The sequence below is a fragment of the Pristis pectinata genome, chromosome 3, assembly GCF_009764475.1.
Source record: "Pristis pectinata isolate sPriPec2 chromosome 3, sPriPec2.1.pri, whole genome shotgun sequence".
NCBI classification, from domain to species: Eukaryota; Metazoa; Chordata; class Chondrichthyes; order Rhinopristiformes; family Pristidae; genus Pristis; species Pristis pectinata.
The window spans coordinates 8,973,380-9,033,873 of NC_067407.1; the positions used below are offsets into that span (position 1 = coordinate 8,973,380).

A 60,494-nucleotide genomic window follows, 5' to 3' on the forward strand; every position below is an offset into this window, starting at 1 on the left:
CAGCCCTGATACAAAACCCATGGCCTACTGGGCAGCAGTGATCTCTGCCCTGAGGTGAGATCCTTCTAAGGTCTAGACTACCCACAGCAGACATCTCAAGGCACTGGAAAAATACCATCAATGCTCTCTGCAAAATCCTCCAAATTCACTGGAAGGACAAGCAAGCTAACATCATTGTCCTTTCCTAGGCTAGCATCCCTGGTACTCAGGCCCTGGTTATACCGAGAGGGCTACATTGAAATTAAACACCTCCACTGACTCCTGGCCCGTGATTATTCAAAGTGGAGAAGGAGTATTTGGGATAGTATTGGAGAACATCAAAGCCATGCATTTGGATCATATGGAGGCTATTCTTAAGATACAGAAGGAGTGGACCATCTCACAAACTAGCCACTGCCCACCCTGTCAGCCGTCCCATCTGACGAAGAGTCTGCAGTTTCCGTGTTAACCATGGCAGAACTCTCAAAACTGAAGTAAAAGCAAGTCATCTTCAATAGCAAAGAGCTACTTAAGAAGATGACGACTCCGGAAGAAGAGAAAATGATAAAACATTGCAGAACAAAATTTAATTCCAGTTAGTTAATTAAAACATCCACAATCAGGAACTAAAATTTGTAACAGTGAAACATCTTTATCATTACTAGAAATCCCATCTGGTTCACTAATGCCCTTTGTGGAAGGAAATCTGTTGACCTTAACTGTTCTGGCCCATATGTGACTCCGCATTAAACAGCTATGTAATCGACTTTGAACGGTCCTTTAAAATGGTCCAACAAAGCCTCACAGTTCAAGACCAATTAGGAATATGTAATAAATGCCAGCCATACTCACTCCCTGTGAACGAATGTAGTAAGACAAGATACTGAATGCCATGTAACCATCTTTGTATTGTATTTATTAATAAAAAGTAATACTTTTTCCCAAACAATATGCAATAAAAACCCTGCTTTAACTTTGAATCCTAGTAATTACCATCCGTATTGTTCGATTCACTTCATTTACTGATAAGTTACAAATAAAACTGCTAACAAAATCCTGATATCACACCAGGGCACCTCTTGCATCTTCTCTTAATTAACTCACCTCAGAAGTCCTTTACCTTGCGATAAATCCCCAACTGCCAGTGCAGTAGTTGAATTGCACACAAGGATAAACTACTACACTGCTGATTAAGAACCTATCGCAAAGAAAAGGGCTCTCCAGATTTGAATGGGGGGGGGGGGGGAGCGAGAAATTTGAGAACACAGTAGGTATTTTCACTATTTAAGTGGTCTTGTCATTTTTTAGCCAACAATCTGCTTATTATACATCATAATGTCACATTTCCAAACAGCTGTCAAGCTAATTGACAGTGTGCAGAGACAGGGGCTGAAATTGCACTGTGATGAACATATTTAAAGAATTATGGTACATTTCTTTATGAAAGTGCTAAACTGATAAAAACACACATTATATAGTGGATAACATGACAGCATACAAACACATGTTGCTAACAGCACATAGTGCATTCCAAATCCTGGAAATTCATCCTTGAGAACAAGTTCTTGAATGGAGCATTCACATCAACACGTTAGCATTCATTTCTTTGACAGTCTTTAAACGATACTGGCTTAAGTCAGCCAGCATTCGTATCGACATAAACAATTTGCTAAATAAAAAAAAATGTACAAAAAGTTCCACATTTGCTCTGAACAGAATACAGTGAAAAGCTTGCCTTTTAAGAACCATGACAAAAAGTTATTGCTGTTCGAGAAATCTCTTGAAACAGTTACTGATGCTTCTTCCCGGGGTGTGCAAGCACAATACTTCAAAGCAGTCATGTCAGTATATACAAGAGTGTGATACTACTGAGGAAAAGAAATAAGTCTTCCCATCTACGAGATGGGTAAGTGTCGCTTCAACACCTCTTTGGATGATGTGGGTATAAAGTCCGGGAAGCTGACCTCGAATTCCACGATTAGATCACCTCGTTGGTTGGGGTTTTTTGAGAATGGCAATCCTTTGCCACTTATTCTCTTTCTTGCGCCTGGCTTAATCACTTCCTGAGTCGTTAATGAGACAGACCTGCCTTCCATGGTGGGCACGTGAATTGTACACCCGCACAGAGCCTACAATGGAAAGGAACAAAAATAGTAGTAGAGAATATTGACAGTACTGTTTGTATCAGGTAATTTGTTTTGTTTCTTTTACCCTCCTCTCCCATATCCTAGGAAAGAAAACAGGTTCCTTCAAGCTTAATCCAGAATCCCAGATAGAACATAGAACAGTACAGCACAATACAGGCCCTTCAGCCCACAATATTGTGCTGACCTTTAAACCTCGCCTAAGACGATCTAACCCCTTCCCCCCACATATCCCCCTATTTTAAATTCCTCCATATGCTTATCTAGTAATCTCTTGAATTTGACCAATGTATCTGCCTCCACCACCGCCCCAGGCAGCGCATTCCATGCCCCAACCACTCTCTGGGTGAAAAACCTCCCTCTGATATCTCCCTTGAACTTCCCACCCATTACTTTAAAGCTATGCCGTCTTGCATTGAATATTGGTGCCCTGGGAAAGAGGCGCTGGCTGTCCACTCTATCTATTCCTCTTAACATTTTGTACACCTCTATCACATCTCCTCTCATCCTCCTTCTCTCCAAAGAGTAAAGCCCTAGCTCCCTTAGTCTCTCCTCATAATCCATACTCTCTAAACCAGGCAGCATCCTGGTAAATCTCCTCTGCACCCTTTCCAACGCTTCCACATCCTTCCTATAATGAGGCGACCAGAACGGGACACAGTACTCTAAGTGTGGCCTAACCAGAGTTTGGTAAAGCTGCATCATTACCTCACGGCTCTTAAACTCGATCCCTCAACTTATGAAAGCTAACACCCTATAAGCTTTCTTAACTACCCTATCCACCTGTGAGGCAAAGATACAAAAGATTCTGCTATTTCAACAAACCAATTATAGGAGCCTTATTGCAATGCCTTGACCACGGACCTCCCATTGGATTAGATACCTTGAACTGCTTTTGGCTTCATGGCTCAAGACTTTTTCTGTAGTGCTGTTCCTTGGCAAGGACAGCTGATAATAAACTACGTGAAAGGTGCAAAGGGGACATCAGAGGATCAAAGTTGATTTCTTAGTAAGATGATCCCAGTAGATGAAATCTCCTTGACTGGGGTGGAAAGGATGTGTGAAATGAGTCTCAGTTCATGTTCTTTTCACATCCATCATTCATGTACCAACCCTAGACTAATAGATTATCAACCAGCATTTTAACCATACAGCAGTGATGCCCCAACTTTCCAGAGTCAGTGGGGAAGGGGGCATCAAAAGTTCAGATCAGCAGATTCAGTGAGACTGGAAACAGATCCAGGCATTTCTGTGGCTTGGGTATCTGAGGGCAGGGGAAGCAGAGAACAACTTAAGCTTCTTTCAGCCTTCCCCACAGCTTTACCCAAACTGGACAAGGTAGTTTTATACCACTTTGCATTCACACAGCAGGATTGTTAACTGAAAGGCAGAATTTTGAAATCACATCCACTTACATAGAATGCAAGGATGAGCACTGATAATACTTGCTGAATTTAAAACACAGCAATTAAACTTCAAGAGATGCTAGAGCATTTGGCTCAACAAACAATCTGCTTGAAGAACTCAGCAGACTGAGCAGCATTTGTGGGGGGGGGGGGGGGGGGGGGGGGGAGGGAAGGAATTGATGTTTTGGGTTGAAATCCTACATCAGTGCTGGGCATTTCGTTCCTTTATAATACTTATTCAGTTAGGAGTATAAAAGGCCTGTGAGCAGTGCCTTTGCATTTGGTTTCCTACTGCACAAAACACAGAGAGAATATGATATAAGAAAAAGAAGCAGGAGTAGGCCATACAAGTAGACCAGCTCTGCCATTCATTAATATCATGGATGATTTCTTTATTCTTTATTAGTCGCATGTACATCGAAACACAGTGAAATGCATCTTTTGCATAGTGTTCTGGGGGCAGCCTGCAAGTGTCGCCACGCTTCTGGTGCCAACATACCATGCCCACAACTTCCTAACCCGTACGTCTTTGGAATGTGGGAGGAAACCGGAGCACCCGGAGGAAACCCACGCAGACACGGGGAGATCGTACAAACTCCTTACAGACAGTGGCCGGAATTGAACCCGGGTCGCTGGCGCTGTAATAGCGTTATGCTAACCACTACACTACCGTGCCTGTGTTGGTCTCAGGTCCACTTTCCTGCCTGAACTGCCATAATCCTTGACTCCCCAGCAAACTAAAAAGCTATCACATCCTTAGATATATTCAATTAATCATTTAGCCCCTGCAGTTCTCCGGGGTAGATTCACAAACCTCGGAAGAAATTCCTCCTCATTGTCCATTTACATTGGCATCGCTTATATTTAAAGCTTTGCTTGATTAGGAAGATTTCAATGCATAGGGTTACCAACATTGCACTTCATTAATAAGGGACAGGTTCTTGTTGGCACAGATGCTGGAATCCGGAGCAAGAAACAAGTTGCTGGAGCAATTCAGCGAATCAGGCAGCATCTGTGGAGGGAAATGGACAGTCGACGTTTCAGGTCGAGACCCTTCATCTGGACAGGTTCTGGTTGTTGCTCCCTGCTTCTCTAGGGCAAAATTTCACAGGTGAACATCCAAATATTGTGTACAGTTGCGCTGGTCCTGCCTTATTAGCAAGGATTCTTCCCAGCCGTTCCTGGAAGTTGCTACTGGGAAGATCACTCAGAGACAAGTTACAATTTGTCAGCTCACCACTACATGCTAGCTCTTAATGGTGAGCTGACTGTTCAAAATGTAGGGGCATCGTTTCTTTTGATTGACTAGGGGATGAACACAGCCCTGGAATCATTCAGCCAGGGAACCACCTTAACAGGTCAGGTGCCCACACTGGGAAAATTAAACAGGATAAAGGGTTTCACTGATGTATGCAATGTACAGGGCAGATAATTTAGCATTTAATTTCAAGATGTCCTGTGTAAGACCCAAAACGTTGACTGCTTCTCTTTCCACAGATGCTGCCTGACCTGCTGAGTTTTCCCAGTGTTTTCTGCTTTTGTTTCCGTTGGCAACCCTGTCTGTCTTGGGCTGGGCAATTCTGTTTCTATCAAACCAAAAGAGAAAATATGTTTATTCAGGCAGAGCTAGTAAAGCTGCATTTAATGTACATCCTCAAACCTGCCATCAAACAAATTTGTTGAAGCTATTTTGTTTTGCAGTAAAGGCTGTGAAATGATGCAGCACAGAGGGTTATTCAAGCCAATATGTCTGAAAGTCTATGAGAGAGATATTCAATTAGTGCCACTTCCCTGCTCTTTCCCCACTGCTCTGTAATTTTCTTCCTCCTCAGAGTATTTATCCAAGTCCTTCTTGAAGGTTGCTAAGAATCAGCAACCACCCCCTTTCAGACCATGACAATTCACTACGCAAGCAATCCCCCTCTTTTCTTCTCTTGGTTTCTTGCCAAGTACATTAAATCTCTGGTTTCTGACCCAGTGAAAATTTTTCCACCTTCAACATTCCCTAGAACCCCTCATAATTTTGAACAATTCCATCAAATATCCTCTTAATTTTCTCTGTGCCAAAGAGCACCATGACATGTTCTCCAATCTCTCCACATTAAAGCCCTTAGCCTTGGTCCTTGGTATCATTCCAGTTAAAATCTCCTCTGTACCCTTTTCAAGTCTTGAAATCTTCCCTAAAGTGTAATGCCCAGATCTGGATACAAGACCACAGCTAAAGCTCAACCAATGATTTCTAAACAGTTCTGTATAAATTCCCTTACGTTCATACACTTTGCCAGTTTATAAAGCTAATGCTCCCATGTGCCCTATGTTCCACAACTTTTGATCTCTTCTCAGATGGCCTCACTACCCATCTGCTCTATAGTTAACATTAGCCTACACTAACTTCCATGACATTTCAACATATACCCAGATAACCTCTTCCTTCATCTAAGGGAAACATCTTTCCTGCACACTAATCAAGGTAAAATGATGAACTTGTTCTTCATTTATAGTACATTCTCAGCCTCAGATCTGTCAGGATTCACAACAATGTGTTGCAACCTCCCTGGCCAAGATTTATTTCTCAACCAACATCATCCAAATGGATTATTTAGTTAATATCCAATTGTGGAATCAATCTGTGTGCAAATTGGCCCCTGCATTATAATTGTCACTACAGCCAATAAAATACTTTTATTGTCCTTTGGAAAGTCCTAGAAGATGCAATTAAAAAAAGTAAATTATTGATTTTTGTGTCTTTATGATTGTTATTGTACTGTGATCCAAACAATACAGTCCAATGTTGACATTCCATTTTTTTGACTTATGTTTTCTGGCTTGAATTCCCTTTTACACGTTAAACCCATGCAAGAGGTTGAAAGACAAGAGCTCATTCAGCCCATCAAGACCCTTCCCGCCAATATATACACAGCTATTTGAACACAAAAGTAAACCAGATTTCTTCCAATAAACTCCAACTTTCTGATCGGGGAAAAAAAAATCAAATACAACAACTCCCAGACATCACAATGCTTTACAGCGCCAGCGACCCAGGTTCAAATCCGGCCACTGTCTGTAAGGAGTTTGTACGTTCTCCCTGTGTCTGTGTGGGTTTCCTCCGGGTGCTCCGGTTTCCTCCAACATTCCAAAGACATACGGGTTAGGAAGTTGTGGGCATGCTATGTTAGCGCCGGAAGCATGGCAACACTTGCAGGCTGCCCCCCAAAATCACTATGCAAAAGATGTATTTCACTGTGTGTTTCGATGTACATGTGACTAATAAAATCTTATCTTACCTGGACAGGGACAAGTTCTCAATGGTGCAACAAGTTAGAGAAGTTACACCTCGGCTCCCTACCTAACTTCATGTTCCCAGCTTGGAACAGTTCAGGAATCAGCCTCAAGATATTCTGATCCATGTAACCTTTTTGCTAGGAGTTGGGGTATAACTATTGCTATGGAGAGAGAACTCTAAAAATAAAAGGCAATTCTAAAAATCAGATGGCTTTATTTATAGCTTCTCAAAACCAAATGTATTTGTGAGACTTAACTCCACTGCTTGATTTCCATAAACAGGCCTTTGATTATCTAAACTGCACCTTGAGATATTTGTTAAGACAGACTGCCTGTTTTCTGTTTGGAGAGGTGGGGTTGGTGGTGAGGAAGAGGCAACACTTGTAGATGATCATTAGATTATTGCCCTTCGCTAAATACCTTATTGGGTCTTTCAGTCAAGGAGGACTTGAAATAAACAAATGCTGGAGGAAATCAGTTGGTTCGGGCAGTTGGAGGGAAATGAACAGTCAACATTTTGGGTCCAAATGAAGGGTCTCAATCTGAAACATCAACTGTCCATTTTCCCTCCTATATATTGGGCTTCCACTTTTCCTATCTTTAGTACTGAAGAAGGGTCCTGACCCAAAACGTTGACCTCCTGCTTTTCTCCACGGATGCTGCCTGACCCCCCCCCACAAGTTCCTCCAGCAGATTTTTTTTTGCTCCTGCTTCCAGGAGCTGCAGTCACTTGTGCCTCCGGGACTTGCAGTGAGCTTTTTTTTACAGAAATGCCATTTTGCAGTTATGCAGGATAAAACTTGACAAGAACCTAAACTAGGGAATATTTAATGCTGAGGCACATGAAGTGATATTGAGAATGGGGTCTGAAAGCTAAAATTGGTAATTTATTAGAGGTCTTGAAAGGAGTGGTAGAGAGGTTCAGAGAGAGAATTCTAGAGCTCAAGGCAGTGGGAAAAAGAAGGGAATGTGCTAGAGACAAGAACTGGCAGAGCTCGGTGCTCTTGGGCATGTGGAAGAGCTGGAAGGAAATACTTTAAGTGCAGCTCGTCCAACAGATAGAGAAAGCAAGAGGAAACCATTTCACATTACAAATAGAAATGGTGTCTCAACAAACATACCTCCCTTAGGCTGACCCGAGCATGGTAGACAATATTTGATCCGTCCCTCTTGAAGTGGGGATGAGGCTTATCCTTCAGGACAAAAACCACGTCTGCTGGAATAGTGTTGGGCATTTCGTCACCTTCCTTTGGGAATGTGATCTTAGTTCCCTCCTTCCAGCCCTTTTTAATTTCAATGGTCAGTATTTTGTCCTCCATCCTGATGCTCCTGCCATCGGGGTTGAGCCGCTTCCTGGAAATCTTCATCCTCTTGGTGGAGCCATTGTAGATCTCCTCCAAGGACACTCGGAGCTCATGGATGATGGGGGGATCCTGCTTGCGCTGCACCTGCCCCATCATCCCTCCTCTGTGCCGATCCCTGGGGAAGCCATTCATGCTGAAGCCCCCAAAGTGGCCAAAGAGGTCAGAGTCCACGTCCATGGCCTCTTCATGTTGGCCATTTGCCATCCTCCTTCCAAAGAACATCTCGAAAGGGTTGACACCATTAAAGAATGCAGCAAAGGTGGCATGAGGGTCTCCGTGGAAAGTGTACCGGAACGTTCCTCCCTGCTCATCAGTCCCACCAGCTCCTCCTTTCAAACCTGTGATAAAGAAAGAAGACTTACTTTGTCAGTCTGTGGCCGTACCTGGACAGTGTGCAAAGATTTTTAAGATTATAAATCAAATTCTTCTCACTCTCTTAACCCAAATCACCATTTATCATACACCTTTCTCCTGCAACACAAGTTGCTTCCCTCCATTCATTCCTCCTCCCCCAGCACCTCCATCTGACAGAAGGCATTTGTTGCAGGGGCGAATCCATTGGACATTTCAAACTGGCAAATGATAAGACTTTCATTAGGCAAACGACATGGCACAGTAGCAGGTAAGTAGAGTTCAAGGCAGAGTTTGGTCACGATGCAATTGACTGGCTTAAACAGACTCAAGGGGAAAGATTTCAAGGAACATGATGGGATATGGGTGAAAGAGAAGGGAAGGGGGACCAGCTTGCACCCACATGATGAGGCAAGTGTCTCCCTCTTGCCATGCATGATTCAAAGAAATACATTACTAGTTGGCAAATGCACTTTGGCGAATCATTTATCCATCTTAAGGCAAGGACATCACTGGTGTTAAGAACTTCAACCCCACCAGGCAGCATACTAAATGGGCATGAGTTGACAATGAGTTGGTGAGGCCAAATTTGGAGTATTGTATGCAGTTGTGGTCACCTACCTACAGGAAAGATATCAATAAACTTGAAAGAGTGCAGAGAAAATTTACAAGGATGTTGCCAGGACTTGAGGACCTGAGTCGTAGGGAAAGGTTGAACAGGGTAGGACTTTATTCCCAGGAGTGCAGGAGAATGAGGGGAGATCTTATAGAGGTATACAAAATTATGAGGGGTATAGATAGGGTGAATGCATGCAGGCTTTTTCCCCTAAGGTTGGGTGAGACTAGAACTAGAGGACATAGGTTTAGGGTGAAAGGTGAAATATATAAGGGGAATCCGAGGGGGAGCTTCTTCACTCAGAGGGCAGTGCAAGTGTGGAACGAGCTGCCAGCAGAAGTGGTAGATGTGGGTTCAATTGTAACATTTAAGAGAGGTTTGGATAGATACATGGTTGGGAGGGGTTTGGAGGGATATGGTCCGGGTGCAGGTAGATGGGACGAGGCAGAAGATCACATCCGTATGGACTAGATGGGCTGAAGGGCCTGTTTCTGCGCTGTAGTGCTCTATGACTAATGGTTTGAACTTGTCCACAGGGCATTTATTGCTAAGGTATGAGACACAGTGGCCCTGTCCAATTCAGAAGCAGTTGAAGAATGCCCTGTGACGACGTGGACAGTTAAACCTTGGTTGACCAGCTGCAGAGGCAGAGGCGACATGGTGATTGGTGCTTGGGTCCGGGAGCGAGGTTGAGCCATGATGTCATGGAATGCAGCACAAGGTCCGGGAGCTAAGTGACTCCCTCCCATTCCCACATTCAGGGAAACAACCAAGCTGCCCTATTCCTATTTGCAAGGATGCATTCCGTGAACTTTGTGCAAGTCAGAGCGGTTTTTGTTTTTAACTCCCAAAACCCTAACATTCGGCAGATGTTTTATAACCTAAAGACACTGGATTGAGGAGGGGGAAGGACAGGTAGCTTGAAGAATGACATCATACCACTGTTGATTTAAAAAAAAGCTTGGAATGCCCATGCACTAAAACGCTTAGAGGACCAATGCCCGACTGCATTCCCATTACATAAATAAACGGCTGCAGCCACGGCATATCAAGTTCCACCCTGTGCTCTAATCTCTCGTCGACTGCAATCTTCAGTCCCCTGCTCTAAAAGGGGTGGCTTCACCCCCCCCCCCCCTTACCTTCTTCCCCGAACTGATCGTAGATTTCCCTCTTCTTGGGGTCGCTCAACACCTCGTAGGCTTCGGCTACCTCCTTGAACCTGTCCTCTGCGTTGGGCGACTTGTTCTTATCCGGATGCCATTTCAGAGCTTGCTTGCGATAAGCCTTCTTGATCTCTTCGTCGGAAGCTCCTCTCTGCAACCCCAGAGTGCTGTAATAATCTTTGCCCATCGTACGTTGGAAGACTGCAGATTCCCCTTCAAAAGCAGGCAAAAGGCTCCGAGATGACGCAGCGGGTTAATTACCAGACACCTCCTGCCAGTCTGCCAACGTTGGGCTGACAAGCTTCTCTCTCGGTGCTGCTCACTCACTCTCCCTGCCCTGCCTGCAACTGGCTTTATATAAAACCCATTCCGCCCGGCTCTTGGGAAAAAAATCTGGCTCTTTCCAGAACATCCACAAACGTCATTTCCCATGTAGCCAAACAACACTGACGCAAACTTTTTAACATTCCTCACGGCTGCCTATCTCCTAAAAAGGAACAGCGGCGCTCAAAAGGTCAGATTACCTTGAATTTGAACGAGGGGGGCACAGAGCAAACCTTGCATTTAATTAGCGCCTTTGGCAAACTCAAGGTGTCCGGAAATGCAGTCACCGTTGTGGTGTTGAGACCACACACACAGCAAGCTCTCACAACATTTAGTGATCATGTAAGATATGTTGATGATGTAACTGTGGTCAAGATGCTGGGGTTATTGCCCGTTTTTTCATGCGAGTAAGGAATTTCATTTCACCCTGGTGTATATGACAGTAAACCAATCTGCATCTGAACGGTGCCATAGCCACGTAAGTGCAAAGCAGCTTCAGAGTCACAAAGCATGGAAAGAGACCCTTCGGCCCAACTTGTCCATGCTGACCGTGGTGCCCACCAAGTGAGTCCCATCTGCCCACATTTGGGCCATATCCCTCTAAACCCCTCTTATTCATGATCTTATCCAAATGTCTTCAAATGTTGTTATTGTACCACCTGCCTCAACCACTTCCTCTGGCAGCTGGTTCCATATACACACCACCCTCTGTGTGAAGAAGTTGCCCCTCAGGTCTCTTTTAAATATTTCACCTCTCACCTTAAGCCTATGCCCTCTAGTTTTTAGCTTCCCTTCCCTGGGAAAAAGACTATGTGCTTTCATCCAATCGATGCCCCTCATGATTTTATACACCTCTATAAGGTCACCCCTCAATCTCCTACATTTCAAGGAATAAAGCCTTAGCCTGCCCAACCTCTCCCTGCAACTCAAGCCCTCAAGTCCTGGCAACATCCTCGTAAATCTTCTCTTCACTCATTCCAGTTTAATGTTGTCTTTCCTATAACAGGGCGACCAAAACTGCACACAATACTCCAAGTGCAGTCTCACCAATGTTTTGTACAAACTTTAACCTCACATTGAAAAGACAAAAACTCTTACTTACTCCCTCTGGTCTTGAACTTCTGATTCAGAGGCAAAACTGACACACAGATTTAGAGGTTGTAAGCAATTATGTTTAGAAAACACAGTGGAGTCCAAGTGGGCAGGTGACTGATCTACCCACAGGCAGGTAAAAGTGACATGCACTGGGGCAGAAGCGTGGGTGACCCTCACTGGGGTTGGAGTGACACTGATTCTCACATTTTATTAACCCAGTTCCATGTCTGGGCTGAAGTGTTGAGTGGTGATACAATTGAGAACAAACCAGGTAGATCATTAGAAAGAGAAGAGGCAATGTTTCAAGAGGGCGACATCCATTGTCAGGGACCCCACCATCCAGGCCGTGCCCTCTTCCCGATGCTGCCATCAGGCAGGAGGTACAGGAGCCTGAAGACCCACATCTCAAAGTTCAACAACAGCTTTTTCCCCACTGCTGTCAGGTTCTTGAACTGACCTGAAAAATCCTAACTCTATCTTGGACTATGTTTCTTTTCCTCTCTCTCAACTTGCACCAGTGTCGTCGTTTATTTTGTCATGCAAGTTATGTATAATTTATTTTAATTTAGGTTTATGTTAACTTATGTTTGTCGTCATCTTGTTTTGTACTGTGCTGCTGCTACAAAAAGCTAATTTTCATGACATTTATACCTTGTGTATGTATGCCTATGACAATAAACTTGAACGTGAACTTGAACAGGAGTGGCCATTCAACACACTATGCCTACTCTGCCTTTCAATAATACCATGGCTAAATTTACCTTAGCTCTTTCCTGACCCCATATTCCTTGATCACCCTAATATCTAAAAATCCATTGATCTCACTGACTGGCCCTCCATTTTTTCCTTCCCAAAATCAAGAAAACCAAAACTTGCTTCTTTGTTATTTTGGTGAATCATCTTCTCTTAGAGCTGCAGTTTACTGAGATTTTGTCACCATGTAATTCATTGAATGGAATATAAACAATCCCATGCCGATCACATGGAAAGGCACATGATCTGTGCTTTGTTGTAAAAAAGATTCCATCGACAAAATTTAAGAATAGGAAGAGAGGATTTGCAACAAGTGAAAATTAACAGTAAGAGGGAGACAAAAGCAGAAGGGAAAATTGTAAATGTCAATTCTTCCTCCTCCTTCCCTGAAATGAATCACGCTTACTTCACTACAAGCATCATCCACCCTCATATACCTGCTCCAAAATGACCATATGTGCACTTGTCAGCAAATTTTACAAATAGAGCCACAGAGAGTCATAGAGTAATACTGCATGGAAACAGGCCCTTTGGCCCAACTTGTCCATGCCGACCATGGTGCCCACCAAGCTAGTCCCATTTGCCCGCATTTGGCCCATATTCCTCTAAACCTCTCCTATCCATGTACTTATCCAAATGTATTTTGAATGTTGTTATTGTACCTGCCTCAACCACTTCCCCCTATGCTCCAAGGAATAAAGAGCTAGCCTGCCCAACCTCTCCCAATAACTCAGGCCCTCCAGTCCTGGCAGCATCCTTGTAAATCTTCTCTGTACTCTTTCCAGTTTAACGTCTTTCCTATAGCAAGGCAACCAAAACTATACACAATACTCTAAGTGCGGTCTCACCAACGAGTTGAAACAGTTGCTGGAAAATTTAGAGGAAGTCTCAGTATGTTCAGAAAAAAGTATTTCAGAACTGAGAGATGAAAAATTATATTGAAACATTGACTTGATGATCTAATTTGCACTCCAGTACCACCAGTTACTGGAAGATCTTGAACACCCTGCCAGAAGTTCCAAACACAGATATTATCATTGGAGAGAGACAGGGAGTCAGTATGAAAGTCACTGGCTGCTCTACCATGGAGGGTCTAGCAAAGTCACAGCTGCACCCTCAGACAGAGATGTTCACTTAACCGCTAAACATTATCTGTCAAAGTTTCTCTTTGGGATCCATAATAAGCATCCAGCACATTAGCCTATGCCCCAGGTTCTATAAGGACCAAAACATAAATTACAGTTTGCTTTTTATAATGTAGAGTTGCAGAATTTTTTGCCAGTGTTTTATTTATAGAGAGAAATACAAGATCATTTTTTTGCTTGAAATCTGTGAGTTGGGAACAATGTGAGACTGGCACCAAACTGTATGCTGAATTTTGATTAGGGACATCTCAATTCTAATCAACACAATGAAGTTTGCAACAGTATAAATGCTGATGCAAAATGATCTCTGAATCAATGGGAGGTCAACAGTCTGAATGCTGACAATTTCTCTTTCCAGAACCCCTGAGAATTTGTTTTTACTTGTTTTATTATAGCCTATTAACAAACTTTCTTATGTTGTGTACCTAAATAGAAGGGACGGTACTAGTTCAGTTAACTGCACTTACAAACCCTGGGAAATGTTGTAATTAGTGGACCTTAAGACCTTCCAAGCAACAGGCTCCAGTCAAATGACAACAGTTGCAACAGCTTGGAGTGACCCAGTTATACAACACAGAAACAGGCCCTTTGGCCCAACTCATCCATGCCGACCAAGATGTCTATCTGAGCTCGTCCCATTTGCCTGCGTTTGGCCTATATCCCGCTAGGCCTTTTCTATCCATGTACCTGTCCAAATATCTTTTAAAGATTGTAATTGTACCTGCCTCTGGCAGCTCGTTTCATATACCCACCACCCTCTGTGTGAAAAAGTTGCCCCTCAAGTCCCTTTTAAATCTTTCCTCCCTCACCTTGGATCTATGTCCTCTTGTTTTAGATATTAGATATTTATTTATTAGTCACATGTACATCGAAACACACAGTGAAATGCGTCTTTTTGCGTTACTGAGAGTGTTCTGGGGGCAGCCCGCAAGTGTCGCCACGCTTCTGGTGCCAACATAGCATGCCCACAGCTCCTAACCTGTACATCTTTGGAATGTAGGAGGAAACCGGAGCACCTGGAGGAAACCCGCATGGACAGGGGGAGAATATACAAACTCCTTACCGAGAGTGTCCAGAATTGAACCCGGGTCGCTGGTGCTGTAATAGCACTGCACTAACCGCTACACTACCATGCAGCCCCTACCCTAGACTCCCCTACTACCCTGGGATAAAGACTGTTACCATCTTTTTCTCTTTCTTTTGTTTTTTTCTATTTTGGGGGACTCGTCCAGGATTTGAACCCAGGACTTCACAATAGTTTCCTGACATTGTAATTTTACTTGCCTCTACAGCTTCCCCTGGCAACTCGTTCCACAAAATCCAGGTAAATTTCATAAATCTTGTCTCGGAGAGATTCTAGGTGTCCTCCTGAGCTCTAAACCTGTTCATGATTTGTTTTTTATTTGTTTGCAGTATGTAGATATCACTGCCATTTAGTGCTCATCCCTTCTTGCTCCTGAACTGGAGATATGAATGGGCTGGGAATAAGGCAGACCAGGAAAGGATTTTCTTACCTGAAAGGAACCTGACAAATAACAAACTATTAGTATCATGATCACTTTTCCCAAGGCTAACTTCCCATCTCCACCCCAACTATTGAAGGGCCGCTTTATCTCTGATAATGTGCAATCAGAAAAGCTTAATTAACAATCTTTTAGTTTAGGTAACATTAGGAGAAAGTAATGGTAATATGATAGAGTTTTACATAAAACTTGAAACCCATTTTGTTCAATCTAAAAATTCATTTAGTCCAATCTGAAAAACAAAGCAAACTACAATGGTATGAGGTATAATAGTAGATTGGGAAACTATATTAAAATGCAAACTATGATTATTGTTTAAAGAATTAATACATAATTTGTAATAAATGTATTTCCTTCTTAAAGCACACAAAAACTTCTAAACCTCTTACTCCTTAAACTTATGCGCTCTGGTTATAGATAACGCTGCTACAGGGAAAAGTTTACCACTGTCTACCTTATTTTCTCTTCTGTCAGGTCCCCTCTCAGCCTTCTCTGCTCCAAGAAAAACAAAAACAGCTTATCGGTCTCCTTTCATAATTGAAACACTCCACCTCAGGCAACATCCTGGTGGATCTCCTCTGCACACTCTCCGGAGAAATCACATCCTTTCTGTACTATGGCAGTCAAAACTTACAATGTCACATATGTGGCCTCACTAATGTTTTACAAAATTGTACCTGCTCTTATATACTATGCCCCTGCTAATGAAGGCAAGCATCCTGCAAGCCTTCTTCACCACCCTATCAACCTGTGCTGCCACCTTCAGGGATCTTTGGATTTGAATACTAAGTTCCCTCTGTTCCTCAGAACTCCCTAGGGCCCTACAATTCATTGTGTATGTAAGATATCTGTATTAGTCACATGGACATCAAAACACACAGTGAAATGCACCTTTTGTGTAGAGTGTTCTGGGGGCAGCCCGCAAGTGTTGCCACATTTCTGGCGCCAACATAGCATGCCAACAGCTTCCTAACCCGTACATCTTTGGAATGTAGGAGGAAACCGGAGCACCCAGAGGAAACCCACGCAGACACGGGGAGAACATACAAACTTCTTTGATGACTGATTTGATGAGATTAATTGAGGAGTTGGTTAATTACAAACTGAAGGCGTTTTTGGACCTAAAGAACAGAAGGTGGATGCAGGAAGCTCAGCAGCTTGCCAACCGCCATGGCATGTGTGGGTTCTCCAACACTGTCTAAGCTACTATGACCCCAACACCCTGGGTCCCACCCGACAGTGAGCCAGGAACAGCAGTGACGCAGTCATCAGCTAGAAGAAACCACTTCCCGTTTTCATACAGACATGTCTATCCACAGCCTCCCCTACTGCCACTTTGAGGCCAGATGCAGGTTGGAGGAGCAACACCTCATATTCTGTCTTGGTAGTCTCCAACCTGATGGCATCACATCGACTTCCGGTAACCACTCCCCTCTGTTCACCACCCCCCCACTTTGTTTGCCCTCATTCCTGTGGCTCCCTCACCCCTTCTCTTTCCCCTCCCCCGCCCTCACGACCTGCCCATCACGTCCCTCTGGTTCCCCACCCCCTTCCCTTTATTCCAGGGTCCACTGTCCTTTCCTGGCAGATTCCATCTTCTTCAGCCCTTTGCCTCTTCCATCTATCACCTCCCAGCTTCTCACATCCCTCCCTTTCACCCCCCCCCCCACCCACCTTCCCCCACTCGCCTGGACTCAACTATTACCCACCAGCTCGTGCTCCCCCCCACCCCCCGCCTTTTTATTCTGGCTTCTGCCCCCTTCCTTTCCAGTCCTGATGAAGGGTCTCGACCCAAAACGTCGACTGTTTATTTCCCTCCATAGATGCTGCCTGACCTGCTGAGTTCCTCCAGCACTTTGTGTGTGTTGCTCCAGATTCCAGCATCTGCAGAATTTCTGTCTTTGATGTAAGCACACTTGATCCAGCCTATCCAGGTCAGCCTTTCCACCAATCTTCTCCAACAACAAGTCGGTAAGATGAATTGTTATAAATAAAATAACAAGATCTCAGTAGTAGAAGGTTTCCCTTCTGATATCTTAAACTCAGCGGTGAAAATTCAGTCACAATTCCACAGCCTCATCTTCCACATCTTAGAAAGGAAACAGACCTCAAATAACTGTAATCATAACCATATTCAAGAAAGGGGATAAGTCTGACTAAGCCAAATGAGTATTACTGTTTGCTGACAATAGAGTTAGCAGGGAAAGTAAACAAAGAAGGAGACACGAGAGACCGCAGATGCTGGAATCTGGAGCAACACACAAAGTGCTGGAGGAACTCAGCGGGTCAGGCAGCACCCATGGAGGGAACTGGACGGTCGACATTTTGGGTCGAGACCCTTCATCTGGATCTGAAGTAAACAAAGAAGCTGTAGATCAGTTAACTGAGCTGGATAGAACGTTGGGAGATGGACTATAATGTAGGTAGGAGTGAAATAATCCACTTTGGTGGGAATAGAATTTTTTCAAAGGTAGAAATTTATAACTATTGGTATTCAAAGGGATTTATGGTCACAGAACGTTAAGAGGGGGAAGGATAACATATTTGTTCCTCATTCCATCTGACTGCCTCTCTGCCCTGATGGGTTCACTGCGCTGCCTCAAGAAGGCAACATCCATCATCATAGATCCCCACCATCCGGACCATGCCATCTTCTCACAGCTACCATCAGGCAGGAGCTACAGAAGCCTGAAGTCCCACACCACCAGGTTCAAGAACAGCAACCTCCCTTCAACCGTTCGGTTCTTGAACCAACTGGCACAACCCTAATCACTACAGTATAGCAACACCATGACCACTTTCATCACTTTGCACTGAAAGGGATTTTTTTTGTTCTAATTGTGTTCTTTTTTGTAAAATATGTGTAAAATTTATGTTTAATTTATATTTTCCTGTGAATGCTGCTTATCTGATCCTATGTGCCTGTGACGCTGCTGCAAGTAAGTTTTTCATTGCACTCGTGCACACATGGACTTGTGCAGATGACAACTCAGGTTTGAGTTTGATAGGCTTGTCCTATTATGTAGCAATCCATTAGCATAGCAAATACAGTATGTATTTGTGCATATGACAATGAACTTGACTTTGATATTAAAACAGGTTACCTGATGAATACAACAGTGATTTATAGAGTCATACAGCATGGAAACAGACCCTTCGGCCCAACTGGTCCATGCCAACCAAGGTGCCCCACACAAGCTAGTCCCATTTGCCAGTGTTTGGCCCACAATCTTCTAAACCTTTCCAATCCACGTACCTGACCAACTGTCTTTTAAAAGTTGTTATTGTACCTGCCTCGACCACTTCCTCTGGCAGCTCATTTCCACATAGATACCACCCTTCGTGTACAAAAGCTGCCCCCTATGTTCCTCTTAAATCTTTCACTTCTCACCTTATTTCTATGCCCTCTAGTTCTTGATACCCCAACTCTGTAAAAATACTGAGTTCGTTCACCCTATCTTTGATTTTATACACCTCTATAAGATCACCTCTCAGTCTCCTAAGTTCCAAGGAATAAAGTCCTAGCCTGTCCAACCTCTCCCTATAACTCAGTCCCTCAAGTCATGGCAGCATCCTTGTTAATCTTCTCTGCATTCTTTCCAGCTTTCTTTCCTACAAGAGGGTGACCAACACTGAACACAATACTCCAACTGTGTACTCACCAGTGTGCTGTACACCATGACCTCTTAATTTTTACGCTCAATGCCCTGACTTATGATGGCCAGCGTGCCAAAAGCCTTCTTCATCACCCTGTCTACCTGTGACTCCACTTTCAGTGAACCAGGTACTCGTACTCCAAGGTCCCTCTGCTCTACAACACTCCCAAGGGATGCGCAGTTAACTGTGAAAATCCTACCTGGATTTGACTTTCCAAAGTGCAACACCTCGCACTTATCCGGATTAAACTCTTTTGTCTATACTTCCCGCTGCCTTGGTAAAGCAGCCAGTATAATCAAAGACCCCACCCACCCCGGACATTCTCTCTTCTCCCCTCTCCCATCAGGCAGGAGATACAAAAGCCTGAAAGCACTTACTACCGGGCTCAAGGACAGCTTCCATCTCACTGTTATAAGACTATTGAACAGTTCCCTAGTACAATAAGATGGACTCTCAACCAGGTGGCCTAGGCGCCCAGGCCTCCAGCCGCCCTGCCGTGGGAGTAGGCTGCCGTCTGCCTTGTAACAGAACTTCCTCTCACTGCGTAATATCCCAGGGACACCACATGCTACCGCTCTGCTTCTCAACAGGTAGACCCTGTTGGATTCTCACAATCTACCTTGTAATGGCCTTGCACCTCATTGTCGACCTTCACTGCCCTTCCTCTGTAGCTGTGACACTTTACTCTGCAATCTGTATTGGTTTACCTTGTACTACCTCAATGCATTGTGTAACGAATTGACCCGTATGAACGGTATGCAAGACAAACTTTTCATTGTACCTTGGTACAAGTGATAATAATAAACCAATTCCAACTCCCATTTGCTCATTACTCGGCTGAACAAGATCCCCCTGTAATTTTTGATAACCTTCTACATTGACCTCACAATCTACCTCGTTATGACCTTCCACCTTATTGTCTGCCTGCACTGCACTTTCTCTGTACCTGCAACACTTTAACGATCTGTATGGATGGCATGCAAAACAAAGTTTTTCACTGTACCTCAGTACATGTGACAATAATAAACCAATTTACCATTGCCCACTATCCCACCTATTTTAGTGCCTTCTGCAAACTTACTAACTTAATGTAAGTGGCATGGTTAGTAAGTTCTTGCTCCTTATAGGATCTTGCTCCTTATAGGATGCATCTTTCCTACAACACAAGATCACAAGACAAAGGAGCAGAAAAAGGCCATTCGGCCCATCGAGTCTGCTCCGCTACCTCACCATGAGCTAAACTATTCTCCCATCTAGCCCCAATTCCCAGCCTTTTCCCCACATCCCTTGATACCCTGACTGATTAGATACCTATCAATCTCCTCCTTCAACACCCCCAATGATCGGGCCTCCACAGCTGTATGTGGCAACGAATTCCATAAATCCATGACCCTCTGGCTAAAGAAATTCCTCCTCATTTCTGTTCAGGCACGGTAGCGCAGCGGTTAGCGTGACGCTATTACAGCGCCAGCGACCCGGGTTCAATTCCGGCCGCCGTCTGTAAGGAGTTTGTACGTTCTCCCCGCGTCCGCGTGGGTTCGCTCGGGTTTCCTCCCACATTCCAAGGCGTGCGGGTTAGGAAGTTGTGGGCGTGCTGTGTTGTTGGCGCCGGAAACGTGGCGACAACTTGCGGGCCGTCCCCAGAACACTCTATGCAAAAGATGCATTTCACTGTGTGTTTCGATGTACATGTGGCTGATAAAGATATCTCATCTTATCTAAATGGGTACCCTCTAATCCTAAGACTGTGTTTCTAACACCACAGTGGCTGCACTGTGAGGGAATGCCTCAGCCCTCCGAAGGTGCCATGGAGACGCCTCACACCAGACGGGGTCCAAGCGCCTGCCTGTGGTATCGCGAGATGTCTCCCACCTCCGGAGGCGGGAGGCGGACGGCGGCCGAAGTCTCGCGAGAGTTGTCCGCCTCCCTCTCCAGGCGGGCCGCGGCGGGGCGGCCATTTTGCAGCGGGTTCCGAGCGGCAGCAGTTCGTCGCCCCCCTCACACACACGTCCCGCTCACACATGGCCGAGTACTCCGCCGTGGCGCCGCCTAACGCGTTAACGGCGGCTGGAGGAGCTGGCGGCAGCGGCGGCGGCGGAGGAGGAGGCGGCGCCGGTGGTGCCGGAGGCGGAGGAAGCGGCGGTGGCGGCGGCGCCGGTGCGGGTGGCGGGACGGCCGGGGGAGGAGGCGCCGGCGCCGGCTTCAAGAACGACGCGTTCGCCGACGCTCTTCAGAGGGCGAGGCAGGTGGGTGGCCCGGCGGACGGATGGAGGGAGAGGATGGGAGGGTAGGAAGGAGGGGAAGGGCGGGGGGAGAGAAAATGGAGCGGGGGCGGCCTACCTCCCTCTGTACCGTGGGCCGGGTGGCTGTGATGAAGGGGAGGGGAGGGGAGGGGGGGTTGGTCGTACAGAACTCGGCCCATTTAGCGGGCGGATGGAGGGAGAGAGGGGAGGAGGGGGTTGGGGGGAGGTGTTCGGGGAGGAGGGGGGGTTTGAGGGTAGGAGAGGGGGTGGGGGAGGGGGTTGGGGAGGAGAGGAGGAGGGGGTTGGGGTAGGAGAGGGGGAGGGGGTTGGGGGAGGGGGTTGGGGGAGGAGAGGGGGAGGGGGTTGGGGGAGGAGAGGGGGAGGGGTTGGGGGGGAGGAGAGGAGGAGGGGTTGGGGGGGAGGAGAGGGGGTAGGGGGGGAGGGGGAGGGGAGTGGGGGATGGGAGGAGAAGGAGGAGAGAGTAGAGGAGTGTGTCCGGGCCCAGGCTGCGGGCCTCTGTGAACAATAGGCGAGGCCCAGGCCGCCGCCGTGGGAGCAGCCGCCGTCTGCCTAGTAACAGACCTTCCCCTCGCTGTGCGATGTCCCAGGGACACCACATGCTACCGCCCCGCTACTCAAGGGGTAGATCCTGTTGGAACCCTGGCACCCACACAGCGAGGACCCGCACAACAGCGATCATAAACACTGCTCGGGACTTCGGACCAATATCCTCCAAAACTTTGCAACCCAGGGATCAATCACACTTACCCATTCCTACACCCCCCCCCCCACCTTCCCGCTCCTCCACTTCTGTTCTCCCTTTGCCCTGCAGCCTTTTCTTTTGTGCTGTTTGCAGCTCAGTAATTGTATGGATGGAATGTGTCTGTTTTCCTGCCCTCTTCTCAATTCATAGTGCAATCTGCCACTGATTTGAAGGCATCTTTACAACTGGACTTTTTGATGTAGATTTTCTACTTAAACACACTTCAGGGAAAAAAAGTACTTGATCGGGCTGTATTGTTTTGTGAGGTTGTAATTGGTGTTTATGAAAATGCTGAAATGTTCCTTTGAGAAGCAAAGCATTCCAGACACTATCAGTATTTTAAGTTTTGAGTGAAATGATTCCATGCAATACCGATGCAGGGTTTTGGCCTGAAACGTCGACAGTTCCTTTTCCACCCGCAGATGCTGCTCAACCTGCTGGGTTCCTCTGGAATGTTTGTTGCCCCACTCAGTTCTCCCTTGTACATTTATCCTTCTACATGTAGTGGATGAAATACAATCTTGAAATACGATTGTAGTCACTAACTTTGAGGGTTAAATTTTATGCTTGTGGTACGTTGATTGTTAACAGCTCACAAGTTTCCATTGTCTTGTTTCTTGGATTGTTTTAAATGGTAAAGGGTAGAAAAAGATGAACTGTTTCTGGTTGGGAGGGAACCTAGAACAAGTTAGCTGGTCCAATAGGTGCTACTACACAAAAGCAAATAGACTTACAGAACTGGGATACTTGTTGATGAAGGGGTAATTGAAATGTTGAAAAAGCACCATGTTTAAATTAAGGACATTGAAATCTGTGTATAATTGCAATGATTCCTTGCCAACTTATTTTGACACAAGGAAGCCATTGACACAAGGCTCCATGGCATACCCAATAGGCATAATAGAAATGAATACAATGAAACAAAATCATAATTGTAAGATCATTGCCCCATGATCTCTTCAAATGGGGGGGGGGCGTAGAAACAAGATACAAGGAAATTGTGAAATGAAGAGGTAGAAGCACAGGAACTTTAATGTTCTTCATTGATGAGAAGATCGTGGGTTTGCATGCACTAATTAATGACGGTTACACGCATGTTGTACCCTGCAGTTTCCAATGAGGTAAAGCAAAAGTTCATTCTTCCAGCAACAATACATTTGATATGATTCATTGCCCAAGTCATTGTTAAAGGCAGCGTTGATCTAGCTTTCGCATTCTGTCTTTGACTAAATAATTAGATATTTTTGAAAATGCTCTTGAATTTAGTTTCTGATATCGGTGCAAGCACAGTATCTGTGCAAATTTTTTACAATCTCATTTAAACAGTGCCGCTTCTTTTGACCCTGCTTGGCATTTATATTAAAAAGCTATGCTTGTAGCTGAGATATTTGTCCCACTGGATATCTTTGCATTTGGTGGTCTTCGCAATAAGAAAACAAGACACAAAATTGGTGCCTGTGTAAGCCACCTCGCCTCTCAGCCTACCTGCCATTCAGTGGGATCTTGACTAATCTGCCCCAGGTCTTAACTCTTGCTAGTTCCACATGCCACTTGTGGGACAGACATATCACCAAGCATACTGACGCCTGCTTCATATTCATAATCATAAATCATAGATTTGTACTTTTGCATTTGGTTCATTGGTTGTACTTGGTGTGCACGGTAGCATAGCAGTTAGCGTAACATTATTACGGCACCAGTGACCCAGGTTCGATTCCACCGCTGTCAGTAAGAAGTTTGTACGTTCTTCCTGTGTCTGCGTGGGTTTCCTCCAGGTGCTCCGGTTTCCTCCCACATTCCAAAGATGTATGGGTTAGGAAGTTGTGGGCATGCAATGTTGGTGCCGGAAGAGTGGCAACACTTGCTGGCTGCCCCCAGCACATTCTCAGTATCGCAAAAAGAGGCATTTCACTGTGTGTTTCGATGTACATGTGGCTAATAAAGATATCTTATCTTTGTGTAGCTTTGAGCATTTGAGTTTGGAATCATTCAACATCTCTTCATGTTTAAATATCAGTGGGAAGTAATACAAACTTCTAAAACTATTTGTGTGCACATTTTGGTAGAGCTAAGAATTTTGAACTTCTCTACTAACTTTCCATTTGATGTGTTAGAGTAACAACTTCTAAAACTGATTAGAGGAAGAAAGCAAGCAATCCAAAAGATTTTTTAAATACTTCACCAGTCAGGTGCTCTTTATGGTTGTCTTAACATTCTACCTACAAAGCAAACGTTTAAAAAAAAGCAGCCAACTGTTCGGTATCCCAAACATCAATTCTAAATCTATTTATTAGTGAGAGTAATGGCTGAATTCAAAATGTCAACTTGGAAATAAATTATTACACAATGTTTGGGGCTTGCGTTAATATTTGTGGTGGGGAGTTGACAGAAAATCCTTCAAATCCTATTGAAAATCCAGATTAGAGCAGCCAATCTCAATTCTAGCCACTGGGTGGTGTGTGAGAATATTGAAATGTTATGCAGTTTTCTGTCTTTGGGTGGCGCTTTGCAGCAACTGGGAATTATAATCTTTGTTTCTGGCATTTTACACAAAAAAAGCCTCTGAAGCTAATGCAGTCTCTCTCTGTAAAAGATGAGAATAACCTTCTACAGTTTATTGATAATTTGTCACAATTTTGCTTTCTTTCTGCTTGTCACAGTGCCTGGTAATCTTCAAGTATTTTTATTTAGAGCTTCCTTGCATCAACGTGGAATAGATTGTCTACAGTGGGTTATTGTCCTGAAGAATTCATAAATACTTTTTAAATTATTCTAATAGTAAGATAGAAATACTGCAAGTTGGTGAATTATTGATGATTTAAGTTAAACAAATTTTTTTAAATTAAATTTAAAATTTTATTTACAGCATGGTAACAGGCCCTTCCAGCCCAACGAGTCTGCGCCACTCATTTTAGACCCCAAATTAACCTACCCATACATCTTTAGAATGTGGGAGGAAACTGGAGCACCCGGCGGAAACCCACGCAGACACAGGAGAACGTACAAACTCCTTACAGACAGCGACAGCAATTGAACCCCGATTGCTGGCGCTGTAATAGCGTTGCGCTAACTGCTACGCTACCGTGCCGCCCTAAAACGAGAGCTGCTCCTTTTGATGGCATTAGATCTTAATTAAAGTATCAGGTTGTGGATCAAAAGATCTCCTTGGTCCATTTAGAAACGAGTCCAATTTTGGAGCTTGTGTTGAGTTTCTGAAATGAGTTTGGCTTCTCCTAAGACAGTTCCCCGTGGGTCCAAAATTCCTAATCATAATTAGGAATATCAGACACCATGTGGGGAAAGTTTACTTAGTCCCTACAATTGGAAATGTGCATTACAAACCTCCACCTTGAGAAGATCAAAAAGCTTATTTAACAGTAAAAGAAAAAGCGTGATTTGAGAGTTCATTCTTTTCTGGCTGTTGCTTTCTTTAATTTCCTTCCCTACTGTGTTTCTCGGTAATTTTATTGATTTGCAGGAGGTTGGGGTTTGGGCAAAGATGGCATTTCTATGCCTGTTCTTGAGTCATTATTACATTAATAAATACCATCTTTTGAATACTTGCTGTCCAGTTGTAGGCAGACAAATGAGTTGGGTCAAAGAAAAAAGTTTTTATTTGACACCACAAACTCTTTTTTAAATTACACAGATTGCAGCAAAAATTGGTGGAGATACAGAACAACAGCAATAAGTACATCTGACTATGGATATGGTGGACAGAAAAGGCCCTTGGAAGATGGTGGTGAGTCATTACACTTTGTTTTAATATCCATAAAGTGGTTGGGTTTGCAGCAGATGAATCAACATGAAGGATAAACCTGTTTGACCTTCTCTTCACCAATCTGTGGCAGATGCGCCTAACCGTGATCAGTATTGGTAGAAGTCCTTCAGGAGATAGTCCCATCTTCACACCAAGGACGTCCTCTGCCATATTGTGTGGCAGTACAATTATACTAAGTGGGATAGACTCAGAACAGATCTGGCAGCTCATAACTGGGCATACATGAGGCCCAGTAGACCATCAGCAGCAGAATCTACACCCTAGCGATCTGTAATCTCGTAGCCTGGCATATCCCTCGATTTATCATTGCTGTTAAGCCAGGAATTCTACCCTGTTTCAACAAGACAGAAGTACAGGACAAGCACTACACAAAAATGAGTCAACCTGATGAAGCTGCAACACAGATTACATGCATGCAAAACAGTATCCAATCTAGGCAATCTCACAACCAATAGATCTGATCGGAGCTATGCAGTCCTGTGGCATCTAATTTTTAAAAAAAAAAATTTTTAAATTGTTATTTACAGCGTGGTAACAGGCCCTTCCGGCCCAACAAGTCCGCGCTGCCCATTTTAAACCCCAAATTAACCTACCTGTACGTCTTTAGAATGTGGGATGAAACCGGAGCACCCGGCGGAAACCCACGCAGACACAGGAGAACGTACAAGCTCCTTACAGACAGCGACGGGAATCGAACCCCGATTGCTGGCGTTGTAATAGCATCGTGCTAACCGCTACACTACTGTGCCGCTATTCTGAATGATAAGCCTACGAATAATTAGCCGGAAGAGAAGTTGACGACAAGAACATCCCCGCCCCTCGGGTAGGCCACAAATACCAAGTAGATGACATCCTGTGTTCCTACTTGGAACATCATAAGCCAGTCTTCAACTGATTCAATCCAATCCATTTCAAAGCAAGAAACGTCTGAGGGTATTGGATGCTGCAAAGGATCCCAATGACACCCTGCCTGTACTACTGAAGACCTGTGCCAAAACACATCTATCTGACAATGTGGAAATTTGCTCAATTGATCCAGTTCACAAAGAGCAGGACCAGTGCAATCCAGCTGCTTGTATCCCAATGAGTCTATTCTCAATCTTCAGCAAATTGTTAGAGTCGTAGAATCATACAGCACAGAAACGGCCCCTTAGGCCCACCATGTCCATACCAACCATCAAGAACCCATCCATACCAATCCCATTTATCAGCATTTGGTCCATATCCTTCTGTCTTGAGTGATCCAATTGGTCATCTAGATACTTAAATGTTGTGCGTGCACCTGCCTCTATCACCCATTCAGACGGTGCATTCCGACCACTCTGAGTGGAAAAAATCCTTCTAAATCTCCGAACTCTCTACCCTAAACGTATGCCCTTTCTGTTTTAGGCACTTCTGTTATGAGGAAATGTTTCTTACTACCTTGTCTTTCCCCATGGAGCATAGAGCACAAATGTGTTCTATCCAGTCTCCAGTTAACTGAAATGCTTCATCTCGGGTAACGTTCTGGTAAATCTCCTCCGCAGAGCAATCCTGTCTGTCCCATAGTGTGGTGACCTAAACCGCATGTAGCTCTTCAGCTGTAGATTAACCAATGTTTTAGAAAGATGTACCAGAACCTCATTCAATTTACTTCCTTCCTCACATTCACAGTGCTTCAGAGTTGCCCAAGTCCTTGGTTCTAATTCATTTTGCATTAATATTTTGCTAATAGTTGAATGTTGGCAGGCCACTTAAGTTTTTTCAAGTTTCCTAAGAAGCCATATTATTTTTCTTTGACCCTATAACAGTAATGGTATTCCCAACGCCCGAGCAATTTTCTCTCTGAGTCCAATATATTGGTTAATATGACTCTTCCCTGATTTGCGAACATTCACGTAACACATCTTTGCTCAACAAAGGGTTTTATTTAATTTAATTTGCCACTCAACGGTTTCATTTGTTACAACATAGGGTAGGGAACACAGTTGGAGACTATTACAACAGCTCACAGAAAATGGTGACATTTAAGTCTTTGATCTGGTCAGTGGGAACACATTTGTTGAAATAAACAAGCCAATTAAATTGGAGGAAGAACACCTCTGAACACTAGCTCTCTACTATCTGGCAAAAAAGGCCATTTGATGAATGGCTTTTATATTTCAGTGTATGATAACTAGCACTGTTTACTTTTCATTACTGCATCCTTACAGTCTCAATTTCTTTTCTCACCAGCTGATATGCGCTGTGAAAGAGCTTATTGTATTTCCAGCTATATGAGTATTTGCATACTGGAGGGTTATTTGGAAGCCTAACCCCTTTGATAACTGGGGGAGAAAAGAGATAAATGAGTAGAAAAGCAAATGCTGCAGAGAGATATAGTTAGGTTAAGTGAGTGGGCAAGAGTCTGGCAGATGGAGTACGGTGTTGGTAAAGGCGAGGTCATCCACTTTGGAAGGAAAAATAGAAGATCAGTTTATTTAAACAGTGAAAGATTGCAGCATGCTGTTGAGCAGAGGGACTTGGGAGTGCTTGTGCATGAATTTCAAAAGTTGGTTTGCAGGCTGCAAAACAGGTTATCAAGAAGGCAAATGGAACGTTGGCCTTCATTGCTATAGAGATTGAAATTAAGAGCAGGGAGGTAATACTGCAACTGTACAGGGTACTGGTGAGGCTGCACCTGGAGTACTGTGTGTAGTTCCGGTCTCCTTACTTGAGGAAAGATATACTGGCTTTGGAGGCGGTGCAGAGGAGTTCACCAGGTTGATTCCGGAGATGAGGGGGTTAGCCTATGAGAAGAGATTGCGTCATCTGGGACTAGCCTCGCTGGAATTCAGAAGAATGAGAGGGGATTTTATAGTAACATAAAATTATGCAAGGGATAAATAAGATAGAGGCAAGAAGGTTGTTTCCATTGGTAGGTGAGATCAAAACAAGGGGATATAGCCTCTAGATTCGTGGAATAGATTTAGGATGGAGATGAGGAGAAATTGCTTTTCATAGAGAGTAGTGAATCTGTGGAATTCTCTGCCCAGGGAAGCAGTAGTGGCTACCTCATTCAATATATTTAAGAGACAGATTTTTGCATAGCAGGAATTAAGGGTTATGGGGAAAAGGCAGGTAGGTGGATCTGAGTCCATGGCTAGATCAGCCATGATCTTATTGTGTATTGCTTTGAAAATGAGCATCAACTCGCCTGTTTCACAATTTTTTGTGTAGTGAAGCAGCTACCTGCATCAGTTGAGAAAATGCTTTATTTTGCAGATCAACCAGATACCAAGAAAGTTGCCCAGAATGACCGTAAGTTGTGCTTCTCCAGAATGGGATTCTTTTCCACTCATTATATTAAAAATGAATTTCACTCCCTATGTTACGTGGACAAAATTAAATAGCTCTCTTAAGGTAGCTGAGCACCTCTTGAACCATTGTCAAGCCAAAATTGACACCAAGCCATAGATTAGTGTGTGTGACTAAGTTCTCACCCAGCCCCTTTCCCTTCAGTCACCTGTTTGGCTTCTGACTGATGAAGCTATGGACTTAAGGTACTCATGCTTGGTCTCACTTCTCCTCGCTCTCCGGCCTTGCAATTTTTCCAGTTACAACTGCTCTGCCCCTCCATTTGTGGCTTTTAATAGCCCCCTAGTTTTTACTGTCTCACTGGCAGTCAGGTTGTCCAAGGACTAAACTTTGGGATATCCTCAATTCTCTTCTCCTTGGCTTGTCGTCATGAACAAACATCCAACATTAAACTAGCCAGCACCCTTGAATCTTAATGTGTATGGAACACAAATTAATTATGATCCTAATTGACTTGAAGGCCAGCAATGTAGATCCTTTGTCATCTGCTTATTTGCTCTCTGCAGAATTTTACTGCAAGTTAGTGATGCTGAGTTCGTGGTTCCTCAATGATTTCAAGCAAACTACTTTATCTAGCAAGTGGGCAGAACCTGGAATCTGATTCCCTCACCTAAATGCATTTAAGATTGAGCTCAGTAAATGCAAGAGAGAAGTGAACTGAGTAATGTACAAATAATACTTGAAGGTGTAAGGCAGAAGGAGGCTCATGTAGAGCACAAGTATTTTAATAGATCCATATCACTTGTTTCCATGGTGCAACTTTTATGTAAAGTGCTCCTTAAAACTAATAAATATAAGTTGTGCTGTTTGACTGACCTTTTATTGTAGTGCATTTTCTTGTGCTTAAGTTGTAGTTTTGCAATTTGTCAAGCTAACGTTTTTTTTTCCTTCAAGCATTTGGAGCACAGCTAGCTGCAATGCATCAACAGCGGTAGGGAAAACTTTTACTCTTTTTAGATGGTAAATCATAAGGTCATGCATTATAGAACCATAGAATGATACAACACAATTACAGGCCCTTCGGCCCAACTTGGTATTTGAATCATCTTAGCTAATGTGGTTAAGATTTAATTAATTTGCTTTTTCTTTATTCAGAAGGGTTGTATTATGTAGCTTCATAGCTGTAAGGTTAAAGATCTACAGTGGTAATGTACCCCATTTCTAAACCTTGTCCTGGTTCCTAAGGTTCCACATAAACACGAGTGGGATTGTGAATGAGGTTTGTGTAACATTGTCGGCTTGCAAATGGTTAGTTGCTTGTTGCATTGTACATGAAGATCTAGACCAACTGTAGTCTGTTAAAGCAGTATTAAAGTGGAAAAGAAGTTGGACCAAGCCTTATTGGCATAGTTTACTGTCCATTTTAAATATTTAAGTGTGTGCAGTCCAAACGTTGCATTTGACCATTAGAGTAAAGCTGTAGCTGTTCTTTGCTTCAATAGGAAACATTTAATGTAATTAAAAATCTAGTCCAAAATTATTCGATGACTTAAGTTACTAGCAAGTATTTACAACATAGAACAGTGCAGCAAAGGAACAGGCCCTTTGGCCCACGATGTCTGCATTTCTTAAATACACTGTTTTGAAACCGTAATTCAGTTTGTATAATTGTCATTGTCGTGCTTAATTGACCTTAGCGAGGGTTTTTAAAAAAAGTAAACAAAGCATTGAAAAGTAGCAGTGAATTATATTTCTGCTTTTTTGACTAAAATGAGACATCCACAGGTAAGACCATAAGACATAGGGACAGAATTAGGCCATTTGGCCCATTGAGTCTGCTCTGCCATTTGATCACGGCTGGTTTATTATTTCCTCTCAACCCCATTCTCCTTGCCTTCTCCCCGTAACCTTTGACACCCTTACTTAATCAAGAACCTATCAACCTCCACTTTTAAATATACCAATGACTTGGCCTCCACAGCTGTCTGTGCAATGAGTTCCACAGATTCACCACCCTCTGGGTAAAGAAATTCCTCCTCAGCTCTGTTATAAATGGACGTCCTTTTATTCTGAGGCTGTGCCCTCTGGTTTTAGACTCTCTCACTACTGGAAACATCCTCTCCATGTACACTCTATCCAGGCCTTTCAATATTCGGTAGGTTGCAATGAGATCCCCCCTCATCCTTATAAACTCTGGCGAGTACATGCCAGAGCCATCAAAACGCTCCTTGTATGTTAATCCTTTCATCCCTGGATTACTCTTGTAAACCTCCTCTGGACCCTCTCCAATGCCAGCACATCCTTCCTTTGATATAGGGCCAAAAACTGCTCATGCTACTCCAAATGTGGTCTGACCAATGCCTTGTAAAGCCTCAGCACTACATCATTGCGTTTACATTGTAGTCCTCTCGAAATAAATGCTAACATTGCATTTGCCTTCCTTACTACCGACTCAACCTGCAAGTTAACCTTTAGGGAATCCTGCACTAGGATCCCCCAAGTCCCTTTGCAGCTCCGATTTCTGAATTTTCTCAGTTTAGAAAATGGTCTACACCTTTATTCCTTCTACCAAAGTGCATGATCGTACACTTCCCACGCTGTAATCCATCTACCTTGCCCATTCTCCTACCCTATCCCAAGTCCTTCTGCAGACTCCCTGCTTCCTCAACACTACCTGCCCCTCCATCTATCTTTGTATCCTCCTCAAACTTGGCCACAAAGCCATCAATTCCGTCACCCAGATCATTAACATATAATGTGAAAAGTAGTAGACCCAACACCGACCCCTGCGGAACACTAGTCACTGGCAGCCAACCAGAAAAGGCCCCCTTTGCTCCCACTCTTTGCCTTTTGCCAGTCAGCCAATCTTCTATCCATGCTAGTACCTTTCCTGTAATATCATGGGCTCCTGTCTTATTTAGCAGCCTTGTGTGGAACCTTGTCAAAGGCCTTCTGAAAATCCAAGTAAGTAACATCTACTGACTCCTGTCCTTTGTCTATCCTTGTTATTTCCTCAAAGAATTCCAACAAGTCAGGCAAGATCTCCTTTAAGGAAACCATGCTGACTTTGGCCTATTATATCATGCTTAATAATGGACTCTCAAATCTTACCAACCAGGTAATTGGCCTATAATTTCCTGTCTTTTGCCTCTCTCCCTTCTTAGAGTGGAGTGACATTAGTGATTTTCCAGTCCTCTGGAATCATTCCTGACTCTAGTGATTCTTGAAAGATCACTACTTATGCCTCCACAATCTCTTCAGCTACCTCTTTCAGAACCCTGGGGTGTAGTCCATCCGGTCCAGGTGACTTATCCACCTTCAGACCTTCCAGTTTCCCAAGCACCTTCTCCTTAGTAATAGCAACTACACTCACTCCTGCCGCCCCCCCCCCCCCCCCCCCCAACTCTTTCAAATTTCTGGAATGTTGCTGGTGTCTTCCACAGTGAAGACTGACACAAAATACTTATTCAGTTCATCTGCCATTTCTTTGTTCCCCATTACTTCTCCAGCGTCATTTTCCAGCAGTCCAATGTCCACTCTTGCCTCTCTTTTACTTTTTATACATCTGAAAAGAACTTCTGGTATCTTTTTCTATATTATTGGCTAGCTTACTTTGGTTTTTCATCTCTTCTCCCCTTATTGATTCCTTAGTTGCCTTCTGTTGGTTTTTAAAAGCTTCCCAATCCTCTAGCTTCCCGCTAGTTTTTGCAATATTGTATGCCCTCTTGTTTGCTTTTATGCTGTCTTTGATTTCCCTTGTCAGCCATGGTTGCCTCATCCTCCCTTTAAAATGCTTCTTTTTCTTTGGGATGAACTGATCCTGCATCTTCTGAGTTACTCCCAGAAACTCCTGCCATTGCTGCTCTACTGTTGTCCCTGCTCGGGTCCCCTTTGGCCAGCTCCTCTCTCATGCCTCTGTAGTTCCCTTTATTCAGCTGTAATAGTGATCCAATTTTAGCTTCACCCTCTCAGAACTGCAGGGTGAATTCTATTATATTATGATTGCTGCCACCTAAGGGTTCCTTTTACCTTAAACTCTGATCAAATCTGCTTCATTGAACAAATCCAGAATTGCCTTTTCCCACGTGGGTTTGACCACAAGCTGCTGTAAAAAGCCATCTCGTAGGCATTCTACAAATTCCTTCCCTTGGGATCCACTGCCAACCTGATTTTCCCAGTCTCCCCCATGACCACTGTAACATTGCTTCTCTTACATGACTTTTCTATCTCCTGTTGTAATTTGTACCCCACATCCTGGCCACACAGCAGCCTGTATACAACTCCCATCAGGGTCTTTTTACCCTTGCATTTCCTTAACTGTACCCACGAGGGTTCTCCGTCTTCTGATCCTGTCACTTCCTGCTAAGGATTTGATTTCCAACAGAGCCACCCCACCCCCTCTGCTCACCTGTCTGCCTTTTCGAAAGTTGATGAATGAATGACCTTCATGTGTGACCAAAGAATATTGGTAACAAACCATGGCCAATTAAAGCTCTGCCCAGGCTGATACCAGCTACAATAAAATGCAGGAACCACTCAGCAGACAAAGCCACATTAGTGGGGAGAGAAACAGTTGAAATTTTGTGTCAAGGGCCCTTCATTGGACTGGAATAGTGAGAAGGCAAGGTATTTGTGTGCCGAGCAGGAGGGTGAAGAGATTGGAAAGAATTTCCGTGATCGGGTGAGAGCAAAATTAGCATATTTTTTTTAAAAAAGCACAGTTGGAGATGCAAAAGAAAAGAAACACACATTGAAGCAGAAAAGTACAGCCACGCGTGAGGGGGGGAAAAATATAGAACCGAGTTCTTACCTAAAATTGTTTAATACAATGTTAGGTCCTGAAGCTTTCAGTGTACCCAGATGGAAGTTGAGCATTGTTGGGAGCAACTTAGGAGATGGAAGATAGAGAGGTCTAGTGTGGGAATGGGATGAGAATGAAAGTGACAGACAATTGGAAGATCAGGGTCATTCTTGCAGACTAAATAGTGATGTCAAGTAGGCACCCAATCTGCATTTGGTTTCTCTGATGTACAGGAGGCTACATTGTGAGCACTGAATTCAATACAGTAGTGTGGAAAAAGTGCAGATGAATTGCTGCTTCACTTAGAAAGACTGCCTGGGTCTCTAGAAGGTTGGAAGGAAAGGAGAAAGGCAGGCATTGCATCTCCCAGGTTCTCATGGGGAAGAGCTGAGGAGGGGAGTGGTTGGGGATAAGGCCTGGAGAGTCGCAGATGGAATGGTCCCATCAAAACACTGACGTGGGAGGGGAAGGTGTGCTTGTGATGAAATCCTGTTGATGGAGGCAGAAATTATTGAAGATAATCCATTGAATGTAGAGGCTGGTAGAGTAGCATGAGGGCTGCCCTTAGAGAGTGAATGAGAGCCAAAATGTGGGCAAGATGTATTTGAGAGCCCTGTCAACCTTGGTAAAGGGAAAGTCGTTGTTAAGGAAAAAAAGAAGAAATCTTAAAGGCACTGATGTGAGGAAAGTCTTGTCATCAGTGTAGATACAATGGAGATAGAAGCTGGGAGCATGCAATGGAATCCTTGCAGAGAGCAGGGTGGAAGGGCTAATCATGCAAGGTGACAGAAGTCCTTGTTTCAGTTCAGTTCAGCTTCCCTCCATCATTTCTTTCTCCATTACATTTTGATGCTCCTGCACTTGTGTGGAACTCAAAACTTTAATTACCTTTGCTGATTTCCACCCTGCTCTCACTTTCACATATTCCACACTGGACTCTTCCCTTCCACTTCTTGACATCTCTATGTCAAGATCAATACCAACATCCATCATGAGCGCATTAACTTTAAGAACCATCTTGACTATACCTCTTTCCACCTGCTTCCTGTTGGGACTCCATTCCATTTTCCCATTATCAATGTCTCCATTGTATAAGCTCTTTTGAGATTTTCCGCACTGATGCCTTTGAGCTTTCTTTCTTTCTCTTGAACCATGGCTGACTGGGTTTTCAGCTGTCTGTTTCATTTCCTTCACTTTTGCTGTCACCCTCTTCTCCCACCAAGAATACAGATATGGTTTCACTTGTCCATATCAGCTTCCACATTCAACAAGTCATCCTCCTTCATTTTGTCCACCACCAGACACATGCTCCCTTTCAGCATTCTGAAGGGACCATTCCCTTCACAAGTCTCTGATCAGATTTTCCATCTTCAATCAGTCCCTTTTCACAGTATTTTCCAATGCAGCAGTTGTGTTTCTTCCTTTCCAGCAATCCAGGTACCTGGACAGTCATTCCAAGTGAAGTAGCAATTTGTTTGCACTTTTTTCCAGTTTAATGTATTGCATTCGATGCTCAGGATGTGATCTCTACCCTGGAAAAAACCAAATGCAAATCGGGTGACTACTTTCCACAGCAGTTCCATTCAGTCCACAACGACATTTCTGATCTTCCAGTCGCCTGTCACTTTAATTCTTTGCCCCACTCTCACTCTGATTTCTCCATCTTTGTCTTCTACATGGCCCAGTGATGCCCACAGTAAGTTCAAGGGCAGCACCTTCTATCTCGGCAGGTTGAAGCCCTCAGGAAGTAACACTCAATTGAACAATTTCAGGTAACCACTGCCCTCTCACCCCCCCCAATCCTCTCGCGCTCTCTCTCTCTTCCCCACTCCCCCCCCACACACAGTTTCTTCCAGCATTTTGTGTTTTTGTTTCAGATTTTCAGCAATATTTTGCTCTGGCATGAGCCTTTCTAAGTGACTTTAATTCAATATAGTTGCATCACCTTGACCCATGATGGCAGCCTGGATGGAGTAAAGCAGACATTCCTGATTTCTTCAGCTCAATGCTTGAATCTGTAACATGCTCAGGATTAAGATAGCCACTACAAGTTTTGGTATGAACTGTACGGAACCAAATGCATTCTAGTATATGTGGGTCTGAATGAAGATGGAGAGCAGCTGAATCGTATTGGGAAATGTTGGCTAACTTCTAAACTTTCTTTTTTAAAAACAAAGGTCAATTGCAACCGAGGAATACAAGGTTCCTGACAGCATGGTTGGATTTAGTAAGTAATTTTGAAGTTCATTTTAGTTAATAGGTACATTCATGTAAATGACACATGGGCAAATCTCTGTACCCTTATGATCAAGCTTCTGGTTCTTGTTATCAATTTGCTGGTTCACTGTCTGTCCATCCATCTTGGATGATCTTCAGTTTTCTTTGCAAAAGACAAAAATTTGCACAAACCAACTTCTTGTTTCTAACTCCAGGCATAGTGTTCAGTTGAAAATTGTTAGTTTTTTTTTGTTGGAAGCTGACTTTCTGACTCCTTGTTGCCCTTTCTGATTGTGAATTGCTGTTTCATATTGCCATAATATCACCTGCTTCTGCCATCCGCTGCTGAGAGCCAAGTGCTTTTGTCATCTCCAGACTTGGGTGTTCAAGTTCTTCTCTTTTTGGTTTCTCACACTTCACCCTCTGCCGGTGTGTCTCCCCTTCAACGTGGCCACAAGTCTCTACACAACCCCTTTCTCCTTAATCACCACTATGCTCTCATTATTATTAACTGTGCATTCAGACACAGTATTCAAAAGAGAGTTCCCCAAGTCATAGTCTTTCTGATATATCAGTGAATGCCGCCTTAAAAATTATCTTTCTGAAACTTTTTTGCCCTCTTTCCTAATGTCATCTGACTTAAGTTTTATGATGTATTTTTGAACATTTCTCTGAATCACTTCATGCTTTTCTATATTGAATAAATGCAAGTTTTAGATTCTCAAGTGGTGCATTGTTCAAAATGGACAGTTTTATTTAGATATGGAGAAAGTTTTGCTGCATTTTTATTTTCCTGCCTTGTCAATCGATGATGTCACTTGCTGGTGCAATTTTATGGTCTGCAGTTGCTGCCTTCCTGCCATCTTGTTCATTCCAGTTCACTTTGGGACCTGGTTATAGCTAGAGCAGCAACGGCCATGGTGAATCATGAGAAAGCTCCTCGGCTTCCTTGACTGGCATGAAGAATTTCCGGGCAAATCAGGAACTATTACGAAGTTTCCACTATCCAGCATCAGCACATTTGACACCTTGACTATTTGGAGATTCCACCAGCTATATCCTTGAGTGATTGCTGGCTGACCACATTTCATGGTTCAACAAAAGATGCAAATTTATCACAATGCCCTGCTTTGTGTCTGCTTTTTCAAATGGAAATTGAATAGTAATTTTAAAAAAAAGCCTGGACTCAAGCTTCCGCTGGTTTCATTCCTCTTTCCACATTTTGTACTGGAATGAGTTTTATGTTTGCTCTCATATTGTTCCCTTCTTGCCTCCCTTTGCTTGTCATCCCCATCTTTCCTCCTCCTCTTCATTTTTCTTCCCTCCCTCTGTGGTTTCCAGTCAGTCGTCCCTTCGTACCTTTCCCCAGCCTCACTTTTCACAATAAAGTTTTAGAGAAACAAGCTCTGTGGTATAGTTCAGGGGTGCAGGAAGAGGTAGAACTTACTGCCTCAATTTACATAGAATAAGAACATAGTTGTGATAAGGTTGACACAACATGGTATGTGGAAAAAGTACTATTTACACACAAATTGTACTGATTTGGGGTTTAAAATTGTATTTTAAAGATCTAGTGGTGCAACTCATGAGCATAATGTTAAAAGTAATGCCTTCTTCTTTTAGTAATTGGTAGAGGAGGAGAGCAGATTTCGCGCATACAACAAGAGTCTGGGTGCAAAGTACAGATTGCGCCTGGTAAGCTTTTTATTCATGTTTAATTTTATTTTTTGCTATGCTTGTCAGTTGGGTTAACACTTACAGCTTGGCTTTACATTATTTTAAATACAGTTAAGTTTGAGTTTAAGAACCTGATATGGTTGTGTAACTTGAGGAAATTAATGAAAGAGCACATTTTAAAGAGATAACATTTGAATTTGTTGCTCGAGAGATAAAGAACAGGATTTATACTGCATCACTGTTTACTGAAACCTATTGATTTTGTACATTTCAGTGAAATCTGGAGATTTAACTTAGCTTAACTTAAGCACAGTTACCATATAAAGACAGAAAATTGGAGGGCTATTCAGCAGATCAGGCAGCATCTGTGCAGAGAAAAGCAGTTAGTATTTCAGGTCAATGATCCTCCTTCAGTTGAGATTTACAACATCAGTGTTTCTTGTGCTGTATGGTTACTATATTCCTTGCGAACTGTATTTGACGTCATGTTAACAACCTAAATGTTATGTAGATTTTCATGGCTTTCAGACCATGTCTATATGAGTGCTTTGTTCCACATTAGCCTAATTCCTTTGTACTTCATCAACGCATCCTCTTGCTTTCTCCCTGATTTACTTGTTTAGTTTCCCCTTAAATGTTGTAATGCCAGTGCCTTGATCATCCCAACTGATGGATAATTCCATCATCTCTAACAACAGAATGCTTTATTAGTGACTGTTCTGTATTTATGTTTTGGACAATTGGAATTGCATTAACCTTTTTGTTTAGAAAAAGAAAGCTTTTCATGATGTTTATGACCATTTTTTTGGATCACCTTTGTCCTTTCTATTCATAGCCCAAAATGGTTCTGTCTTCCCTGTGCCCTTTTAATCATAGTATCCTCTTTGAATCTTTTGCATTTCAGTACTTTCTCTGCATATTGTGCTGTGGGTTTATACAATTTGTAATAAAAGTTCTCCACTTTTGAATGCCATGTTTCTCATAATGAATGTTGCTTTCAATGCTTCATGAATCTGTGCCCCTGGATTCCTTTGTTCCTCCATTGTATTAAGGCTCTTATTTCTTCTACCAAAATGAATCACCTAACACTTCATCAGAATTGGAATTCATTGCCTTTGCACATTTCTTCTGCAAGTTTGTCAATGCTTTCTTGTATTTTCTCACTGTTCTGGATTAACTATGCAATCCAATTTGGTATTCTTTGTAAATTTTATTAACACATCCCTTGGGTTAAATTATATATGCAACTAGTGAGCAGGTGATTCCAACATCAATACCTATGGGACACCCCCACGTGCCTAGATTCCCATAAAATCTCAACATCTTTCAAACTTCATCTTCAATATAAATCAATGATTGAGCCTCCACAGTCCTCTCTGCTTCATCTGCCAGTCTAAGTAACTACAGTTAACCCACTACTTCGTTTTCCAGCCATTTTGTTATCATTTTCCTCTTTGTCCTTTGACTCCACATAATTTAATATTTTGTGAATTTCATTTTCAGACAGTGGTGGTTTACCAGAAAGGTCATGCATGTTGACGGGCAGTCCTGATTCTATTGTGTAAGTGTAATTAAAGATACTTTGTGATTCCTGTATTTAAAATGTTGTGATAGCCCAAGGTGTAATTCAAACTGTTGAGCTACTTCTGTGTCTTCAAGGTTTATGCAGTCAAATCTAGTTTAACTAAACTTCAGTTATCTTCCTAACTATCTAATTATTGTCTCATTAAGAATTAGGATGTAATTAAGAACTGTATGAAGATTTTTCTTTTCTCCCATTCCATCCATCATTCTCACCCTTGGGTGTTCTAGAGCTGCAAAGAGACTACTTGATCAGATAGTTGAAAGGGGCCGAATTGGTCCAGGTACACACCATGGTGATGGAGCAGGTACTTCTGTGCAGGAGATCATGATTCCTGCAAGCAAGGCTGGGCTTGTTATTGGAAAAGGTGGAGAAACAATCAAGCAGTTACAGGTAAGATTAATGTTTGCCGTTCTTGCTTTGCTTCCTAAGTACTAAGACCCTGTAATTAAATACACTTGCAAAGGTGGGTACATGGAGTTATTCTATTGCAAAATAGGAACGTGCTGGAGTGAAGATGGTGATGATTCAAGATGGACCTCAGCCAACAGGATCAGACAAACCCCTTCGAATAACAGGAGATCCATACAAAGTACAGGTAGGGTACAGCATTTCCTCCTTTTTAATGGGTATTAGTGTTACCGGTGAGTGGAAAGTGTGAGCATGTTTTTACATTTTCCTTTGTAGCAAGCCAAGGACATGGTGATGGATTTAATTCGTGACAGAGACCAAGGTGGTTTTAGAGAACAGAGGAACGAATATGGATCTCGTGTGGGCGGAACTAACGAAACATTGGATGTAAGTGCAAAATACAATGCCCAGATGTGGACATGTTCTGTCAAAGAAATAATACAGAATAAAAAATTCTTGAACTTCAATGCCTGCATTAATTTGTTTGGCTTGCATTCACATTTTTCTGTATTGGCAAATTGATGCATTGTCTTCACAGGTAATTTTGCCGCTGCAACCAATCTTACCTGTAGGGTCCATTTGTTATAGCGTATACTAATTGCATTCTCTATTAGGTCCCTGTACCTCGATTTGCTGTTGGTATTGTAATAGGGAGAAGTGGAGAAATGATAAAGAAGATACAGAACGATGCTGGGGTGAGGATTCAATTCAAGCCAGGTGAATTTAATATAACCTCGTTGTTCTCCAATTGAATAAAGTATACTTTGTACCTTATTAATCTGTCAAAAAAATCTCAATAACTTTCTTTTAAATCTCAAGATGATGGGACGACTCCAGAAAGAATAGCTCAGATCCTGGGCCCTCCAGACAGATGTCAACATGCTGCAGAAATACTAAGAGACCTCCTACGAAGTGTGGAGGTTAGGTTACAAGTGTTTTTTCTTTAAATATATCAACTAAATTCATTAGCTTTTGGCTGGAATGATGCTGTATAAATTGTGTTGAATATTGAATGAAGCTAGAGAATGTCTTTGTGATTCCTGTTACCTGGGGGCAGTGTAAATGGTCGTTTTCAAGTTCTTTCATCTTACTTGTAGGCTGGCATGCCTCCTGGTGCTAGTGGTCCTGGTCCTGGCAGAGGAAGAGGCAGAGGCCAAGGGAACTGGACTATGCCTCCGCCTGGTGGACTACAAGAGTTTACTTTCACAGTACCAAGCAGTAAGACTGGCATTATCATTGGCAAAGGTAAGGTCTTGTAATGAATTGTTGAATTGTAAACAAATCAATAAACGCAAAATCATAGGGACAGAAGAAGTCTGTTGTGTCCAATCCAGCAAAGAAAGGAACCATTCAAACTTATTTCATTTCCCAACCCTGGTATGTAGCTTTGTAGGTGATGACTTAGTATTCATGTTCTTTATCTACAGTGAAAGTTTCCACCTCTATTGCTCTTTCAGAGAAATGCGTTTCAAGCTTCCACTGTTCTTAGTCATAGTCATAGAGAAATACAGCACGGAAACAGGCCCTTCAGCCCAACTGGTCCATGCTGACCAAGATGCCCCATCCAAGCTAGTCACATTTGCCTGTGTTGGACCCATATCCCTTTAAACTTCTATCCATGTACTAGTCCAAATGTCTTTTAAATGGTGTTATTGTTCCTGCCGTTCTCGGGTGGAAAGTAAAAATTCTTTGACTTCCCTCCAGTCCTTCTATCAATTAATTTAAATTTGTGTTCCTTAGTTGTCAATCTCTTTGCCAAGGAAAATTCTTTCCAGTTCATGGTGTCCAGGGCTCATAATTTTATATACCTCAATTAAATCTCTCCATGCTTTCTTGGGAACAAAGGAGACTATATCATCTGAGCCCAATCCCTGCTCATAATTCGTTCTCCAGCCCTAGCAGTATCTCTATAAATGTCTTCTGCATCTCCTGTAGTGATCTTGTTATTCCCGTAATAATGAGCTCTGTACTCAATACTCTTAGCTGTGGTTCAACCATTGTTTGATACAGATCTACCATGACCTCTCTGCTGTAGTATTCTTTACTCCCATCAATAAATAGAACTATCCTCTTTGTCATCTTAACCATTCAATCAACCCATCCAGGCATCTTCAGAGGTCTGTTAACATGTACTCCAGGATCTCTTGGTTCTACACTTCTCAATATCGTCTATTTTAGTATATGTTCTCTTATCTCATTTGCTCTCCCCAGGTGCAATGCCTTGCACCTCTCTGGATTGAATTCCATTTGCCACTTTGGTGCCCACCTTACTTCGATGTTTATTTCTCCATGTACTCAACAACTATCTTCCTCTCTATCAATGGTACTGCCAATTTTGATATTATCTACAAACCTCATTTCATTCCTACATTTCAGTCCAGAGTATCATAGCACAAAATGCAGAGACTGAGCCCTGTGGTATCCAAATGCTTAAAGCCTTTCATTCATTGAAATTTCAGCCAATCATTACCACTTGCCATCTCCTGAAAAGCCAGATCTGAGTGCAACTTACGACCTTCCCTTGGATTTTGAGGGCTTCAAATTTCCTGATCAGTCTGCCAAAGAACAAGACCAATTTTAAAAATAGCAATTGTCCTATTTACAGGATTTCTTTGTTTCTTATTGTTTTAATTATTAGCTACAGCATATCTAGGTCATCCAACCCAAGAAGTTTGTCCAGGTGTGAGTACTCACACTCTCATTCTCTGGCTTAACTGCACCTCACTCATAAATGGTTCATATATGAGAGAATGGAATGTTATGACTAAACTAGAAACATGACGGTATTATTTGATACAAATAAATATGTTTAAAGTTTGCAATGGCTGTTTTGCTACTGATAACTTAGATATTGTTAAAATCCTACATTAATAGTTGATTGATCTTCAGGTTGGAGTTAGGACTGGTAGTGGGTGGGTGGAACCTGAAGTAATGGTATTGGCAATGAAAGATGCATAAAGCATTATCCTACCGTGACTTTCAACTCTATTGATTAAAGGGTGATAATTGACTCCCATATGCAGGGGTTTCAAGAATTTAATACTTACCAGCTGCAAAAGTATTACAATTTTGGTGTCGTAACAGGTTGGAATGCCAGTCTCTCACTAGTATTAGTGGAATCGTACATCTTTGGCAGAAGTTAGTCTATGGTTAGTTTAGACAGTAAATAAGAGGCAATTTCATAAAACTGCCAGTAATTTGTCAATGATCTGCTTGTGGCAGATGTGTGTCATGGAACATCTTAGTGAGCTTGGGGAAATTCATATAAGTTGGGGGTGAAAGCTATTGTAGACAAATGAGAGGATTTTACATCCACCGTTGTTGTATTATGTCTCAAAGTGCTGTTAAGTAAAATGCTAAACGGATCAATTTCCCAAACACCAGTTGTCAGCTTTTACCAAAGATTACTGCCTGTGGTTTAATTGAATAGTACATCCTTGTTTGAATGTTCAGTGAACGCCTTTTTTCCTAAAATCTCTTGTGTTCTACTTCAGGAGGTGAGACTGTAAAAGCAATTAGTCAGCAGTCAGGAGCACGAATAGAGCTTCAGAGAAACCCACCTCCAAATGCTGATCCCAACTTCAAAATGTTTATTATTCGTGGATCAACTCAGCAGATTGACTATGCCAGACAACTTATTGAAGAGAAGATTGGGGTAAGTTTTAAATGCAGCTGTCAGCAGAATTTTTCTGAGACAAATCACATTTTTAAAGTGAATTCCATGATGGAGCTTTATTTTTAGGATCCAGTGTTACAGACTAACAGCTCACACATTTGCCAATTACATAAACAGATTGTCCTGCCTTAGTTTGCAGTTTGCTTTTTACAGACCCTATGATGTTGCATTAGGGGAGGTTCCCAAAGTTCAGTTTCGGTATCCAGGACATCTGGATCCTGAAGTGTTGAGGGAGACTTGTGTGGTATGAAATAAGGTGGAATGGTTGGTAGAAAGTCAGTGATAGAATAATCAAATTCTGCTTTGAATCCAGTGGTTGATGAATCAGTCAGCCCTTCTGGTTCTGAAACAACAGGTTTTGCTTGAGTATGAAACAATGTCTATGTGCTTTACGGTGACAGTGAACAGCAAGTATTGTGAGAGGGGAAGGGTGACTGAAGGCATAATTAAAGTGAACTTCTTTGGAAGCTTCTGAAGGCAATGCCATGATGAAGTACTTGGAGAGGTGAGGTCTGTGGGGAAATTGTGGCCCAGTAGAGCTCACTGACCAACCTCAAGATTAACTGTGGCACCTTCATGAATTTAATATTTTTACTTGAATCTACATCACATTTAATTGACATATACCACGTAGTGTGTAGTTTTCAGTCATTCATCAAGACATAACAGCAAGTCTGGAGTTTCCATCCATCTTGCACACAAGCAGTAACAAAGCACACTATGACAAAAATACTTGGTCTTTAATTATTGGCTAGCAGTTTTGCAAACAAGACATCCAAATATTAAAATACATATGCATATGTTAAGCAGTTTTAAATAATGTCACATGTACCAAAGTGTCTACTTATTTTCAACTTTACTGATAGAAAGTTAGTATAATTCTTGACTATTCATATGTAGCTCATGTCTTGACCAAGACTGTTGGCAACAATGGGACATAGTAGCTGAATTCTCTGTCAATGTGAGCATAGTGGAAGGACAAGGAGCATGAAAAACACAAAGGAAGGGGGGAATGAACCATGAACAAAATAATATGAGTTACAGATATGGATCTTGACAGGTGTAATGTGCAAAGCAAGGTATATTGAAGTCAGATTTCCAGGTAGGCAGTAGAGGTCATTGAATTTTCATACATGTGCATTGTGGACAAAGTTGTCTCTTGGAGCTGGTTTGCTTGTCATAGGTTATTAGGAGTAATTATTAGAAGTTCTTGTTAAGTTTGCTTCTGTGGGTATTATGTTATTTGTGACAAGGGTGGTGCCATCTGCTAGATTGGGTGAGAAATAATGGACTCTGTTCTTTGCATTTGGTTCAAGCATGTGCACGCTTTACTGATGCTGAATGGTGTAACAGTTGTTCATAGCCACCAGTATGATAACATGGTGTATAAATTAACAAAAAGCTTTGCTAATTTTAAAGTAATGTTCTGAAAATCAATAATACATCAAAAAATGAAAGGAATTTATATTCTGCAATCGTCTCAAAACAAGCAAGAGTGGTTTAAAAACAGGGTTATAGTTGCAGTCTTTAAGAGGTCTGTTCATGTAAATATGTTTATTTCATTTGATCTTTTTGGAATAAAAATCTAACTTAGTTTTCCATTAGAATTATGTCCTTAACTATTCCACTGGTCCAGAAATATTGCTGAGTGATTTTTTTCAAAAAAATCGGAGTAAAAAGATCAATCTTGAATGAAAATAATCATTAATGGTGTTGACAATCTTGTTCCCTTTGCAGGAATTTCCCTACTTGCATGTTTGATTTTGTTTCATACAATTTATGTTTGTATATTTAGGCTCCTACTGGTCCTCCTGGGCCACCTGGTCCTCATGGTCCCCATGGACCCCATGGCCCACCTGCCCCTCATGGGCCCCCGGGTCCTCCAGGTCCTGGAGCTCCAATGGGGCCCTATAACCCAGGGCCCTATAATCCAGGCCCTCCTGGCCCACCTCAACAGTAAGTAATATGTCTTACATTGCATAATTCCTTTCACATGACTGCTGAGTAAAGAGTGTAGTATGTTATCATTACCTAATCTCTTAACTTCTGCAGTGGACCACCAGCACCTTATGCTCCACAAGGATGGGGGAATGCCTATCAGCCCTGGCAACAACAGGGTCAACCAGATCCAAGTAAGACACAATTTCATGCTTGATATGCCGCATCTTAGCTTTGTAAAAGCAATCCAAGCTCTTTCCCTGAGCTCCATTGATGATGTAATTGAGCCATAGAGGCCCAAAGGGTCCAGGTTTGATTCCTGGTTTGTGCTGAGTGAGCTGATCTCAGCTGTGGTGGAGCTATGTTTGGCTTTGGCACATGCAGGGAGACGGCAATGAATGGGACCAAAACATTTAGGATTCCCACTCTACCCTGCTGTCTAGTTTTAACCCGCTCCAGAAACATGTGCATGCCAGCATCAATTGGAAACAATGACTGGGGTTCCTTGCACAGTTGAAAAGTCAGGCATTTGCAGATGCTCGCTTCGGCAGGATACTGGCGAGTAGCTTGTACTTGGGGAATCATATTCCAGTGAGGGCCACCACCTTCAGTAAAGGAAGAAGACAAGAAAAGTGATCCACTTACCTTGCTGTAATGCTGTAATATATTAAATAACTTGAACATTTTCATTTGCAGTGATAGAATGCCAGCAGTAATAAAATATTTTAAATTTATTGTAGGTAAAGCTGGAGATGCAAATACTGCTGCATGGGCAGCATATTACGCTCAGTATTATCAGCAACAAGCACAGCAACCACCTGCAGCTCCAAGCACTGGTCAGAGCAATACCCCAAATTCTGCACCGGGTAAATCATCGGGTATTTTTTATATAGATCTTCTGGCTACACTGACAATGTTAACTGTTGCACTTTTTTAAAACTTTGAGAACTACATTTGCATCTTACCCAAAAGATTTATCATGTAGTCGGATTTATTTTGGAAAACCGTATTAGCTGTTATATTATTCTTGTTTTAATCAGGGGCATGTGTGCCTAAATCACTTTACACAGATGGTTAGAAAATCTCTTCTCGATTAGTTCTAGCAGCTTTTGGTTTTCCTTTTGTTACAACCTCTCTCCTCTGTCCTCCATGGGAATTCACAGTTGTAGGGTTAATGTGCTAATTTGTGGTGTACTTTTGGCAGCAGGTGATCCAAACCAACCAAGTGCTCCTCCAAATCCTCAGACCGATTATACCAAGGCCTGGGAAGAATATTACAAGAAATTAGGTAATTGTAATTAAGATTGATGGAAGGAGATGTACAAAAGAAAAAGTAGGAATCCTCCTCCAAAAATGTTTAATTTAGAATTCTCTTTCAAAAGCCTTTTTTCACTACAGTGATATACTGTAAGATTATTGGTGGATTACAGAGAATATTTGTTTCCAGCCAAGCTTCGTGCAAAATTGCATCAGGCTATTTAATGTGCTGGCTTTGACACTGACGCACTTTATTCCATAACTGGGATTTGTTACAAGTCTTTGTATTTTCGGTAATCACCCGAGCCAAAGCTGTTAGCTCTTTCTTACATTCGAGTGTTTGTAACCAATAGCAATGGAAAATTCAAAAGTATTTTTGAGTGATTTGAATGAAGGTTGTTCCACTCTTTGGTTTACCTATAGAGAATCTAAAGAATAAACAGATTTTTCCAATTTTTAAAAGCAAGTGTCAGGGGGTTGATGCAAGAATTTCAAACTCAGCTGGAGCTAGTGCAATGCTCTATGTTTTGGAATTTGTTACTTTAAGGATGCAAATTATTCAGATTTTTTTGTATGCATTTTTTTTACTTGAGGAAAATAAATTCATAGAATGTTATCCATGTTTTGTGCAGGTCAACAGGGACAACCCCAAGGCCCCCAGCAAGATTACACCAAAGCTTGGGAGGAATATTACAAGAAGCAAAGTATGTCATTCTCTGTGTGAAACATGATTTAAGTAAGTTTGAATCACCTGAATCTGGTCACTGATTCATTGCTGGTTATTGTTTTAGGTCAGGCAGCCCAAGCCTCTAGTACAGCAGCTCAGCCAGGTGGACAGCCAGACTACAGTGCTGCGTGGGCTGAGTATTACAGACAACAAGCGGCTTACTACAGTCAGACAAACTCCCAGCCAATGCCCCAGCACCCACCAGCACAGCAACCCCCACAGGTAAATACGAATGAAAGAAAGAAACATACCATAGGGCCATGAATTTTCCTTTTATTTGGCATATAGAAATCCTCCTGTGAGCTCGTGGATGTTGCTGAGAGTGGTGAAATTAAGGTAGTGTGATGTGTGCTGTATTTCGACACATTTTCTCCTTAAATGTAATGTAGTTGACTTTTAAGAATTGCACTTGAGAATTATATTGAATGATATGTTACTTCAAAAGCTCTTCATATTGCAAGTTTCCCCCCAAAGCAGGCAACGTGAAAAATGAGAGAAGCTATCTGGATGTATTTAATCTTTCTTTTCGCAGAAAGAGGATCCTGCCCACACTCGGTGTACTTGAAATGTTTCATGTTGGTAACCACTTGTGTATTTCTTATGTATTTCTTTTGTGCAGGGCCAGTAATGTGAAGTGGAGATATTTGCGTCATTGTGGGAAAAGCCTTTGTAAAATTTATGGATGCAGACGTCTTGATGAAGATCTTAATTTTGTTTTTGGTTAAGAGACATAGTGTTTGTTGCTATTGTCATACCTAAGAGGTAGAGAACTTGATAACCATTATTTTGTGTAGAATTGCAAATTTGGTTTGCTTTTAGTGAATCACAATAGTTTGAACATTCCAGCATATGTATTTTCTATTTTTATTCGGTCATTAAAGTGACGTGCTTTTGTTGTAAAATGTATTAATTTCATTGTATACCTGTTCACTTTTAAAATGCTTGTTTTGTGCTTGACAATAAATGATATGAAAACCTTTGTTTGTGGGTAAGTTGGATCTATGGGTAAAGATATAAAGATTGTGTTGTGCCTATTGGATTGTAACCTGGTATTACAACACATTCTCTGCCTTGTGGATTTCTCTTTTGAGTCAGACTGAGACTTCAGATGTGGAAGATTTCAATTCAGATCCAAGTTGCTAATGTAGCCAAGTTTTTGAATCAATGATTATTGCAATTTAGCTCATCAGTAATAATGCAAAGTTGCCAGCAGTGTATATTTTGCATAATCTTTTTATAGCAGAATGTATGATGGTAAAATGCTATTTAATCTTGTGGATGGCATTCTTAGTTTTTCTTTGCAGTTTGATTCTAATTATCTCTATGGCAAGCTACTTAGGAAGTGCTTGTCTATTTGTTTGCAGTCTGTAATTACTGCCATGTAAAATAGTGCCCCATAACTTTTCTTTCTGACAGAAGGAGTTTAGGAAAACTGATGGTAAGGTATCAGTCAAAGTATTGACCAATGACTAAGCAGTTTCTTAAACTGACGATGGATTTGTTTGCTAATGCATTATGACCTGCTCCACATCATTTAGTTGGAATTTGCTATTTTAAAATCCGAAAAGATTATTTGAATTGCTTCTGCATATTATTCCACCTATTTGAAAATGATTTGTTTCTGTGCAAATTGCACTCTTTTTTTCGTTATGTTTGCACCTGCATACTATAATAGTTGTTCAGTTTAATTATGCAAAAGATGAATGCAATTGCAGTCTGTTTGCCACTGTATTTATTGAAGTACAGGTGTGTTCCAGCCAATATAGCACTAGCTCTGTAAGGGTAACCTGGCGTATGCTGTGCACCATCCTTGATTCTGTTCCTTCAAGGAGCTATGCACTGTAAGTACATTAGAATAACTCTTGACTGAAATAGAGATGACTTACTCTGCAGTAACACTTGAAATTGTTTTTGCCCATGTCCTCTATTTTCTATTACACTGAAATTTTATGCAGAGCTGAATGTGTCCTGATCACATACTTGGCGCGTAAAGCTTGTAGGAATTGAACTGATAGGTACTTTCCCTGGTAGTATTGTTGATTAAAAAATTCTCTATTATGGGTAAGTATTTCCTAAATTGTGTTAATTGATGCTTGAGATGCTGCTGAGTGGAAATCTATTTTGGGTGATATTGTGCTAGCTTTTCTTAGGTTACTTGGACTGTATGCAAATATATTTTGTTGATGAAGGTAGGTAGGTCAGGAGTGTGTTGCATTTCAACTCCCTTGATGTTCATCATAATAAATGGTCAAGAATATCTGCTTTTGATGTTGATGCGTAGAACAATGAGAGTTATTTCTGGTTTTTCAAATGAGCGCATAATATTTTCCAGAGCAAAGTTGTCTTTTTGCTGTAAATTGCATTAGAAATTGCTAACTGAAGTGGTAAACGTTGAATAAATGCTTTGATTTGGATTGTGCTTATTTTGTTGGACGTGAGAATGAAGTGTTGCAGATTTTTGCTGTGGATAACATTGTTCTGAGCAGGCATTTTAACTTGAAAGAAATGTAGTTTTGTTCTGCACTTCTACATGCTGTTTTGAATGCTATTTGATTGATTCAAGTGGAAGAGAAATGCTCTTGATATATGATGGAGGTGAATTGTACTGTCCGCACTGTAAATTCAGAGTACCGGTTACTGTAACTTAGTTTCACAGCTGGGCCCACATTCACAGAATCTAATTTTGCAGGCATTAATCAAACCCCTTGAGCCACAAAGAACGTTCAGTAGCCCAGCTGTTGGGGACTGCTCAATTTAGGTATGGAGAATCGAATGAGTACTATGACCAAGAACCACAAGACATCTGCAGGTTATCCTCAATGTGAGTTTTGTTCACGTATGAAACTCTTTATTGAAATTGATGTTTTGACTTCAGAAATGAGAATTTTTGAATTTTATTTGTAATGAAAAATTCAGGAATATCTAACATCTAAATGGTCCATTTATCTACAACTGCAAGTTATCTTTAACTACAGATTTTACATGGTGATTGTTTCTAATTGGAGAGGTTATTCTCTGTGCCTCATCTACAATCATCCACGCAACTATGTCTGCATAAGCACAAGAAAAATTTACAATAGCTATTTTCCCCTTTACCTTATTCAATTTATTATGGTACTCTGTCTCTGCAGGGAGATTGTGTTCATTTTTTTTACAGCAGAAAACAATTAAAAAAAAAGTCTTACCCTTTTTTTCATTGATGTCCTTATCCATTTCAGGTCCTTTTTTCATGTAGTCAAATTGACAATCTCAGTTTAGCTTAATTTTAGAAGTGTGCCCCAAAATATACTTTCGCAATGGGCAGATTACATTGTCTTGATGTGGATTTCAGTGAATACCCAAAGGAGCTTTTAATATTTTACAAGGATTCGTAAGCTGAAGGTCTGTACAATCTGAAGAGTTTAGCCTTGACAAACTTGTGGTGAGTAATCATGCCTGAACAAAACAGTGTGCCCAATAAGTGATGTAATCTTTATATCTTCAGGATGAAAATGGATCCTAATAAAAGACAGGTATTTGCAGAAAACTAATCTGAAAAGCCAGTCTATCATGAGATGCAAGCAAGGAAGGAAACTGGGGAATCAGTTTTTCTGATTTTCATTTCGCACTACTGTCTTGTGAGATTTGTGATACTTTTTTTTTTGTTCTGGTGTCCTGAAATTGTGCCAAGTAAATTGTTAATAATAATTATGGACAGCACTTGTCAGTGGATTGGTTCACATTTAGAATGGTACTCACTGCAGCCAAGTCCAATTGTGTTACCATATATAAATCACAAGTATAGGCTCTAGATATTAGGTTGACTTTGGCAGAGTACCTTCGTTATCCTTTATGTGGAATTCACTGTAGCCATCCTATTTACTAAAATTTGGGTGCTCTTGCTCTTTTATTTTTTAGACCATGAGTCCAACAAACCATTTAACTTTTTTTTAACAAAACAAGTTTTAACGTACTTTGAGGGCAGCTTCACTGGAGACACTATTAACTTACTGTTTTAATAGGATTAAAACGTTATATTTGTCATTGAGATCAGTTGAGTTGTGACTAAAGAAAAGTAGAATGTTTAAGAACAGCAAAGGATTTAATGCTTTTAATTAATGGAGTGGATGCTCGAATAACACAATTGGAGCAATAATTGAAATTAATTTAGTGGAGAATTTTATTTGAACTGTTCTGTTTAATGTTCTTTTTTTTTCTTTGCCATTGTTTGGTGCAGTTTGCCTCAAAGCTTTTGTTTGCCTTGCAGAAGAGACTGGTTTAGATGTCAGTGCTTAAGCTCTAAATATGAATGCCTGTAGACTTGGACAAAGTTGCATAATGTTCATTAAGGATTGTTTTAGATCAGATTTTGTTACTTTCTCAATGCAAGCTATTGTCCTAATTCTGTAACATGCTATAATTCGAAAATCTGAAATAGTAGGAAGAACTTACAAAAATGATTACAAATGGGGAGAGGCAGGTCTATAAGTATTGGGATATACTGACTGGAATTCCTAAACCATATTTTAAACCGGAAAATATGCAATATAATAACCCCAAAGATAATGACCATCTTTGAGTTGGAGGATCTGGCCATTATTATGCAATCCCTGGTCAATATTATTAAGAATTTCAGTAATTACATATGGAATTATCAATTGCATTTTTCTTCAATGGGAAACGATATCAAAGTTGTTAATTGGATTGAAGTTAATTTATTCCTGCAGAAATCAGTTTTATTTTGTTTACCAGATCTAAATATTTACATCTGATGTGTCAGAATGTCCTTTATGCGTGGTGATTGTAATAGTACTTTAGCAAGCAATGATTGTTTTGTGGTTAGTAGTTTCAGTGGGGCTAAATTGAAACTTGTGTTAGAGCTACAAACTAAATCTGTTTGTAGCTACTTATTGGAGTTTGTAATTTATATGAACTATTTAACATATAGATTAACAACATTAAAGGTTCTTAATCATTGTGCTATTTGTTCTTCTGTCTTTGCGTAACAGAATGATGTTCCTTTAAATATATCTTAGCTGTTGAAGTTTTTAGAATTTGTTCTCGAATAGCCTTAGAATGAACTACACCATTTATTACACTGTAATGTCTATAAACTGCATCTTGTAATCCAGGAATTTAAAGTTAGTGATAATGAACATGCAGTTGCTTGCTTAGCATTCCAGAATGGCTGGCTATTTGTGGGTGCTTGAGATGGCTAGTGTAAGTTTCAAGTGATAACCAAAGGAAATGGATGCATTATCAATTTTCCTAAATTAAACTGATGTGTATTAAAAGAAAGCCAAGGCCATGAGAATATATATATAAGACTGGCAGATGGTAGGATTTAGGATTGACAATAATAAACAACACTGAAATGATAATGTAAAATGAGGATGAAATTATGTTGATAAGTTGTAAGGTTAATGTTAGTGCCCCATCATTTGTCTAGCTGACCTGATTTCAGTACTCTGATTCAGGCCTGCATCAATTTTAAGTAGCAGCCTGGTATAAGCTTTCATGCATGAATGTTTAGCTAAGGCTTTTTAAAATGCCAACATAATGCAATTTCTTTTCACAGTTAGGTCATCTTGCACTGTAAAGGCATGAGATGCTTACTCGAGTCACTGGCCAACAAATAGAAGCTATGTACTGCTATAAATTGTTACTGTTGTAGTTATGCAACCACCTTGTAACTTTTTGAAATTTAACACTTTGACAATGCTTCTCAGGGCAAATACTCAAGAAAATGAATGGTTTGTTCAATAATAATGAAATCTTGTATGCATTGCAGAAGATAGAATTGTTTGCAAAGCATTTTCCTATTCATGATGATGTTTTGGTTCTATACTTTTTTCTCTCTCAAAAGCACTCTTAAGGTGTGAGTTGCTCTTGAATCATCCATTCTTTGTGTTAGCTGTGGCATTAGGCATTGGCAAGCTACTTAACAGTGGACTGCATTGAAGCTGCACTTGGTCTTTGTGCTACAGCCATCAGGGTATGCATACCATGTGCTGGACACCAATAGCAACTGTTAGTCTTTTCTTTTGCCCACAATTTGCATAACCTGTGACTGCCATTTGTAACACTACTTATTCCCACCTCCATTTGAGATCAGCAAACTCAGGTGAGATTAACTGTCAATTTACTGATCTGTGTAGCTAAGAGCCAAGTGTGATAAATTTGTCAGCTGAGGCACCTGTATACTAATGCAACTTGCACCTTTTTAAATCGGTAACTTCTCACTCTAATTACCTTGTCCTGAAATTTTGTTGAATTTTTCCCTTGTAACGCACTATCACTTCAAACTTTCCTGACTCCCCATAGTTGTTTCTGCAAGAAACTCACCCTGAGCTTCTACTAATCATTAAGCTCACTTCTGCCTGGTCCTTTTGTCCTTCTGGTACCAAGCTGTGCCCTTAATTTACCGTTTGCCAAATCTTTCTACTGTCATCTTATTGTAGCTTAATTTCCTGAATTAAATATACGATTGGCAGTGTTAAGTAATGCTCAGCATCTTTTCTGAAATATTAATGTTTATATATCGCCTTTAACATTGAAAACAGCCCAAGATGCTTGCATAGATAGATACTAGCAAGAGCAGCTTTGGAAATGAGCCAAAACCTTTTCATTAGGATACATCTTTGCAGAATTTTCTAAAGCTGGGCAAAAAGGTGAGGAGTTTGAATAGGGTCCTGATTGATGAAGGATGTATTCATTTGATTTCTACAAAGATGATTTTAACAATTAGAGCTTAGAACGTGATTTTACAGACTTGTTTCACTTTGCTTTGTCTATAACATTTATTTTATTTAAAAGTTACCAAGACATTGGACTAGCCTAATTTGATATTGCTTCATGATAGGTTTGCATCTGTTCCCTCCTCACTAGCCCCATCACCCAAACATTCCTTCCGATCAGAACAGACCTGTCAAGTTCACACTGTTATTGGAAGCCCCGATGTGGGATATTTGTTTACTTTTGTATGCATTTGGATATGGTGAAAATTAATAAGTGTTTAGCTACCTGCTTCTGATTTTGATTAACTTAATTCCACATTTCATAAGTCAGAAATTTTTGAATGGTAGCTAAGCAACCATCCAATGAATGATTTTGCTGATAAATTGTGGACTTGAATGTTTCTAGATCATCAATCATAGGGGAAGGTGATTTGGCATTCCAAAATTTATCCTTAATTCAATGCAAATCTTTTTTGACCATAATTAGATTGCAATATATTTGGCATTCAAATAAACAATGGGTAAAATGCTTACGGAGAAGAAGCTTGTTTTGTTAGCAGTGTTCACGACAAATTGAAAGACAACCTAATGTTGTGTTCGCCATTGCAATAAGAATCAAATGGGGAACAAATTTAAATTGACCTCCTTACTTTGCATTCCTCAAAGAAAAGTCACCTTTGTTTATAATTCTGTATTTTGGTTTGATCTAGATTGTAATGTTTGAAATTAATGCATTTGCTTATTGCTTGATGTATTAGCTGGTGGAGTTCATCATTAAAAGACTATAGCTAAATACTTCTGACAAATTGAGCAATTACCACTTTCATCCATCCCCCATCTTGCCGAATTAAATTTCAAAACTGATAAATGTGAGTTATGTGTGAACAGGGATATTTGTTTTGATTACTGTTCTTTAGGGTGACGGTCACAGTTGGTACCGTATAGGATTTCTTTCTGTTCATTTTTAAATTTAGGCTTTTATTCTTTGTCAGATTATAGACCTAAGCACTTCTGACAGTGTGACCTTGCAGACAAAATCCAGGCCAAATTGAATTAGTCATGACAAAATCTTCACCGGGATTACACGTGCCTGTTCAAAAGTTTGGATGATCCAGACTCCTTAACATTGGTCAGCAGCAGTCCCGGATCCCAAGGTGAGGATGACCATCTCCTCCCACAGTCTATCAGAATTGTTACATATATGTTGGTGGCTCTGGATATTTGCCATAGACTGCCAATGATCTAATTTTATTTTCAATTGCATGTAGTTTGTGTTTCTATGCCAAATATATTTTTATACATTTGCGCAGGTGGCTGTGATCTCAGTTAAAAAGATTTGATGCTAGATCTTTTTGAACAATACTGCTAAAATGATATTCAAAATCATATTTCTTTGAAGGAAATGTTTTGCCTTCTGCGAGTAACTTAATTGCAGAATACAGTTCTGTTAGCAAATCTACCAATAGGAATAAATAACCATTAAACTTCAACCCCCAAGAAAAGTTCATCTAATGTTACTGTACTTGTGAGGAACAGTTTGAATTCTGGACTGGCTACTCCCCCTCTTCCATTGGCAGCTGCTTGTAGGACTATGATTTAAGGAAGTTACCACACATACTAACTGGAGGTAACTGCCCCTCTTTCTTCCTCTCTCCCACCCCCATAGCCCCTAATTTCTCCTTCCGAGTTTCTCTGAGATGTGTGTTTAGGAAAAGGAATCCCAGCCTGTGAAATTGACCTGCCTTCTGCACATTAGCCCCTTCCAATTTTTCATAAATTTGCAATGCTGTTTGTTTTTAAAACCTGGTCAGGGAATTGGTGAGAATGCAGGTTTATTAAATGAATTTTTAATCAGATTGAACACTTGGTGGGATGTTTACAGGTTTTGGTATCTTTACTGTTTCATGAAAAGCGGGGTGGTTAATGGGCAAAGTCATTGCACATATCAAGTATTGATATGGCCATGGTTTGACAATGGTAGAGAACAAGTACCTCTGAGCCTTTTTTTTTGTTGTGCATTTCTCTGATCTGTAGTAAACGCTTTCAGGATAAGTTTGCTCATTGTAGTTTAATCTTCCTGTAGAGCATGCAATGAAAGATAGCCTGTATCAATTTATTTGGTCTTTTTGATAGTAATGAAGCAATCAGAAAAGATGACTTTTGAATAGTGTGGATTTTTCAAAGCTTTTTTCAATATGTAACCAATGCATGCAATGTTTTGGGTATTTAGACATCAACAACAAAAGTTGAAGGGATGTTGCAGAGTATAGTTACTTATATTCTGAATGAATAAAGCACCCTCTCCTTTAAAACTAGATAACCAGAAATCCATAAACCAGTTCTATACATCTTGTATTGCAACTGAATGCCAAAGTAATTGTTATGCTGACTTTATAAGGAAGTGTTTCAAAATGGAGGCTGTTGGTGTAGTTTTCTTGTACCATGTGAAGTCGCAACTCATTGCAAATGAAGTGCAATTTTTATACTTCACAGTGTCACCCAGACCTTGAACCTTAAGTTCTGCTGCAGTACACTGAAGGTAAGCAAGAACAAAGGCGCATTCTTTCAGGGTTGAAAAGATTTTAATCAGTTATTGGCCCTCTTCATGTATGCATTATTGTGATGAAACTCCCCATTCCTTTACAGTACAAGCATGGAATTACATGTTAGTCTGATTAGCCAAATGTGACATAATTCATTACCATAATACCTAAATTTGTGAGTTAAAAGCATAAAAAGCTGTGAGTATGAAATAATACAGAAGACTAGAAATATATGTCAGCATCTGAAAAAGAGACTGTTAAAGTTTTGGGCCTGCACCTGAAGCGTTTATCTGTCTTTTCAGGTGCCATCAGGTTTGCCTTGCTGTTTTAGTATTTTCTGATTTTGGAAGAAGTAGGAATTTGCATACACCTCGTTTGGATGTGGAGTTGGCAATTCCAGTATTTTATGTTGATAGTTGTTGGCAGAAATTAGTGATTACTTTTGATAGTAATTTAATTCATAAAACTCCACCACCCATCCCAAGGACTGTTTATTTCGATTTCATTATATATTAGATATCTGAATCTCTATCATTGCTGTCATTGGTTCATTATAAATCTATAATTACGATGTGAATCAGTTGTGAAGACCTTGTGTTTGTTTAATATATAGATTGGCAAAAGGATCAAGAGAGTTGGTGGAGGTAATTACCTATCCAGTTTGTATATTCTTGTAGGAAAAGCTGTATGTTTTGCCATGGCCTATTTCACATCGACTTATTTTAACCCTCTTCCACTCAGGTTGATAAATGCCATTGGTTATTTCACCCCATGCAGCATACCGTTCCCAAAAATGGTACAGATTCCTTACTCTATATGATAAGCATCAATCCTTCACTATAACATAACAAAACCGGTCTGCAGATTAAGACCTGCTGTTTCTGCATTGAAGGCTTGTGAAGGGGTTTTTGAGAAACAGCCTGGAGAGAGGGTTAAAATATCAGCAATTTATGCTGCACTAATTTCAGGCAGATAATTGTATCTTAAGGTGAGGTATTCTGCTATTTTGGTGTGTGTTTTTAATGGTGAATTATCATTTACTGGCAGGTTTGTGCTCTATAGTTAGTATTTTTTAGTTGATGACCAGCTTAGAAATACATATGATCAAATGAGGTGTGATTCCATTTTCAGTGTAATTTATTTTAGGGGAATGAATATGCCAGATGTTATTACTTTTTGTATTTTAATCAGAAAGTCTTCATGATTTTGTCTAAAAAGCCAACCTGCTTATCTCTTGGCAATTCTTTTCCCCCCAAAGTATGCATAGATGGTGCCTTCGTTCTTGCACAGCGCTGAAGAGCTAGCTGGCAGCACCCGATTCATAGGTCATAGGAGCAGGCCCTGAGATAGTTTCTACCCTTATGGAGGATTCCTTTGAGTTCATCCTGTTGAACTGATGAACATAAAACATACAAGGGCTCCCTGTATAAGGTAATGTTTTTTTTGAGGGAAATGTCATTCATTTGTGTGCAGAAGTTTATTTCCCACAAACTGTGATATTTGGATGGGACATGCTCTCTGAATCTTTGGCTTATGAACTTGTTTCTGCTCCCATGTTTCAGTTGCGTACAAATGTTAAACTGTATACACTCTTTCCTGCAGGCTGAAACTATTTTAAATGGCATAGTTCAGTCCTATTTAATAATTCTAGAGCTCTACAAATTTTAAATCATCAGTTTATTATTGCAAGACCAGTTTAGAATTGCAAGACTTAATGTGTGCATTTTTGCTTGTTTTCCCTATGGTTACTTTGTTTTTATTTTGGTTTTTCATTGATGTTTCTACAAAGTTCAGTTTAAATTTAACTTACTGAATTACCAATGAACATATCAAATGTATGTGCATTATAATTTTGAAAACAGGTTTTGAGTTGGATAGAGTATAATTACAGAATCGTAACAATTTATTAGTCTGATACCTTGTCCATTTACTTAATGGTTCAAAGTAGATGTAGGAATCTGTGCATTAAGTTAGGAATAATAGTCCTTTTCTAGCCAGTGTGGATGTAGTTTTTATATAAATGTGCGCATTAAAGTTTAACATTTGAGGACTTGCTTACTTAAACAACTTACACATTTTTGTTTGTTTCAAAAATGTTTAGAAGTCATGATTCTAAAAAAAAATCTGCAGAAGAGAACTTCTGCCTTTTTGATTACTGTACACAATTTGTGTTAGATTCTATAGGGAAAATTGTCATTTAAAGTGTTTTAAAGTAGGCAGTAACTGTACTAGAATTTATTAGAGGAATGATGTACCTGGATTTCACTGCAGATTTTTGCTGTTGTCCTTGTTTATACTTCTAATCAGTTAGATAGGTTTCCTGCATATTTCTTTTGCATTTTTTTTAAACATGGCTTTTGAGATGGATTAGATATTATCTCGAAGAAAAAAATTCTTCAGAAAATGTGCATTGCTGGAGAAGACTACTAAGCAAATAAAGGGCTTGCTGTGGTTGGAGGAAGGGATATCATACAGATTTGGAGCTGAACCGTAAGGTAACTTCTCAATCTGACAAAGCTGTTTGAGAATGTTGCAGATGTATTGATACTGAAGGTTTTTCTTTGTTTTACTGATATGTAATCTGATTTTAGTGTGAATTAAATTGTAAAGGTTTTGAAATTTATAAATAAAGTTTTAAGGTGCTCAAATAATTATAGCCTGTGTCTATTTTGTTTGTGTGTCAGTTTGGGTGTTGAGTTAGGTAAGATTGAATATCACATTTTCAGCAAAAATTGGCTGAGGGAAGAATATGCCTCAACTCTATTCTAAGTAGTTGATGATTGTGCTGTGGTTTACACTCATTTTCCATTTAAAAGGAAGTTTACTCCCCTGATCACTCTCAGTACTTGCGCAATAAGTATTCCTTGTAAGTGTCTGATAGTATCACCGCAACCAAGTTTGGTCCCATTTTGACTCTGTCCACAATTTCTAACTGGATCACAACCTGGAATAGGAATTATGGCCGAATTTCTCTTCCACCTTACCCAAGGTATCTAAGTCTAGTTCTGGTGCCCAGCTGCTGCTTCCTTTTTGAGGTGGTCACATCTGAAATCCTGTTCTCAAGGCTGCCTGTTGCAGCTTTCAAAGTTGCACAGCAACAAATGCATTTACTCATTCGCCAATTTTAGTGGTCGTGGGTACAAGCCCTCCTCCAGAGACTTAAACACAGATTCTTGGCTGATGTTTCATATGATCTCTCATAGAATCATATGGAATTATCTTAAAGAGCAGGATTTCTCCTGGAGTCCGAGCTAATATTTATCCTCCACAACCACCACTAAAAACAAATTGCTTTGCAGTTTGAGCAACCTCACACACATTGGATGTGGCATTTCCCTACCTATCAGTGAGTACATTTGATTGAGTATGCAGTGTTTTATTGATTGTAAAACACTTTCACCTTGAGCAGTTAATGTTCCTTATGATTGATACAATGCAACCATTGTTTTTTTTCTCTAACCATCTTGTTAATGTTTTTTTATCACACGTAACTTAAATGGTTTAGTGTATGATGTTAGATCTGTTGGAATAGCACTACATTTATAATTGTCTTTTTTTTGCATAATCATTGGTCTTTGATGCAAAACAGTGAAGGGTCATTGTAAATAGTGTACCTTTTGTTTTCCATGTATGAAATTAAAGCTGGCCAATTATTTACTCTGCCTGTGCCAGTTTTATTATGGTCCTACTTTGAAGTTTTTTGTGTTCTTCGTACACAGTGCTCTGCTTTGTAACTTATTGCATTCTGAAAACACTTTATAAAGCTTTCAGTGGAAAAATTGCCTTTAAATCTATTTGTGGGCACTACTACAAAGGGAATACTTAATGCCCATCCCATTTGTCAAAGTAGTATCAATTGTCCATCCATAATTGCAAGATGGATTTTGTAGTTTAGACTACTTGGATTAGAATGAGAAGTGTAGCTGCAACAGCAGAACAGATTTTGGTTGAAGTTATTTACAGTTTGAAAACATGCATGTAAATTTTTTTTATATCTGTACATCATCTCAGGGTACAGCCACTCTAGAAAGTCTAGTGTTGATTGTTTATACTTGATAAGGTATCTGTGCTGAAGGCATACCCA

General features: G+C 41.1%; 2 protein-coding genes across 2 annotated transcripts; one reads left to right on the forward strand and one right to left on the reverse strand.

Moving 5' to 3' along the window:
* Nucleotides 1-874: 874 nt before the first annotated feature.
* Nucleotides 875-10,759, reverse strand: dnajb4 (DnaJ heat shock protein family (Hsp40) member B4). Its single transcript, XM_052011566.1, has 3 exons — nucleotides 10,282-10,759; nucleotides 7,933-8,513; nucleotides 875-2,108 (listed from the first exon to the last, which is right to left on the reverse strand). Exons 1-3 carry the CDS (start codon nucleotides 10,490-10,492, stop codon nucleotides 1,875-1,877), a joined length of 1,026 nt encoding a protein of 341 aa, XP_051867526.1. The 5' UTR covers nucleotides 10,493-10,759; the 3' UTR covers nucleotides 875-1,874.
* Nucleotides 10,760-20,748: 9,989 nt separating this feature from the next.
* fubp1 (far upstream element (FUSE) binding protein 1) lies at nucleotides 20,749-59,055 on the forward strand. The gene is given in 22 exon segments (XM_052010640.1): nucleotides 20,749-21,048; nucleotides 25,458-25,484; nucleotides 25,487-25,550; nucleotides 28,833-28,868; nucleotides 29,820-29,856; nucleotides 35,844-35,893; nucleotides 37,507-37,578; nucleotides 39,064-39,121; nucleotides 39,373-39,535; nucleotides 39,642-39,740; nucleotides 39,830-39,940; nucleotides 40,168-40,270; nucleotides 40,373-40,473; nucleotides 40,651-40,798; nucleotides 43,048-43,208; nucleotides 45,025-45,185; nucleotides 45,282-45,361; nucleotides 45,908-46,033; nucleotides 46,375-46,455; nucleotides 47,057-47,128; nucleotides 47,216-47,373; nucleotides 47,771-59,055. Coding segments are annotated over 22 exon segments (2,142 nt in total). The 5' UTR covers nucleotides 20,749-20,823; the 3' UTR covers nucleotides 47,780-59,055.
* The last annotated feature ends 1,439 nt before the right edge of the window (nucleotides 59,056-60,494 follow it).

What these genes read in the sequence shown, in the direction of transcription:
- dnajb4 (XM_052011566.1), bottom strand. Translation starts at nt 10,492, where the DNA reads ATGGGCAAAGATTATTACAGCACTCTGGGGTTGCAGAGAGGAGCTTCC. An exon ending in CGATCAGTTCGGGGAAGAAG is followed by an intron (nt 8,514 to 10,281) that starts GTAAGGGGGGGG and finishes TCTTTATCACAG; the next exon opens with GTTTGAAAGGAGGAGCTGGT. An exon ending in CTCGGGTCAGCCTAAGGGAG is followed by an intron (nt 2,109 to 7,932) that starts GTATGTTTGTTG and finishes TTTCCATTGTAG; the next exon opens with GCTCTGTGCGGGTGTACAAT.